This window comes from Clarias gariepinus, chromosome 5 (genome assembly GCF_024256425.1).
Source record: "Clarias gariepinus isolate MV-2021 ecotype Netherlands chromosome 5, CGAR_prim_01v2, whole genome shotgun sequence".
In the NCBI taxonomy this organism is placed as follows: domain Eukaryota; kingdom Metazoa; phylum Chordata; class Actinopteri; order Siluriformes; family Clariidae; genus Clarias; species Clarias gariepinus.
Genome location: NC_071104.1, coordinates 490330 through 561239, shown reverse-complemented (window position 1 = coordinate 561239; position 70910 = coordinate 490330). Strand labels below are relative to the sequence as shown.

Sequence of the window (70910 nt, the reverse complement as noted above, 5' to 3'; positions counted from 1 at the left end):
AGAGACAAAAGCCGTGGTCAAAGCAAGGAAGCGCGAGGTCAAAACCGGGAGATCAAAGAGCGAGGCAAACGGAAAGCAAAAACGAGAAACAAAGCAGACTTGGCAACGTGAAAGCAGGAACAAAAATAACGCGAGAGAATCGAGGCAAAATACACAAGATAATCCAGCGATTTAAGCAGCGCGCAGCGCGTGCTTAAATGCTGGAGTAATCAGACGGGGATTAGAGACAGGTGTGCAGACGGGGCGGAAATGGGGGCGTGGGAAAGGACACAGACAGACTAAGGTAAACATGAGCACATGGACAAAGTGACAGCGTGGGAAAAAGGGAGCACAAGGCAGACCGGGCATAAATCATGACAGATATACCATTACTTATAAGGTCGCTGTCATATAAATAATCATTTTAGTGTTTTCTCTTAGCCTGGTGCTTCTTAGGAACCTCTTCATCGCTATTCTCAACAGCTGTGGTTAGATTATACTCCCTACACTCTTCCATATTGACTAAAAAGTAAGAAGGAAACAATTTCAAGGTCTTCTTCATTGCTTTTACCTAAATTAATGTACATATAATTCACTTACCAGATGTTTTATCTTCATAAGCTTAAATTTTCTCCATTTTTCTACATCGGGCTTGGCGCACTTCTTGTGTAAAACACTAGCATTGGTGACTGCTGGCCAAAACACATTTTTGTCTTTGATCCAGTTTAGTGGAACAACACCCTGTTCTTCATGGGAATTCTCCATCCAGACAGCCCGTGCCAATTTCATTCTCTCCATGCTATAGACAGTAAATAAATTTACAGTTAAATTTTAATAACAGTTTCCTACCCAGCGGGCACAACACATGTAATCCACTTGGATTGCTGGTGGATATTTGGTCAAGTGGTGGATCCACCAATTTTTACCTGATATCCACGTAGATTCCACGTGATTTTAGGCACGTGGAAAACCTGTTCTAAATGAATGTGGAATCCACATAGAGTTTTAGATCTTCGCCCATTTCCAGGTGGATATCACGTGGAAAATAAGTTAATACCACCTATTGATGGTTGCTTGATCTACTTTGTGGTATAATCTCAGTTCAAACATGAATGCATATTTTGTATGCTTTTACATAAATGTGACAATCATTAATTAACATTAAACATCTCACTACCAATATTGCCCAAAGCCCTGGTGCACACTGATGGAATAAAGCAAACTTAGTGTTTATAAGTATTGACTCAGAATTGCATATACTGTACATCTATTCCTTTCTTGTTTTTTTTTTGGGTATAACTATAGAATATTTTCCATTGCAGCTGCACATACAGTCCTAATTATAAATCTGTGATAAGAAAATCAGAGAACAGAAAATAAGAGAATTCATAAATAATTAATCATTTTGTGTTGATACTATCAAATCATGAGTTCCTTGCCAATACATGGTGTCTCTTTTCATTGTTATGCAGATGATACTCAAATCTACCTGCACCTGGAATTGAATAGCAAAGGTTTGGATACTCTGCTGGCATGCATAGCTGATGTTAAGGCCTGGATGTCCCTAAACTTTCCTCACTTGAATGAAGGCAAAACTAAGATTATAGTCTTTGAATCCCCATATGCTGCTAGTCCCTCAAGCTTAAATCTTGGATAGCTGTCTTCCTGTGTGAAACCAGTAGTGAAGAATCTGGGGGTCTATTTCAATAGTGATCTTAAATTTGACAAACAGATCAGTTCAGTAGTCAAAACCAGTTTTGTCCATCTTATGGTCTTAGCTAAAGTGAAACAATTTCTGTCTTGTAAGGACTTTGAAAGGGTCATTCATGCTTTTATATCAACAAGGCTTGACTACTGCAACTCCCTTTATATGGGTATAAATCAAGCGGCTCTTAACCGACTGCAAATGGTACAAGATGCTGCGGCTAGGCTCCTTACTGGCGTGCGTAAACGAGAGCACATTACCCCAGTTTTAATGTCTTTACATTGGATACCAATTTGATGTAGAATTGATTTTAAAGTTCTGTTGCTGGTTTTTAAAACACTGAATGAGTTAGCACCTTTGTATTTATCAGAATTAATATCTGTTCATAACTCCGGACGGTCTCTTAGGTCTTTCAATCAGATACTATTAAATGTTCCCCGATCGAAATTGAAATCAAGAGGTGGCCGAGCTTTTACAGTTGCTGCCCCAAAACTCTGGAACAGTTTTCCGATATCTATTAGATCTGTTTCCACACTGCATGAGTTTACAGCAAAACTCAAGACCCATCTCATTTCACTTGCCTACAACTGTAGCTAACTGGAATTTGACAGTACTGATCTGTGCTGTATTTTAGGATGTTTTAATATTTATATGTGGTTGATATTTGATTGCCTGTACAGCACCTTGGTCAATTCCATTCAATTCAATTCAATTTTATTTGTATAGCGCTTTTAGCAATTTTCATTGCCGCAAAGCAGCTTTACACAGTCAAAAGAATTATTTAAGTTTGTATGAAATGTGAATTTGTATGAATCAAGATGGTCAGTTTGTCCCTGGTGAGCAAGCCGAGGGCGACAGTGGCAAGGAAAAACTCCCTGAGATGGTAATAGGAAGAAACCTTGAGAGGAACCAGACTCAACAGGGAACCCATCCTCATCTGGGTGAAACAGAAAGCAGTAAATGATCTGCATTTATACAGTGTGTAGGGTGGCAGGCAGTTCAGCTATAATAGCTGATGTTAATTGATGTTAATATGGAGTCCAGGTAGTTATTGAAGACCCAGGTAGACTTGTAAGAAGTTCCAGTCCTGAACTATCGAACTGTCAAGTCCCCAGAGAAACAGTTGCCAACACCAGTCAAGGCCAGAACCATTTTCTAGGTAGAGAGAATCATCCCCAGACACCAGACGCATCCCAGAGAGACACACGGGGCATCCATGTGACGAGATCTTCAGCCAGAAGCGGGGCACCAGGATGGGTCAGACAGGTCCGGAGGGCAGAGGGAGTCTGGATCACTGGCAGCTCAGGAACGACATGTGTAGCTCGACAGAGAGAGAGAAAGAGTGAACAACAATTGTCAACAATTGTTGTTTTTAATGGTGCTATATAAATAAAGTTGAGTTGAGTTGAATACCTACCCCTGCTATAAAATGCCAATTTTACTTCATTCATTTCATTAAGTTACTCTTAGGATGTCAAAATATGAGCAAATTGTTAGAAGTGATATGGGAAGAGTTGTGTCAACCTTCACTGAAAAAAGACAGAATACTAGCGAGGAAGTGACTTATGATGTTGGCTGGCGCTTTAAAGGACCAGTTATGCTATCATGAGAGGGTGTACAGTGATGTTAGGTACACTATTAAATGTTAATATATTTTTGAAGGTATTTATGAAAATGACCAATTTTATTAAACAGCTTTTTAGGAACCATACATTGACAAATAGGCTAGTTTTAATTTTGTGTTATTTAATAAATTATTGCACTTATAGACATTCACAGAGCTGTGCGAGGGGCATGCCAAAATCACATTTTTATACCAGAAAATTGTATGGAATTAAGAAAATCCATTTCAAGATGCTAATCGGTGTACAAATATGTGTCAAAAAATGTGAAAAAAAAAAAGAATTGTTTATCAAATTTTTATTATTTTGCAGTATATTCACGATGAGTGTGTGATTCTGATGGGGACCTTCAAAACCTATAGAGATACTGACCTACACTTTTCTGCCTTTTCTGTTGTCATCTAAACACATTGCCCACTCCTTCTTGAATGAATTAATATTTAAAGTAATACCTTATTTTATTATTGTATATTTTTTTGATTGTACCAATACATGTCTAAAATTTTCTTAGTTCTTTTTATGTTAGTAATACATATAAACAATATCATACATACAGATTTTGGTCAATTTTAAGACTGTTTTGGTAGAATTTTCTCATTTTAAATTTCAGCTAAAAATTTTACTTATTCTACATTAGGTAAGTGACTGGTAGCAATTATTTTAGGGAAATTAAAACAGAAATGGTTTAGGTGATTTCCTCAATGATTTTGTAGGAGAATACTCCAGATAAAGTGTCAGGAATGAGGGTGAAGGACAAAGTGTTGACTGTGTCAGTCAAATGCTTTATTTATGATACACCCGCAAGGTCATTTTTGAAGTGCATCAAAGGACAGACAGGTTATCATTCATGTGAAAGATGTGTAGTGAAAGGCTCTTGGAACAAAAGAATCATTTTGTACACCCCACAACCATTGCCAAAAAGAACAGACGAAGCTTTTAGCCAGGTGGCATATGGAGAAACACATCAGATTGCAAAATCACCACTGATTAATGCTGATATACTTTGCATAAAATGATTTTCTTTGGACTACATGCACTTGGTCTTCCTTGGAGTGGTGAGAAGAATTCTGTTGTTTTGGGAAAATGGGCCTAGATCTTGTAAGTTGTCCAAACGGCAACTTGACATTATATCTAAGAATTTGAAGGATTTATCACGAAAGCTGCCTTTTGAGTTTGCCAGGCAGCCACGATCATTGGATGACCTGGACAGATGGAAGGCAACTGAATTTCGTCAATTTCTCTTGTATACCGTCCTGTTGTTCTGAGAAATGTACTTCTAAAAAACACCTACAAGCACTTCCTAACACTAACTGTGGCTATGTCAATCCTTTTGGACGAAGACAGTACAAAGCGTAATCTTTCTTGAAGTATGCAGATGAACTTTTAAATTACTTTGTAAAGAGTAGCAGAGAATTTTATGGAAAAAGCTTCATTGTCTACAATATACATTTATTAATCTATTTAACTGATGATGTAAAAAATCACTCTGCTCATTGAATGATATATGTGGGTTTCCATTTGAAAACCATTTGCAGAGTATTAAGAAATTGGTTAAGAATTCCCAAAACCCAAGGCTGAAGAAGTAGGTGCCTCGTGTCATCAGCAAAATACACACTCACAGGTTCATCTCAACAAGGAAAAGAGACAGCTGTTTCTTAACTGAGAGTGGTGACCTTGCTTTCTTTCAAGAAAAAAAGAGATGATGGATGCTATGTTTGTGACATAGTAAGACAAGAAGATACTGATGATTTTTTCAGCCATCCTTGCAAATCGAGTATGTTCAACATTGTTTACCTTCATGAAAACACAAGAAGAAAAAGAAAATATTTTTGCATAGCGCAGTTGACGTGAAAGGTGGTCTGTATTCCGTATGGGAATGGACATGTGTTGCTGCCGCTGTTACATATGGTGATGAACACTACTGAAACGGTAACTTCCTTTTTGTCCAAATTTTTACTAGGCAAGAATTTAGAAGTAGAAAATGTCTTAATGTTTTCTAACCAATTTATGTCAGCAAGGGAGCTTTATGTCTGTTTAAACCATCACCACATTAGCATGGTCAGGTCATTTCTGAAATTAAACAATTATGAATCTCTCACTTTAAGCATTTATTTGTAATTTTAATCAAAATGATCTTCAAAAAAAAAGCTTGAAATGAGATTAAATTAATTACATTTGTTTTACTGTAATCTTTTACAAGGGATGTTCGAGTCAAACTAGGACTTTTGATTGTACAGAACACAATAACAGAAATAAACTCCCTCTATTTCTCTACGTACTGTATATAATCCCCTGATACACTAATGCACTTATCCCAGTGTCTCACTGTCACGAAATACCACCAGAGGGCGCCACTCCATTTTGTTTTCATTTGTAGTTTTTGAGTTTTCGGTTATAGACTTCATTTCCCAGAGTGCACCTCGGTCAGGTGAGCGCATCTGAACCGAGGGTAGCTAATTAAGTTCTTTTTAAATAGTCTTGTGTTTGGTTTCCCCCTGGCTGTGCATTTGTTGAAGTTACCTTTGAATAATCTCTGTGAATACCTTATCTCTGTGTCATGCAATTCTCCTTGTTTACTTAACTCCAAGACAGGTTTAGCTCTGTATGTGTAGCTCTCTGCTTGGTTTAACTCCTTGTTTAGTTTAGCTTATGTTCTGTTTAGTTATTTATAGTTACCTCCTAGACATGTTAGCTTTTGTCTTTAGCACTCTGTTAAGTTTAATCTCCTAGCCCTGTTTAATCTCCCAGTTCTATTTAGCACCTCGCCTTGTTCAGATCTAGGTCTTGCTTAGGTTTAGGTCTAGTTCAGCGTCCTGTTTAGTTTCACCATTGTTAGCTTAGCTCCTGTTTACTTTATCCCTTGGTTATGTTTAGCTCATGTTATGTTTTGCTTATTGTAAAGCTCAAGTTATGTTTAGCCCATGGTTTAGTTTAGCTCTTGTTTGTCTGCTCCTGTCTGATGTGCTAATGTTTTCTTTTTGTGATTAAAGGAATCTTTCCAAGTTCTCACCCTTGCCACTATTCCTAATGTCAAGTCCACACCCCAGTTCCGTAACACTCACTAGAGCTTGGACACCATCAAGGTAGAAAGTTCTCTGTCTGTCTGATTCATTTAAGAACTTATTTTAATGAACCATAACTTTAACACTTTACATGTGGAAGGTTTGACTTGGTGTCGTGGCACCGGGTGTTAAACACCGCTCTAACCTCAGCTCAGCGGCGTTGGTGTGTTTTAAATGTTTGTGTTATCACTGCATCATTAACATCACTTCCCCAGGAGCCTTGACGTTGGGCCGCACTGTTGTTCCTAAAGAAATCATAATCAAAAGTTTTATTCAGTGAGTTTTATCATTCTAAGAGCAGTCGCATTTTTGTAGGACTGACATCATGCCAAACTGTTTCTGAAATTTGAACCTTTTACAATTAAAATTTACAGTTACATAATGAGCACATACGTGGGACAGACGGTTACACCACATGACATCTTTAGATCTTCTGGGGAAAAATAGCCTAAATATTTTTTATATTAAGGCCACAAACACAACACAAGGAGAGAATTTAACTCGGACATTAAAGTAAAGCGTAAGTGCTGCAGATATAACAGTTTTGAGCTCGAGCCTGATACACGCCGTCACACCGCTGTCCTGAAGAACACAAAGCCATGTGTGTACAAAAACTGAACTATAGTGAAAGTATAATTTAATGATTAAGGTAAATGGAAGATTTTAAACACTGTAAAAACATGAGTTACGAATTATTAGTTCTATAAAGTTATGTTCTTTACAAGGAACATAAATTAGAACGTCTCCTTCATCGGTACTAAATCACTCCAACTCACAAAGTCCTTATCCAGGGTTTAGGGCCGTTTCCCATCGCACGCGTGATGTCACATGATTTTCCATATGGTCCATCCAATCACAAACAAGCCCTATGGAATTTACACAATTTTTTTAAATCAAGTTCTGCATATTTTCCATCTGTACAAATAAAGTTTAAAATTCCCCCCATGTCCACATTTAGCTGGGAAATTTACCAAACTTTATTATTCGTGATGAAATGAGTTTTGTTTTCAGTAAGATGTAAGGAGTTCAGAAATAACCTGAGAAAGTGTTCAGTGTCAGTAAGATAACAGGAGAAACACACACCTCTCTCCACATGACACCTGAGAAGAACAGTGATGAAGTTCAGTCAGGTGTTGTTTCCCGCTCCACCGGGTCGATGCTTTTTGATCACGTCGCTCTAAGACACATGAAACAAAAAAACAAACTTTAAAATCTTTGTGCGACGCCCGCTCGGAAAATCTCAACTAATTCTAGTCATATGTGCCAGTGTTTCTGAGAGTGAAGCTGTGGGCGTGTGGGGTGAGTCTGATCATCATGTTACCGTGGTAACAGCAGGGGCTCGTCTATTTACATCACCAGGTCAGATCCTCATTCACAACAGCGTACAGTTTCCAGATACGAGCAGATACGAGCAGATACGAGCGGACGCTCTGATGTCCAAACGGAGAAACAACGACCGCAGAAATTAATTACTGTAATTATTTACAGTGTTATAATAATAATTCAATAATAATTTTTATAATAATAATTAGCATGAGATGATGTTTGTTAATTTTAACATTGGTTTAAATAATTAACTCTGGTATTACTGGTATATTTAAGTGAAATAAAATGGACAAAGCAGACAAACCAGTATTTAATGTCGGTGCAGTGTTTCTACACAGTGTTTCTCAGACGAGTGGTGTTTCACATAATCACTGAATTATACAGTGTGTCCACTAATAGAAATACAAACATTTTCACCAAAACAAAGAGATGTTTTTTCGATATTTTAGCTGCTTTCTAACGTTGCCCTGGTGTAAACTGCAGTTTTGTTATGTAAGTATTTTGTTTAATTTTTACAGCTAAGGGCCAAGGGCTGTCCTCAGGGGCCCAGTGGAGGCATTACACCAGGCTGCTCAGCCCTCAGGGGGGAAAAAAAAAGGTTGCGTAACAGGAACTCACATTTCTGCTAACTGAACGTCATCTCTCTCTCTCTCACACTCTTTCTCGCTTTCGTGTGTGCTGTTTAAAGAGAACAGGTTTGTTAAGTACATCACTCACTATATGTGTTTTACACTAGAAATATGCTGTGATTGACATTTTGGACCAGATGTGGACTTGAGTTCTATTAGAGAAATATATCACAATCACGTTCAGATTTAATTCTGTAATATTATATTGACTGGTTTTGCTCCCGAGAGGGAAAACGAGAAGAGAAGAGGAGCAACTCCATGTAGTGACATTCTCACGTGTAAATCTAAACTCTACCTCCAAACTGGGTCTAATAAATGGAGACGGTTCTGTCTGTCCAGGAGCTCAACATACTGTAAGAGGGCTGAAGAGCAGAAAATCACACAAACCCTGCTGCTCTGGGTAACAATAACCATCAACATAAAGAGTGAAGTAAGAGTTAATAAGTCACTTGGTGAGTGGAGAAGCTCCAAGAGGAAGAACTTTACTGTGATTAGTTTGTACACACCGTGTCAGAGACACGGCTCATATCAACATTTCTCATTTGTAAAAGTTTGTTTATATTTAAAAATTTGTAAATTCTCCTCTCTTCCTCAATTCCTTATGGATCTGATATACAGTATAGCTGAAGTGTTAAATCTTCCACAACTTACTGTCTCCTCTTTATATTAACATGTTATCTCTCTCTCTCTCTCTCTCTTTCTCTCGAGCTAACACTTCCTGGTTTGTCTCTGGACGTACAGTGGAACTTCGGATTACAAGCATAATTCATTCCGGAAGCGGCTCGTATTACAAAAAACTCGTAAATCAAAGCATGAGAAATAATGGAAACTCAAATTATTCGTTCCACAGCCCAAAAAATAAATACATAAAAATAATTAACACAAAATATAAAGTAAAAATAAAACAAATTAACCTGCACTTTACCTTTAAAATAAGTAAAATCCAGACATATAAGTTTTTCCGTTTGTGCCTGTAGGCGCTGTGTGTGTGTGTGTGTGTGTGTTTGTGTGTGTCTAGCTAAAGATGTTCATGGCTTTGGAAATCTTTTTGTAGCCTAAGCCTGCTTTAAATTTCTCAATAACTTTATCCCTGACCTGTCTGGTGTGTTCTTTGGACTTCATGGTGTTGTTGCTCCCAATATTCTCTTAGACAACCTCTGAGGCCGTCACAGAGCAGCTGTATTTGTACTGACATAAGATTACACACAGGTGCACTCTATTTAGTCATTACCACTTATCAGGCAATGTCTATGGGCAACTGACTGCACTCAGACCAAAGGGGGCTGAATAATTACGCACACCCCACTTTGCAGTTATTTATTTGTAAAACATTTTGGAATTATGTATGATTTTCCTTCCACTTCTCAAGTGTACACCACTTTGTATTGGTCTTTCACATGGAATTCCAATAAAATTGATGTTTGTGGCTGTAATGTGACAAAATGTGGAAAAGTTCAAGGGGGCCAAATACTTTTGCAAGCCACTGTATATGCAATAAACAACATCCTATTAAATGTTCATAGAAAAAACATTTATTTTTCAAAAGCACAAGAACAGATAATCAACAGTGACATCATTACTATACTATTACTCACAAGGGCAGAATGGAATGCAACCACGGGGGGGCGCAATCCAGTGTCTTCTTGTGCCAGTCCCAAGTCTGGATAAATGCAGAGGGTTGTGTCAGGAAGGGCATCCGACGTAAAACATTTGCCAAATCAATGATGCGAATCACGAATATAATTCCCATACCGGATCGGTCGTGGCCCGGGTTAACAACGACCGCCACTGGTGCTGTTGACCTACAGGGTGCTGGTGGAAATTGGGCTACTGTTGGTCGAAGAAGGAGAGGAGGAAGGCGTGTTCGTAAGCAGAGAGAGAAGAGGAAAGGCAAGAGTTTAGGAGTGATAGTAGGGACTTTGAATGTTGGGACCATGACAGGGAAGGGAAGAGAGTTAGTTGATATGATGCAGAGAAGGAAGGTGGATATACTGTGTGTCCAGGAGACCAGGTGGAAAGGTAGCAAGGCTAGAAGCTTAGGATCAGGGTTCAAATTGTTTTACCATGGTGTGGATAGGAAAAGAAATGGAGTAGGAGTTATTCTGAAAGAGGAGTTTGTAAGAAATGTTCTAGAGGTGAAGAGAGTATCAGATAGGGTGATGAGTCTGAAGCTGGAAATTGAGGGGATAATGTTCAATGTTGTTAGTGGTTATGCTCCAAAGGTAGGATGTGAGTTAAAAGAGAAGGAGAAATTCTGGAGTGAGTTAGATGAAGTGATGCAGAGCATCCCCAGAGGTGAAAGAGTGGTGATTGGTGCAGACTTCAATGGACATGTTGGGGAAGGGAACAGAGGTGATGAAAATGTGATGGGCAGGTTTGGTCTTCAGGACAGGAATGTAGAAGGACAGATGGTGGTGGACTTTGCAAAGAGGATGGAAATGGCAGTAGTAAATACTTTCTTCCAGAAGAGGCAGGAACATAGGGTGACATATAAGAGTGGAGGCAGAAGCACTCAGGTTGACTACATCTTGTGTCAACATTGTAACCTGAAAGAGATCAGTGACTGCAAAGTGTTGGTAGGGGAGAGTGTAGCCAGACAACACAGAATGGTGGTGTGTAAAATAACCCTGGTGGTGAGGAAGGCGAAGAGGACAAAGGCAGAGCAGAGGACAAAGTGGTGGAAGCTGAGAAAGGAAGAATGTTGTGAAGTCTTTAGGGAGGAGTTGAGACAGGCTATGGGTGGTCAGGAGGTGCTTTCAGTTGACTGGACAACTACAGCCAATGTGATCAGGGAGACAGGTAGGAGGGTACTTGGTGTATCATCAGGTAAGGGGAAAGTGGACAAGGAGACTTGGTGGTGGAATGAGGAAGTCCAGGAGTGTATACAGGGAAAGAGGCTAGCTAAGAAGAAGTGGGACACTGAGAGGACTGAAGAGAGTAGACAGGAGTACAGGGAGATGCAGAGTAAGGTGAAGGTAGAGGTGGCAAAGACCAAACAAAGAGCATATGAGGACTTGTATGCTAGGCTAGACAGTAAGGAGGGAGAGGTGGATCTGTACAGGTTGGCAAGGCAGAGAGATAGAGATGGGAAGGATGTGCAGCAGGTTAGAGTGATTAAAGATAGAGATGGAAATGTACTGACAGATGCCAGGAGGGTGATGGGAAGATGGAAGGAGTATTTTAAGGAGTTGATGAATGAGGAAAACGAAAGAGAACAAAGAGTAGAAGAGGTGACTGTTGTGGAACAGGAAGTAGCAAATATTGGTAGAAGTGAGGTGAGAAGGGCGTTGAAGAGGATGAAGAGTGGAAAGGCTGTTGGTCCTGATGACATACCTGTGGAGGTATGGAAGTGCTTAGGAGACGCAGTAGAGTTTCTAACTAGTTTGTTTAACAAGATCTTGGAGAGTGAGAGGATTCCAGAGGAATGGAGGAGAAGTGTATTGGTGCCAATTTTTAAGAACAAGGGAGATGTGCAAAGCTGTGGCAATTATAGAGGTATAAAGCTAATGAGCCAGACAATGAAGCTGTGGGAAAGAGTAGTGGAAGCTAGGTTAAGGGCAGAGGTGAGCATTTGTGAGCAGCAATATGGTTTTATGCCTAGAAAGAGTACATCAGATGCAGTATTTGCTTTGAGGATGCTGGCGGAGAAGTACAGAGAAGGTAACAGGGAGTTGCATTGTGTCTTTTTAGATTGTGTCTCTGCATCAAGGATCGGCTCTAAGCCCCTTTTTGTTTGCTCTGGTGATGGACAGGATGACAGATGAGGTAAGACAGGAGTCCCCATGGACTATGATGTTTGCAGATGACATTGTGCTCTGTAGCGAGAGCAGGGAACAGGTGGAGGAAAATTTGGAGAGGTGGAGGTATGCTCTGGAAAGCAGAGGAATGAAGGTTAGCCGCAGCAAGACGGAATACATGTGTGTAAATGAGAGGGACCCAGGAGGATCGGTGAGGCTACAGGGAGCAGAGGTAAAGAAGGTGCAGGATTTTAAGTACTTGGGGTCAACGGTCCAGAGCAACGGAGAGTGTGGAAAGGAGGTGAAGAGGCGGGTACAGGCAGGTTGGAATGGGTGGAGAAAAGTGTCAGGTGTGTTGTGCGATAAAAGAGTATCAGCGAGAATGAAAGGAAAGGTGTACAGGACAGTGGTGAGACCAGCGATGCTCTACGGCTTAGAGACAGTGGCGCTGAAGAAAAGACAGGAGGCAGAGTTGGAGGTAGCAGAGCTGAAGATGTTGAGGTTCTCTTTGGGAGTGACAAGGATGGATAGGATTAAGAATGAGTTTATCAGAGGGACAACCCACGTTAGATGTTTTGGAGATAAAGTCAGAGAGGCCAGATTGAGGTGGTTTGGACATGTTCAGAGGAGAGATTGTGAATATATCGGTAGAAGGATGCTGAGGTTGGAACTGCCAGGCAGGAGGTCTAGAGGAAGACCAAAGAGGAGATTTATGGATGCAGTGAGAGAGGACATGAAGTTAGTTGGTGTGAGAGAAGAGGATGCAGAGGATAGGGTAAGATGGAGGCAGATGATTCGCTGTGGCGACCCCTGAAAGGGAACAGCCGAAAGACAAAGAAGAAGAATTTATATATTTATTTATTTATTTTTTGAGAAAATGAAAGCACAACAGAAGTGGCACTGAACCTCTCACAGCTTTCTCACGTTGTTGATGCAGGAATCACATCTCCATCACCTTCGTCTTTATTATATATAAAAATATTTAGTTGCTAATATTTGTTACTTCCATCAGCCTTTTGTTTAAGAAGTAAAAATATTTAATCTTCAAGACTCTGTTTGCTGAAGAACGTTTCTCTAAAACAGCTGGTCTTCAGCCTCATGGCATCTCCCTGAGATCAGCAGCACGTTGTCCAGCCCGAGTTCTCCGCGTGCCAGTCTTCCCCGCGATCCCTCAAACACGATCTGGAAAAAAACATTTATAATAATTCACAAATCTCTAAAATAACTTCACCATCTGATGTTAGTTTTCTGATTGTATCTGATTGTTTCTGCGATGGCGTGAGAGAACCGAGCTGCTTTTCTCACCGCCTCAGGAGCTTTGTCGCTCCAGTCCACGTCTACGTTCTCCGTGTGCCAACCGTCGTCCAGGCCGTGTCTCTGCTCCCACAGGACGCTCTGGGCTTGTCCACCATCCGCTATCACGCGTAGCGCGCCCGACAGCGCCGCCCTGTGGCTGAACCTCAGACAGAAGGGGCCCTGACGAACGGCTTCGGCGAGGAGGAGCTTCAGCCTGGCCTGCGCCCTCCACTGACCCGCGCTCCCACTGAGCGCCATGTAGTACTGCAGCCCTGAAATACATCGGATACGAGCACGCGGTGCCGCCACGCGTTAGCGGGTTAGCCTCGCCATAGCAACAGGTTGATGAATTTACTAGACTCTTCTTCCACAAAACACAGAAATGCATAAAGTTTATGATCTACACACTAAAATGTGTTCCTATTATTATGGCTACTGTTAGTCGTTGAATCCATGGGCGGGGTCACGAGCTGCTCGACCCTGGGCCTCCTGAAACGCTCTCATCCTGTGGACATCATGATGCTTGTCCCCATTGGTCCCGCCCACTTCCACACAGCGAAAGAGACGTTACTTCTTACAAATACGTCCAGGACGTCCCAGAAATACCTCATGATGAGTCACACACTGCATCATGTGATGTAAAACTGGGTAACGGTACTAACACTGCCCTCCGTCGTGACTGACAGCATGGTAGTCACATGACTTAAAAAAATGTCTGCAAAACCAAACTTTAAAAAATTGTAAGTGTGGTGCCCCCGAGGGTGCGTTTACTTCCTGCATGTCTATAGATCACTGTATAAAAGCTCTAATAATAGAGTCTTACCGTCTTCGTGGTAGCGGACGCTCCAGTCCAGATCGTCGTCCTGATCTTGAACCCACTCACACTCCCCCGAGTCGAAGTTACAGTCTGTGAGGAATCCTGCTCCAAACACACACACACACACACACACACACACACACACTCAGAAATCTCTCAACGTTTTAAACACACACTTGTAAGGAGTTTACACGCCTAAGGCCACGCCCCCAACCTGACACTGTATGTTTTAGTTGCATGATGTGGTTTGTGTGTGTGTGTGTGTGTGTGTGTTATTTTAGACACAGTGCTAGAACTATGGTCTTACTTTATCTATTAGATACCTACATCAGACACCAAACATGTACTATACACTAAACACTGTGCATTTCAGCTACAAAGGGTGTTCGAGTGAAACAGGGACTGGTAATGACATTCCTTCTAAATGAAGACGTGAAAGTGATGGACATTTACAGAAGACTTCAGTCACGGTGCGGTGATGAGACTCTCAATCGCAGTGAAACATCTGAACGGTGTGAATGTGTTGTGTCTTGTGAACGTACAGAATGTTGCATGTAAGTTAAATTTAAATCAGGTTTAATAAGTTTCATGTAAGTCATTTGCTTCCGTCGATCCTCCTGAACCTTTAACCTTTAATAGAAATTAGATCTGGGCCTTTAAATATTAACTTCAAGAACCACCTCATCTGCACCAAAAGGACTTGAACGTCCCTTGCGTTAATTTATTTGGTTAATCCTGTAGTAACAGAGGAATGAAGGAGATCTCTTACGTTCCTGTAGAGGAGCTGCGTGGATCTCCTTAAACTCTGTTCCTCGGCTGTAGACCTCGTCAGGATCTGTGAGATTTCAGAACGATTTACATTGTCATCAACACACAACATACACTCACACACACACACACACACACAACATACACTCACACAACATAAACTCACAGAAAAAAAGAAAAACCGGCTATCCCATTAGCATCGCTAGGCCGGTGGATTTGGAGCTGGAGGCCGTAGAGAAGCAGATCAGAAAGATACGCTGGAATCATCACAGACCGACGCTCACCTCTCCCAGGTGAATTCTCAGCATGACACAAATTCCCCCGACTACCTCAACACCGCATGTTTCTCTGCCCAGGTCCAACACACCAAGGACGCGGCCCGTCGGGGTTTCCTTCACCCCAACGCTGGGATACCACAAAGCCTGGTTGCAACAGCAGCGGAAGACGCGCGCTAGGCCACGGGCGAGGACCTCTCCCCCTCCACCACCACCCATTTTTGAGATCTCAACTTGAATCCGTTTCACTCCTCTTCGCGAGATGGTACAAGACACGCTGCTCATGGTCTTGATGACGATGCCCAGATGCCTGCAGCTCTGAGGGAGAACATTGGAGCTGTGGTCCTTCATGCTGGGACAAACGACACCAGGCTGAGGCAGATGGAGATCCTAAAGAAGGACTTCAGGAGCCTGGTTGAGAAGGTCCGCAGCACATCAACCACAACAAGAATCATCGTCTCTGGACCGCTTCCCACATTTTGGTGAGGAATCAAGAGGTTCAGTAGATTATTTGCCTTTAATGAATAGTTACAATCTTGGTGTGAACAACAGAGATTACCCTTTGTTGATAAATGGAATGGTTTCTGGGAGCATCCGAGGCTCTACCACACTGATGGCCTGCACCCTAGCAGAGCTGGAGCAGCGGTCCTCTCAGACAACATCTCCAGGACACACGAACCATCTGACTGGCGGTAAGTCATACCGTAGATTCTTTAGATATCAGCCACATTACAACTCACCATACTGATAGACGCACACACATAGCTTGTCCTATAGAAACTGTGTCTGTTCCCCGAATAGTGAGAAAAAAGAATAAATTTGTTAAATCTGCCCAAAACAATCTGATAACCATAAAACCAGAAGGTCAAATAACGCCAAAATCTACCTCTAAAGTTTGGACTTCTCAACATTAGATCCCTTGCGCCTAAAGCACTTATTGTTAATGAAACAATCTCAGATTATTGTCTCAACGCACTCTGCCTTACAGAGACCTGGCTTAAACCAAATTAATACATTGGTCTGAATGAGTCGACTCCGTCAGGATATTAGTGATGGGAAGTTTGAATCATTTTAGTGACTTGGTTATTTGAATCTCATTCATCAAAATGAACAAATCTTTTTTGAGTCATTTAGTTCATTTTATTCTTTTAATAGGAAATAAAATAAAATGTTGAAATTTCAATAAAAAGACCCCCAATACGTCTACATACACAGATTTTGGCTATAGTTCCAGTAATGAAAATATTACAATGCAGCTAAGGACATATTATAATAAACAGAATGAGCAGCTCACCATCATATCTTCTAGTCTGAGTTGTTTGTTCTTTTGAATCTATTGCACTCTACTGTATAGTGTCTATGGGATTAACATGAAAAAAGAACGAACAACTTGGGACTTGAAGATTCACTGAGAACCGTTCAATTCTGTTTCCTATGTACTGCACTGCATAACGTCTATGGGAGTCACGTGACTACCTGTCTGATTGGTACCATTTTGTAGATCTAAATGAAAGAACTGTCTGGTGTAATGCCAGTGAAATATGGGGTCACACAAGGGTCAGTTTTAGGACCTCTGCTGTTCTCAATATACATGATTCCCTTGGGTGACATCATTAGAAGACATTAGATTAGTTTCCATTGTTATGCTGATGAATACCCAGTTATACATCTTAACTAAACCAGACAAAATACCTAAGTTGTATAGACTAACTGAGTTTGTCCAGGATATTGAGTCTGGTTCCTCTCAAGGTTTCTTCCTATTACCATCTCAGGGAGTTTTTCCTTGCCACTGTCGCCGTCACCCTTGGCTTGCTCATCAGAGACATTTCAATCATCATTCATTCATCTCATTATTATCTAGACACATTTTTCTCACACAAACACACTTCCATACATTTTCTTTTTAAATTTCCTTTTAATTTTTGTGAAGCTGCTTGATGTCCATTGTTAAAATTCAATTCAATTCAATTCAATTTTATTTGTATAGGGCTTTTAACGATTTACATCATCACAAAGCAGCTTTACACAATCAAAAGAACTAAGTTTGTATGAAATGTGAATGTGTATGAATCAAAATGATATGATTGTCCCTGATTGTCCCTGATGAGCAAGCCTAGAACGACGGCGACAGTGGCAAGGAAAAACTCCCTGAGATGGTAATAGGAAGAAACCTTGAGAGGAACCAGACTCAACAGGGAACCCATCCTCATCTGGGTGATAACAGATAGCAGGGATTGATGTGCATAATAATATGCGAGACTGGAAGTTCAATATAAGAGGAGAAAAGTGCTGTAAAATAGAATTAATTGAAAATAATTTTGTCTCAGTGAGGACCATGGGGACGTGTCAGAGGCTCCACAAACACCAGCTGTTCAGGAGCAGGATAATAAAAGGCTAGCGTTCACACTCCTCCTCCGCTCCTCCTTAAACACCCCCCTCTTTCCTCTCTGGGGTTCTTGTTCCATTAGGCAGTGGAATTTCCCCTCCTTAAGGGTGATGGACGGCTCGGGCTTGTCTCTTCTTGCTGTGACAAACTAATCTCACCTCACACTACACAAACTGGTGTGGGACTGTTACAATATGCCACAGGAGATATAATCAGTTCTGTGCTAGCATAAACATTGTGTCTCTGCTAACTTAGCCACTCGGACAGCATCGCTTTTGTCGCTTTTATTTAGTTTGATCATTTAAAATAAAACGATCCCTAAACTCTTACACCAACGTGGGTTTTATGAGGCTCTCAGATGTGTGTGTGTGTGTGTGTGTGTGTGTGTGAGGGCACATTTCCTTGTTCTATGTTAATATACTCACAGAACACATCTCCCCTGGTGTTCAGTCTCTCACTGTCCACTCCGTTACCTTCGTCCTCCTCCTCTTCCTCCTTTTCCTCTCTCGTCATTAGCGGCGTCACTTCCTGTCCTGTCCCGATGTAAACGTCTCCATCGTAATCGAATGGTTGTAGGTGCAGTCTGGAGGATTCGGTGGCTCCAGGCTCCGGGATAGCGTTATCAAATTTCCCGCCAAGGATGCGCGGCTTTGATGGGAATTCTGGGATCGCTGTGAAAACAAACCACGCGGTGGTGAGAGGTGAAGGGTTTGTGATGTCATCAATTGTGGTCGGTAGAAGTGCGCAAACCCAGAGTCCACACGCTACATACCACTAAACACACCATGCAAATGTGTATATCATCGGCACTTTTACAACATTTTTAATTATCAATACACTTTCACACAACGTTACACTTCATCAGTGCGCTGCAGCAGTCCCGCGCAGAAACACAACTGCTCTCCGCTTATAGCCATGCGTACGCTCCTCCGTCTGCTGCTCAGGGGGTCTGCGGTTAATATATGAAGATCCAGAGCTACAAATCTGTGAGTGAAGCACCTCGGCTCTGTACACTAACAAAAATACAGATGTCACCTAATAACACCTAACACCTGTCTCCGCCCACAATGTAGCGGGATGTGAAATGAGACACACACACGGTATCGTAGCAAGTCGAACGGACCTGACAGAGGAAACAATACACTGAGATGAAAGCTGAACTCCACACAGATTTGTTCTGAAGACCTACAGCTGCAGCGTTTTCATGCTAACACAGCACCACACAGGAAGTGACGCGCATGCTAAACAGCAAGCAGCTAATCTCGTAGCAGGCACAAGGCAGGCAGTGCTCGCATTTAAACATTTCATTTTTAAAACTCTCTCATCAGCTTCCCCTGGGTGTTAAATACACCATCACTTCCCAGGCCGGATTTGAAGTCGTATCAGCATGCTAACTCACTAGCAAGGAAAAGTCGAACCGCTCTATCAGCTAACGGAAATTTCAGGTTTTAAAATATGGAGTATTTTACACCTCCAGAGCATGCGTTTCAGTGAGTCTCAGTGCGTTGTTTTTGTTCTTATCTCTGATAACTCTATTACTTTACTTTTTCTAGGTAGCTAACATACTGTACTAGCATGCTTAGAAGGTGTTAAATTTGTATATAAACTGTAAAAGCAGCTAGTTTGTGAAGTAAAATACTTCATATTTCAAAACCTGAACTTTCCGTTAGCTGATAGAGCGGTGCTACTTTCCCTTGCTAGCAAGTTAGCATGCTGATACGACTATAAGTCTGGCCAGGGAAGTGATGAACGTGTAATTAAATTATCTGTAACCACAGCTCAGGATTAACGTGTTTATATGGTTACGTTTGAGTAAATTAACCGCGACCCAGGCGTCCTCAGACACAAACGTCTCACCGTTGAGAAACCGGTCTGCGCTGCCTCTCTCAGCGTCCCATGAGCTGCTGGAGTAAAAGGGCTTTGCTATGGGAAACATACAAACACGGCGTGTTTTACAGATCCTGCTGCTGTTCCTTAGTCGCTGTCTGTGTCTGACTTTTCTGATGTAACGCGTTTACATCAGAAAAGTAATCTGTATGTAGGGTCATATGATTAATTTGTGTTAAAAATAATAACACAATAAAATTCCTAGATTAATCATGTGTTAATATTGACGGCCCTAGGCTTGATCAGGATTATCCTGGAACAGCCAACCCAAAACCTGGTAGCTGTTCTGGTAGCTCCGCCCCTTTTGCTACCTAAATCGTCTCTAAATGCAATACAACCAGTAGGACATCCACACTACAGTCCCTAAAAGTACACTGACGTCAAACCCGGGACTTTTGATTGTACAGACAAACAGAACTCAGTCCTGAGAGTTAAAACTCCCTTTATGTCTCTATATAATCCCCTGATACACTAATGCACTTATCCCAGTGTCTCACTAGTGCTTGGACACCATCAAAATAGAATAGTGTTGGTGAGTCAGTGTGTGTACAGTTCACACAGACAGATGTGTCTCCTCCACAAGTCTTTGACAAATTATCTGTCTTTTTTCAGTGATCAGGTGTTCCACTTCCTGAATGTTCACTGGAACGGCTGCAGCAAGGCTCCGAGCCACCTCGGCCAGGATCGACATTCACAGACGTACGGCCTTCTTTAAAACAAGTCTTCTGTAAATGTCAATCAGTTTTACACCTTCAGTTTCAGTCCTGGTTTGACTTGAACACCCCACATTTTTGTCAGTTTTAAAATAAACAAAACTTGTTCATTTTTACTAAAAAGGTTTTTTCCCAGAAAATAATCCAGAAATAAAGTTGAAGATTCATAGAACTACATGCCAGTTGTGTAATGTTTTGGAAACTGTAATAAACCCAGAACACATCCTCTTGGACATCACGGTGTTGAAATAGAGGAAAGCTTTTAAGTAAGTTAAGCTATTTAACAGGAAGCTTCAAACAGAATGTAAGATCATCCTAATGCTCACCTGAACACTCGAACCCCGTGCCACGGAAGCCCTGCTTGCATTTGCACTTGTACGATCCCTCAGTGTTTATACACTCTGCATAACGGCTACATTTGTGAGTGTTGGCGAGGCACTCATTCATATCTGAAAGTTAAACATGATATATAAATTAATCTTATTTATATTTAAACACGGGGTAAAAATATTATGATAATATTTGGTTAAATAACAATAAGTAGCCCATCCTTAACCACGCCTGACAGGGTTGCTGGTTTTACCTATGCAGTCGTATTTTCCATTGATGTACTTTAGATCGTAACCCACTTGGCACTTGCAGTAGTAGCTCCCGAAGGTGTTGGCGCACTCGCGGTTGTAGGGACACTGGTGCTTTCCTGTTACACATTCATCAATATCTGGAAGAAAGAAACATTTCAGCAGTTGAGAACAATGCGTACTGACCTCGGAGACGAGAAAGAGTGAAACAAACCCATACACCCAGGGTACACATAGACCGGGTGGGTACACATAGACAGGGTGGGTACACATAGACCGGGTGGGTACACATAGACAGGGTGGGTACACATAGACGGGGTGGGTACACATAGACGGGGTGGGTACACATAGACAGGGTGGGTACACATAGACGGGGTGGGTACACATAGACATGGTGGGTACACATAGACGGGGTGGGTACACATAGCCGGGGTGGGTACACATAGACGGGGTGGGTACACATAGACGGGGTGGGTACACATAGACGGGGTGGGTACACATAGCCAGGGTGGGTACACATAGACAGGGTGGGTACACATAGACAGGGTGGGTACACATAGACGGGGTGGGTACACATAGCCGGGGTGGGTACACATAGACGGGGTGGGTACACATAGCCAGGGTGGGTACACATAGACGGGGTGGGTACACATAGACGGGGTGGGTACACATAGACGGGGTGGGTACACATAGACGGGGTGCCAACCTGTCACTCGCACTCACACACCACAGACAGTTTTGGAATGTGAGTCAGTCAACAGTGCGTGTTTCGGATGAAACCGGAGTACCTGGAGGAAATCCAAACTCCACAGACACACGGGAAACAAGGAGAGATTTGAACCCCAACCCTGGAGGTGTGAGGCGACAGTGCTAACTGCTAAGCCACCACTACCGTGTAGTCCTTTATTTTGTAGCTTAATGCTACACACGATATATGAGTCAGCGCAACAAGATTTGTTGACATTTTGATTATTAGTTTATTTATAAAATTCACACTCACCAACGCATGTCTTTCCATCTGAGCTGAGCTGTAAACCAGTTGAGGGACAGAGGCAGCGGATTTCCCCCTGGACCTCCTCACAGCCGTACTGACAGTGAGCCATGACGCACGTCCTCGAGTCTGTCCCACAACACAGCAAATCAAACGGTGCACTTTTAACATTTTATCTAAAAGAGTGATGAGTGAGTCGACTGGTGAGTCTGCACAGTGCTGGTGTCTTTTCTTTGATGTGAGAGTTAAGTACAGTATAGTAAATCTATAGTAAAGTAAGTGTGACATATACAGTTCTCTTTTGCGCACTTACTTGCACAGGACCCATCAGGCATTAGCATGTAGCCGTTGAGGCAGTAGCACATGTAGCTCCCGAAGGTGTTCATGCAGCGATGCTCGCAGGGCCGAGGCTTCAACCCACATTCGTTTAAATCTGAGGAGGGAAACAGCTAAAAGTCGCTTATTTACAAATTAAATTGATTTTACACTGACTAGCTACTTTACTAGGCATTTAGTTATAAACAACAGCTATGCTTTTTAAAAAGGCCACGCCCATCTGAGATAGCTAGCATGTAAAATAATCTAGCTAACTTTTCTTATTGGAAATTTTACAAATACAAATTTTTATGTTGCAAAACCAACTGATGTGTTGTAAAAATACTATTCAAATATGACTGATAATTAAGTTAACAGTTTGTTGACGCTGTAAATGTTTTAGGTTTATCTTTGCTAAAATGACTGCAAATTAAACATTTCATCTAGCTAAATCATTACTGGATATAGCAATTAAAGCAAAAGAGGTCAAAATAAGGTGAAAACCTTTCGATCCAATACACGAGACAAACAAGGGCAATAATTGTTAGCGTAGCTAAATAATGAATCCCTCACTATTTTCAGCCTCAGTACAGAAAAAAATCTTTCTTGCTTTCAAAATAATTACCATAGTTAAAAGCAGTGTTGGGTGGTAGAGTACTAGAATACTTTTTTTGATGTATCGTTAGGTCCGCAAAATGAAATACCAAAAGCAATACGTAAACCAAAGCAATTTTTCCCATAGGAAATAATAGAAATTTAAATAATTAATTCCACAGCAAAATATAAAGTAAATATAAAACAAATTAACCTGCACTTTACCTTTAAAAAAAAGTAAAAATAAATCCAGACAGATAAGTGTTTCCGTTTATGCGTGGAGGCCCTGTGTGTGTGTGTGTTTCTCTCTCTTGCGCTGCAGTGTGTGTGTTATGTGTGCGCGCATGCGTAATTTTACACCGTGCCGGTTCACACTCTCTCTCTCTCTTTAGTGTCTTTGTGTGTGTGTGTGTGTGTGTGTATGAAGCAGAGAGGGGGTGCTTTACACACACACAAACACACACACAGTAAAGGCGAGAGAGAGAGAGAGCGAAAGAAAGCGTTTGTGTCAACCGGCACGGGGTGTCAAATTATGCGCGTGCACACACATAAGCTGACACAGGCTGAAACAGGCTGAGAAAATGTATTTTTAACCACTAATGAGATTTATTTTTTTGCTTTACCCACGCGCACACACGTGTAATAAGAAACTGTACACGCACGCTGTACACACGCGCTTTCAAACACAAAATAAAATATATGTTTTAGACACACACACGTGGTCACAGTGTTATAGCAAACAGTACACGTGTGCATGAATGTTGATTTCACCGGTGAGAGACGAGCACTAAGACCCAGCAGGGGGGGCGATTACCCAGAATTCCGCAGCACAAGAGGGAGAAAAACTGTTGGCTCAGTTGTGATCACGTGACGCTCAGCATCAAAACAAGAAGCGCATGCGTCATAAATGATACTTGGTGCTCATAAACCAAGACTTGCTCGTTTTTCAAGTCAAAATTGATTAAAAATCCTTGCTTGTCTTGCGGAACACTCGCAAACTGCGTTACTTGCAATCCGAGGTTTCATTGTAGTTATATTTTTAAAAATGTAATCCGCTATTCAGACAATTTATGTAATCTGTTAGCCAGACAGCAGTCATTCCCAATCCGTTAGTGTGTGTGTGTGTGTGTGTGTGTGTGTGTGTGTGTGTGTGTGTGTGTGTGTGTGTGAAACTGGTCCTACAAGCCCCGCCCCCGATAACCTGCTCCCCTTTGTTATTCTTGCTGTTATACACCTATCTCACCTATGCGGTGAGGAGCATTATGAGGCACTGTGAGCCACCGCGAGTGACCGCCCAACCTTCCGTGAAGTTCTGCAAGTTCAAGGAGCTTCGCGAGGACGGACGTACGGAAAGATGGAAACCTAATCACAGGCCAAAACTTGCGGTGAATCATTATGAACCATACTTATGGCCACCGCGCGAAACTGCATAGGTGAGATGGGGGTATTAGTAGGTGAGATGGGGGTATTAGTAGGTGGGATAGGGGTATTAGTAGGTGAGATAGGGGTATTAGTAGGTGAGATGGGGGTATTAGTAGGTGGGATAGGGGTATTAGTAGGTGAGATAGGGGTATTAGTAGGTAAGATGGGGGTATTAGTAGGTGAGATGGGGGTATTAGTAGGTGAGATAGGGGTATTAGTAGGTGAGATAGGGGTACTAGTAGGTGAGATAGGGGTATTAGTAGGTGAGATGGGGGTATTAGTAGGTGAGATGGGGGTATTAGTAGGTGAGATGGGGTATTAGTAGGTGAGATAGGGGTATCAGTAGGTGAGATGGGGGTATCAGTAGGTGAGAGAGGGGTATCAGTAGGTGAGATGGGGGTATCAGTAGGTGAGATGGGGGTATCAGTAGGTGAGATAGGGGTATCAGTAGGTGAGATGGGGGTATTAGTAGGTGAGATGGGGGTATTAGTAGGTGAGATATGGTATTAGTAGGTGAGATGGGGGTATTAGTAGGTGAGATGGGGTATTAGTAGGTGAGATAGGGGTATTAGTAGGTGAGATGGGGGTATTAGTAGGTGAGATTGGGGTATCAGTAGGTGAGATGAGGGTATTAGTAGGTGAGATGGGGGTATTAGTAGGTGAGATAGGGGTATTAGTAGGTGAGATGGGGGTATTAGTAGGTGAGATGGGGGTATTAGTAGGTGAGATGGGGGTATTAGTAGGTGAGATGGGGGTATTAGTAGGTGAGATGGGGGTATTAGTAGGTGAGATAGGGGTATCAGTAGGTGAGATGGGGGTATCAGTAGGTGAGATGGGGGTATCAGTAGGTGAGATGGGGGTATCAGTAGGTGAGATAGGGGTATCAGTAGGTGAGATAGGGGTATCAGTAGGTGAGATGGGGGTATTAGTAGGTGAGATGGGGGTATTAGTAGGTGAGATGGGGTATTAGTAGGTGAGAGAGGGGTATCAGTGGGTGAGATAGGGGTATCAGTAGGTGAGAGAGAGGTATCAGTAGGTGAGATGGGGGTATCAGTAGGTGAGATAGGGGTATCAGTAGGTGAGAGGGGTATCAGTAGGTGAGATGGGGGTATCAGTAGGTGAGATAGGGGTATCAGTACGTGAGATAGGGGTACTAGTAGGTGAGATGGGGTATTAGTGGGTGAGATGGGGGTATTAGTGGGTGAGATGGGGGTATTAGTGGGTGAAATAGGGGTATTAGTGGGTGAGATGGGGGTATTAGTGGGTGAGATGGGGGTATTAGTGGGTGAGATGGGGGTATTAGTAGGTGAGATGGGGGTATTAGTATGTGAGATGGGGTATTAGTGGGTGAGATAGGGGTATTAGTGGGTGAGATGGGGTATTAGTAGGTGAGATAGGGGTATTAGTAGGTGAGATAGGGGTATTAGTAGGTGAGATGGGTTATTAGTAGGTGAGATAGGGGTATTAGTAGGTGAGATGGGGGTTTTAGTAGGTGAGATGGGGGTATCAGTAGGTGAGGTGGGGGTTTTAGTAGGTGAGATGGGGGTTTTAGTAGGTGAGATGGGGGTATCAGTGCGTGAGATGGGGGTATCAGTGCGTGAGATGGGGGTATTAGTGGGTGAGATGGGGGTATTAGTAGGTGAGATGGGGTATTAGTAGGTGAGATAGGGGTATTAGTGGGTGAGATGGGGTATTAGTAGGTGAGATGGGGTATTAGTAGGTGAGATGGGGTATTAGTAGGTGAGATAGGGGTATTAGTAGGTGAGATGGGTTATTAGTAGGTGAGATGGGGTATCAGTGGGTGAGATAGGGGTATCAGTAGGTGAGATAGGGGTATCAGTAGGTGAGATGGGGGTATCAGTAGGTGAGATGGGGGTATCAGTAGGTGAGATGGGGGTATCAGTAGGTGAGATAGGGGTATCAGTAGGTGAGATAGGGGTATCAGTAGGTGAGATAGGGTATTAGTAGGTGAGATGGGGGTATTAGTAGGTGAGATGGGGGTTTTAGTAGGTGAGATGGGGGTTTTAGTAGGTAAGATAGGGGTATTAGTAGGTGAGATGGGAGTTTTAGTAGGTGAGATGGGGGTATCAGTAGGTGAGATGGTGGTATCAGTAGGTGAGATAGGGGTACTAGTAGGTGAGATGGGGTATTAGTGGGTGAGATGGGGGTATTAGTGGGTGAGATGGGGGTATTAGTGGGTGAGATGGGGGTATTAGTGAGTGAGATGGGGGTATTAGTAGGTGAGATGGGGGTATTAGTAGGTGAGATGGGGGTATTAGTAGGTGAGATAGGGGTATTAGTGGGTGAGATGGGGGTATTAGTGGGTGAGATGGGGGTATTAGTAGGTGAGATGGGGGTATTAGTGGGTGAGATGGGGGTATTAGTGGGTGAGATAGGGGTATTAGTGGGTGAGATTGGGGTATTAGTAGGTGAGATAGGGGTATTAGTAGGTGAGATGGGGTATTAGTAGGTGAGATAGGGGTATTAGTAGGTGAGATGGGGTATTAGTGGGTGAGATAGGGGTATTAGTAGGTGAGAGAGGGGTATTAGTAGGTGAGATGGGGGTATTAGTAGGTGAGATGGGGTATCAGTAGGTGAGATAGGGGTATCAGTAGGTGAGATGGGGGTATCAGTAGGTGAGATGGGGGTATTAGTAGGTGATATGGGGGTATTAGTAGGTGAGATGGGGGTATTAGTAGGTGAGATAGGGGTATTAGTAGTTACCAGATTATGGGCCAAACTTTACTGAGTGATGATGGTAGAATAATAATAAAGGTCTCAACTAAAACAACATGCATGAGGAATCACAAAGCAGTTTTCATTTTCTGAATAGAAAAGTACTCGAACTAGTTACTTTCCCCAGAAAGTAACACTGTAATGTAACTGATTACTGTTTAAAGACAGTAATTATGTAATGTAATTAGTTACTTTAAAAAGTAACGTCCACCAACACTGATTAAAAGCGCTATAGCAGCTAACACTAGCACTAGCGATTCATTCAGAAACAGCTCACTATCCAAAGCTAAAACTTGTAAAAAGAGTAATCAGTAATAATCTGTTTTACAGTCAGATCACTAAAACAATAACAACAAAAACTTTTCCTACAAACCTTGACTACATGTCTTGCCCGTGTATCCCGGAAAACACTTGCACTTGTTCGGGCCGACACACTCTCCGTGCCTACACCCGAACTCACACTGGGCTGAAAAAGAGGTTTGAGTATTAGCCAAGTTAATGTTCTGAATGATTCAGAAAATGTTAAATGAAACACTAACTGTGTAGCTTTATTAGTTATTTGTAGTTAGTGGTAACATTAAACTCTGGTAACATAACGTTAGCTAAAGAGAGATTTAGCTACAATGCTGCTACCTGTAACTGTGTAAATATGCTAATTTCTTTTGAAACGTAACTCATATGCTAACAGCTAATAAAACCCTGGGGCTTAAGTTCTTGTATTTAGTGCCTTTTCTAAACTGAAAGCAAAACAACATTAAAATGTAAAGTACATCCTGCATGTGTACATCCTACACATTTAAACATGGTGACAGTTTGACTTGTGTGTGTGTGTGTGACACAGCATTTGCTATTTTTTTGTTGAAAATTATAATAAATATTTAAATATTCTATTATTGGGGCCCAAGCACTACCCAGGACAATGTCATATACTTTTAAAAATCTATCATTTAGATATATTATAGTTTATATGTTACAAACTACATCATAATTTATGTATTATATATTAAATTATAAATAGTTCATAGTTTATGTATTAAACTGTAAGTGATATAGGTTTATACAGTATGTTGTACCTTCACACTGGCCTTTTGTATTTTTCTTCCACCCGTAGCAGCACTCCAGCCGGTTACCATAGCGACACACTCCTTGTAGATTTCCGACAGTTACTTGTCTGCTTTGCCTTTATTATGAACACACACACACATGCGTTACACACTTTGACAAGCACACAGAGTATAAGCTCTTCACTCCCGCTGGGTCTGTGATGATATTTAACATAAACTCCTCCTCTGTGTACGTACACTGTAAAAACATCATGTTGGGTTGGACGGTGATCATATTTACAATGTACTGCATTTAAAAATAAATACAAACATTTTATCAATTAAATATTATATACATTCATTTGTTAATCTATTATTAATTATTAAATGCTAATTTATATTTTTAAGTAGCAAACTCCTCCAGTTTTTGTATAATATGAATTATAAACTAAGCTTGTCTTGGCCTAATTGAGTTTAAACAAAGTGTGAAACAAAGAGAGTGAAACACACACACACACACACACACACACACACACACACACATTAGAATAACTACTGACCTCCAGCAAACTCTAACCATATACCCACTGTGTATTATGAATGGATTATAATTACAAGTTTCCAAGTCGTAATAACGTGAGCTCTAACACGTGATTAAAGTATTGATTGGTTAGGGTCGGGGTGGAGGGGGAAGTATTCATCATTAAGGCCCCCTTTCCCAGCCAGGATCTCTGCTGACGTTACTGGAGAGGGGACAGCCCACACCAGCTGCAATCTCCTTAGTGTCCCGTCTGCGAGAGCTGCGCTGAGAAGAACGCAGGAGCTGCTGCCCATGCAGGTCCACGCTGCCACTCTACCCACCGCCAGCACTTGCCAGCCGAGTGCCCACATGCCAGCTGGGCACTGTCTCTGGACCAGTATTATCCTTTCCTTTCCATATTTATTTTATAAAACTACCCTTTTCCCTCACCTCATGGCTGTGTGTGTGTGATGCGCCCAGAGTCAAAGATCTTACACAGCAATAAATCATAGAAATCAGCTGATGATTACGGTATGTGTCAGCTTACAGTTTAGCTGGTTTACATTTAGCCACACCCTGAAAAGTCCTAAACAGGCAAGGAGACCTGAAAGTGACAAAATAATGGCTGAACGGTAAAAGAGCACTTCCTTCTACCACAAACACATCAGCTAACTTAGACACATGTTAACTTAGACAGATGTTACTTTTCCACCTTTCATAGGGTTACTGTTACTGTTACTTTTGTCCTAAAGCGGGATCTTATTTTCCTCCATTTATGGATAAAATTTGTATCCCTTTGTGTTTTTTTATTATTTAGTCATCAACATGACACAATTTAGTTAAACAAAATCAGTCTTTGATTAAAATGATTCAAATTTGAAGTGTTTTGTGGAAAGTTTACGCAAGCTCAGGATTGAACATAAAATACAGATGTTTTATTCAAGCTAGCTAGATTTGCAAAAATACTATGTGTCGTGCAAGTTCTATTTATTCCTATTGTAATAATCTCGCTGTGTAAACACAAAGGTATAGAAAGCCTATAATTTTATTTATAGATATCCCAGATAGCACAGGTACGTCGCGGAGACGTCTGCTGAAAAGCGTAACATCTGGTAAACATTGCGTTTGGTTTTTATAGTCGTATTTTGATCGTCTGTAGATCTCCTGTTTGAGCTGTTAAATAATACATCGTCTTTACATCTATACGACGTCTATATGACGTATCTTCATCATCCGAAATTTGCTGGTATGTGGACACCAAAGGAAAATCAACCAGAAGGTGGCGGTAGTGCAACACTTACGGATGCAAGCCGGCGTTAAACTCCAAAGAAGAAGAAGATGAACAGCGTGTTGAGAAGACAAACGTTTGGCGGGCGTGTGGAAAAGATAAGCAGAAATTAACTCCCGTCTTTCTAAATAGAAACGAAATACTGAACATAAATGTCACCTGCTGTTTAGCGATGTTTAGCCACGTTATTTTGGTTTAAGATATTTCTTGTATTTTTAATCACACTTAAAATACCGAGGGTTATATGCGCGTGCTTAATCTGCGGTTCTGGTTTCGGTCTGTTCTCATGAGTTGTGAAGCGAGAGGAACAAAGTATAAATATTGTTCATTTGCTAAATTAAGTATCATGAATTTTAATTGAATCTATCTCTGTATTTTTTCACAGGAGTTTGTGAGTGAAAGTGTCCTGTCTGCATCTGACTTCAGGAGTTTCCTGACCAACCGTCTCTAACCGTCATATTTAAGTCATAACGTACAGTTATAAAGTACAAAACGCTTCTGTTAGTGTTTAATTGTTTTTCTATCATTAATACTTATTTGTGGTGTTTTATGATTTTTACATCTTTTCAAATTGAGACCTCATTTGTAAGTTGCTGTTGGTGTAAAATAAAAATCTCCATTTTATCCCGTTTGTCTTCTGCTTCCTTCCTTCACAGAATTCTGTTGATCATGGTTAATTATAATTAACCCAGGGTATTTATTTAAAATAATGGAAGGGGGTGTTTTAATAAAACAACGTCTATCCGACATGAATCAGACATTTGGGCAGATGTACATCTGATTAATAACGTCTAAAGAGCGGATCAGGGTCGATTTAATTAATTTACGTCTTAAATACGTAGGCTAAGCGTCGTTCTAACATCGGCACGGACGTCTCGGCGACATCTGCAAGATGAGCAAACGCCCTCTGCCAGATGAAAAAGATGACGTCGCATAGACGTCTCACGACGTGTGTGTGCTATCTGGGGTATCTTATTTGCCATAATTATGTTTATTAATATCTTCTTGGGATTTTGAAAATTGAACAATTCAATCCGATTCCTCTGGTAACATAAAAAAAAAAAGTCGGTAAGACGGTGACAGGAGTTAACACGGGGACGCCGGTGTGTTATAAACAGACCTGGTATGCAACCTTGATTTTGGCTGTGACAGACCGCAAGGAATCTCAGGGCAAAAATAGCGTAAAGAGGAGAATGTGAGACACTAACAGGTGGCTACGCTACATTTAGGTATTCCCAGAATAACGTGAAGCTCAGAGTTAATATACAAGCTAAGTGTGTCAACAAAGCAACATTAGCATCTCAAGAGAAAATACTATTCATTACTTCAGTAGGATTATTTAACATCTCATCACAGATTAGCTCTTAGCATTATCATTAGCATCATCTGTTTCTCCTGAGGTAAACAAAAGACTTAAACTTAGCGGCAGTAAGTGTAATGTAATTTTAAAGGTGCTATATATATATATTGCTTCTTTGCTAATATGATGTGTTGTTAGCGATTAGCTATTGATCGGTGTTTCTTCTTGCTAAATTCAAAGCAAAAGTAGCGCTAATAAGTTAGGATAAATAAAAGTAAACTTTTATTTGTTTTGTTTTGCCTTATTGTTAATTATTCTTGCTTTCTAACAGAAAACTTAAGGCCATAAAATGGAATAAATGAAAACAGAGTGTCTTAAAAATGTGTTCAGGAGTTTAAATTTAATGTATAAATCTATAACAGATATTTTATGATATTTATCACCAAAGGCTGGTTTGTTCAAGAGGAAAAAAGCAGTGTTTAATTTATAGAGTGATAGAAATATTACTGTGTAAGTTTAACAATAAAGTAATCGTTAGAAGTTAGCATTTAAGCAGAAAATCATTTTGAGGATAAATAAATCTCTAAGTAAAAAAGTGTGTATGTTCTATTGTTTATATGTTTCTACATTATATTTGTATGTTAACTTTAGTATTAATCATACTTACTGAGGTCGTCTAAGATATAAAACATGGAGAATAAGGTCAAACAAGTTCAATAAATACCTTTTATAGTGGATTTCATCTTATTATTATTTTTGTAGCTGTTAGATTTAATGCTTCCTGAGGATAAATAAATGTTAAAACCACAACATTACAGAAATGGAAGCTTTGTGTGGCTTTATTATTGATTACTTTCTATACGAGAGCTTATAAAACCTTTAATTATTTCAACTAAGAAATAAAATAGAGAGAGAGAGAGAGAGAGAGAGAGAGAGACAACTAAAGTCACTAAATACATTTTATAGTGGAACGTGTGATTAAACGGAAAAAAAACTGTATTTGGTGTTAGCATAAGCAGCAGCTTTTTGCCCTGAGGTAAACCTAAGACATGTTTAAAAACGTTTTTACTAAAAGTTCACCTTATAAAATACATGATTAAACACCTGTACATATTATGGGACTGTAAATGATTAAATCGCAGATCATAATCAGATGGAATGATATTTAAATGATAAAATTCCTAAAATGATTTTATTGACAGTAATAGATCAGACATTAAGGTTAATCAGTGTGTTAAGTTAAATGACTCGTGTCCTGTCACTACAATAAGAATTAAAGCCAAATTGTAAGAAGAGATTCTGGTAGATTTGTGTTCACACACAGACCCGTGAGAGCCGGTCTGCCCGGTGCGTCTGGGTCGGGTTTAAACCCTGAACCTCTATAGAGGAAGATTCTCCTGTTAGATTCTGATGAAGACTCACCTGTGTGACGCGTATGAAGGACAAACGTACAGCAGGAACGTCAGAGAGCCGATCCACGTGCAGGACTTCATGACTGAGATACAGAATCTCTCCCTCTCCCTCTCCGTCTCCGTCTCTGTCTCTTTCTGTTCTTTGTGGAATACAGAGTCTTAGACAAACGTCTCCAGACTTGTACTGGGACTCTCTCTCTCTCTCTCTCTCTCTCTCTCTGAGAACAGATCCCTAGACTCAAATTCCAGAGTGCATCTGTTTTTAGGAAGTGGGAGGAGGTTTTAAATAAGTGTTAATGTCTCTCTCTCTCTCTCTCTCTCTTTACCTTAAATTCCATCTAGGAAGTGGTGATAGATGGAAGTCCTTCCAGCCTGAGGGGTTTTCCTTTCGTTCCCAAACAAAAATATAGACACCAGAACTCTGAGATGTTACTGTAAATTTTATGGGGTTTCATTTGGAAAACAGCACTTTGTCTTAATTACTAACATAAAACACTGATGGTGAAAAGTTGGAGGTTTGTCAGTAACATGCTGTGTATTTCTGACTGTTTCTATCTACTATAGTGTAGATCATGATGAGCTAACCTGCTTCCCAAACTTTAAAACGTAACATTAAAGTTTATAGAACGTATAATTGTAGTAAAATAAGTATAGAATGTGCTGATAAAATAATTAACATTCAATCATCGTTCACAGCTAACTGCTCCAGTAGTTTATGCTAAATCCCTCAGGAGATCTACAGTAAAGTAAATTACAGTAAAGAAAAATATTAATATCATGACGATGTGTTTCTGATCGAGACTCCAAAGCTCTTCTAGAAATCTCTTTGTATAAGGAGGCGTCTGCTAAACCTTCTGAAGCTCATCAACATCAACAGGTTAAGCTCTACAGAATATTCCAGACAGAACAGAGTATAAATCCTGCAGATTATATAATCAGATCGAGGTTTAATTAGTCATCAGGAGTAAAATATGAAAGATTTCCATAATTTACAGGACTTTGTTGTATTTCTTATCTGAACTATTTATGAATAAATCAATTTGTATATTATATCAGTGATAAACAGACATACCGTAACCAGTCTGTCTAATTTTCTCTTTTATTTTCCTTATTTCCTGCATTAACTTTCAATTTTTTTACCTTTATTTTCCTGATTTCGTACTGGAGACTCCTTCCATCAATATGGAATAAACATTTACTATTTCACTTTGTTCATCGCCTCACAAATTTAACCTGTTTATTATTAGCTTTAGACTAAGTGGAGCGTCTGAGATACGATTCCCTGTAGATGAGATGTTACTGTAGAAACCATAAGGTGTTAGAATGAGTGCATTAATATAAACCTGCACTGTTGTCTGAGCTGCTGTTATAGAGAACTAATCAATGATCAGATTCAAAAATGTAGCTGTGCTGTAGATTTAAACTTCACACCAGTCAGTGCATTATTGCGCTCTTTAATACAAGCCCTAATCCTAATACAGTAAGGTGTAGATCCACAGGCTCAGGGGTGATTATTGTGTTTTCCTGAGGAGGGTTCGAGCAGCAGACTCACCACAGGGTCAAACAGTGTCATTATACTCACTGTGTCTCATCAGAATCCGGATGAACAACTGCAGAGCCTTTTCATCCTCCCCTCGTTACTCCTCGAGGTTAACGGCATGTCTCAGCATGAAGAGCAGAGGATTGACCTTTGACCCTGATAGTCTCCCTATTGTACCGTAACTCTTCTGATCTTTTGTGGGTTTGGGAAACGCCTTGCCAGTGTCTAGTCTAATGAAGTAATCCAATTATTAGATTTAATATAACATCAGTCCAGAAGCTGAGTTTCAGGTTGAATGTTTTAGATTTGATGCAGATTTTTATGTGAAAACTTAAAAAAAAAAATGTTAAAATCCTGTTTTTATTGGAGTTGTTTTATTTTTGCCGTCTCATTTAAATAATTTATGAAGTGAAGAACTCATGATCATCTAAAGAACCTTTATCGCTGTACTGAAAGGCCACATAGAAGAAATATCAACCTTTTTAGAAAGCCAAGGATTCAGGAGTGATCACATTATATATCAGGAACATCTGGATTTCCTGGGTGTTTTCTAAAGTTCTGCTATTATTGTTATTATTGTAACAGACTTTTTGAGAAATGTTTACATGCACAATGCACACTGAGTTGTGTAAGAACATTTCTGAGGGTCCAGGTGTAAGATCTAACTCAGTGCATGGGCAGTTCCTTCTCCTTAAGGTGCTGACACGTCCTTTCATTCTGTTTCAGCATCACACACAAGGAGTCTTTGGTGTGTGTGTGTGTGTGTGTGTGTGTGTGTGTGAGTGTGTTCCACCTACAGCAGAGCTGTTTTAACCACAGCAGTATTTCCTGAGACTCTGTGTACAGATACACTGACATCTGAATGCTAGGTCTGTACACACTCTTACTCACACAAACGTCACGTTTTTGTTTAGTTCGGTGCTGAACCTCTGTATGAGTGATGTACAGACTTCATCTAGTATTTACATTTTACATGTGATTAAACCTGGAGCACAAATGAACCTAGTGGGTTGGTTTATAATACAAACCTACTCACACTAACCCCTACTGTTAGATCTGTTACATCTAAAGCACCTAATGTAAATATAATAATTAGCAATTAGCGCTTATTGTATTTAACATAACATTGGACTGTAGCACACGACATGTAGGATTAAATAAAGCTAGCACTTCTGTATATACTACATCTGTACACACTGCAGTCTTCTACCTGGCGGAGGAGGAGAAGGAGACTGTGTGGTTATTTATAACATTATCACTCAAAAACATTGACATTAATTCACACACACACTCTCTCACTCTCTCACTCATGCTCTATCGCGTTTATCCTGTACAGGGTCATGGGAGGCCTAATTAATATCTCACCCTTAAATGTTGATGTTTTACACTAAATAAGATTCTGTGAATATTTTTCTCTGTAATGTATAATAAACGAGCGTCCTTGTGTTCAGGACTCTTTCATGGACAGTGCACACTGCTGACATCTAGTGGTGAAGTGGTTGGTGTACAGTTAAATACACTACTTCAACGCTACTTGTTCTGGGCTCTTTTTTATTGCCACAGGTTACATAAAAATATAAGCGACAGTTTGGTGATTTCATTTATATAATTGTCTATTATCCCATGCTACTGATAAGTTAACCCATGTCGAAATAAACACTATTGGAAGAATTTAGTGTCAGTTTAATTTGCATAGAAAGTGCCGTCTTTTTTAACGCTGTCATGCAAAAGGAGTGAAAAATCGATTCCTGAGCCACTGATGTCAGCTAATCCAGGACCTTCACTGTAGACAGCACCTTGTAACATCGGACGTAAGAGGCAGCGACTTCTAAGAGACTCCTAAGAGACAGTTCGAGAAATACAGAAAAGTTATCACTTTACGTAAGATATATCTTAAGAGTCTTCTTAGCGTGCGAGTGTGCATTATCGAGAAACCGGGCCCTGGTCTTTGCAAAGTCACAAAATGCTGGTGGAGAGAAACTTAGAGCTTGAAATCTCCTCCAGTACAGAGTTTCACACACGACACACACAGCCAGCTGAACATCTCACCCAAGATTAACAGCACAGCGCTAACAAGTACAAATACAGTAAAGACATGAACTTTACAGTCTCACTTTATTTAAAATAATTACATTAGAAAATTAAATCATCTATTTCAGATCTAAACTTGTACATCAAAGCAGACTTGTGATTTTAATTTCATCCTGTGGTTTATTGGGATTTAAAGCCCTGAACTGAACATTGAGAGGAAAAGAGTTCTGTAGTTATTAAAACGTAATATCACTTATATTTAATATCTCTTTATTTCTACAGAGTGGGTCATTATTTTACATCAAAATACATTTAATTTAATTTAATAACCTGAAACTCTTTTCATAATGAACTATTCAGTGTTTTAAATAAACTTTTATAAAGAATATGAATCTTTAATGTGCAGTATTTCATTAATGAACTCTAACTGATCTGATTGACACTTACAGAGCACTGAAGTGGGAGGAGCTTCAAATGAGATTCTTTACCACCAACACCGAGGAATGGCAGTAATGTGTCAGTAAATGTGTGTGTGAAAGTGTGTATGTGTGTGTTAGTGAGAGGGTCGGAGAATGACAGTTTTCCTCCGTCCCAGTCCAGCTTCACTCTGATCCTCTGGAGTTTCTGTGACACTGAGAGGAGAGTGTGTGTGTCTGGTGAAGACCATGTGTAATATTCACCATCATAATACACCACACACCGGATTCCACTTCTGGAGAATACACCTCCCTTCCTCTGAGCAGATTCTGTCATCACACCCACAAACCAACATGTACAGTCTCCAACTTCAACATCCCAGCAGTGAGTCCCTGAGTTAAAGCCCTCAGAGCCCAGGATACATGGATATTTATCAAATCTCTCTGGATTATCAGGAAGTTTCTGTCTCTCATCACTGAGTCTCACACTGGTCAGATCATCAGATACAATGAGATAAGGAGAAGCAGTGTTGGGGTCCAGAGTTACAGGGGCTGAAAACACACACACACAGTTCGATTCAACAGGGCTAGGCTAATTTAAACATTACGTTAGCATGACACTAGCTTCAGGAATTAAAGCCTTTCATAATAAAAGTCCCCTTTACATGAGTTCAAAATGTGAACACATCTGTACATAATAATAATAATAATAATAATAATAATAACAACAACAACAACATGTGGACGTATTTAGCACATTACACACATGCAGTGTTTATAAACACCACATTAGTGTCATCAACAAAGGCAGAAAAAATAGGAAAACATAATTCATGATTAGTACACACACACACACACACACGACTAGCTAATCTAACGTTAACATTACGTTATAATAACACTAACTAATATTTGCCAAAACAAAAGAAATAAACTTAATAACATGTATAAAATAAAAACACACCGCACATCCTTTTGATGTTTTAGTTACAAATTTAAACAATATTTTTTAAATAATTATTTATATAAATGTAGCTCAAATATTTAACACTCTGTCAGCAATCAAAGATTTTCAAAGTTAAACTTTCCTTATATTACATTCAAAATGAAAACTTAACAGATCATCATCATCATCATCATAAACACCACACACACACACACACACACACACACACACACAGAATGAGAAGTCTTACAGTATTGGACAGTGTGCTGCATCTTCTCCCAGACTCTGAACTTCAGGTTGTCCAGATGTTTGGCCACATGGATCAGTGCTCCTGAAAGCTCCTCTGGATGCTGCAGTGTGCTCTGGGCTCTGCAAAAACATTCAGGAGTCAGTGTTGCTGTGGGTTTGGATTCAGAAACACAGAGAACGAGAGAGACAGGAAGCACATCACTCACCTTTTCACTGTGGCCTTGTAGTTCTGTAACACAACAAAGCAAACATCAGTGGATATGATTTACATTTTTACACTGAAATGTGACGTTTCTGATGATGGAAAGAAGTTTGACTTTCTCACAGTATAAATACTGACTAAATGATCCTCACTTGTAAGAACGAGACGTCTTCAGTTCTCATCTCCTCTTCTGTGGCTCTGATTGTGTCTGAAAGAGATGATATGTCTCTGCTCAGCTTCTCAATCTTCTCCTTCATCATCTGACTCTTCTGCTCCTCTTCCTCTCTCAGTGCAGTGATCCTGGCTGCCTCTTCATCACGTAGGAACTGGTGAAGCTTCTCAAACTCCTCCTTAATCTGACGCTCTGTGTGTTGGGCCTGAATCTATAGTGAAGAGGAAATTAAATGAAATATAACTGATTATACAATGATGGAAAATATAATTCTAATATTAAAACCATGTTATTGATTCTAACCTTTATATGTTCTGCAGTCTGACTCCAGTTCAGTTTACAGTCGTTAAAGATCTTCAGTTTCTCCTGTAGGGGCTTCAGTGCAGTTTTCAGCTCCTCCTGAAACAAATCAACACACTGCATGGAGACTCTGTGTTCAGTAATAACTGTATTCTCTCTCACAAGCACTTATTAGAGCTTTTAAAATGCACCTGTACAGAAGAAAATGATGTCAAGTGCAGACTTATAGGATGTGGGTTTATTGGTCTACACTGATTTAGTCTAACAGGAAGATCTGCTCATGTTTATACAGGTGACACTTCAGATGGTGATGATCTGAATATGATGGAATAGCTAATGGATTATTACATCATGTATTTCATTGAATCTTATAAAATTATTATGTAGAATAAACTTTGTTACGTGACCTCACAGGAACATTTTATTTACCTTACAGTCTGTTATTGCCTCGTCAATGGGACAGAATTTGTGGTTGGTGTGTTTTCTTGAAGTCTGACACACCACACACACCGGCTGTTGATCGTCCAGACAGAAGAGTTTGAGTTTCTCACTGTGCAGACTGCAGAATGTTTCAGACGCTGATGAAGATCTCTGACTTCTCTCCTGTAAGAAAGTCTCACACAGGTTCTTTAACACCAGGTTTAGGGGAGGTTCAGTCATAGACGACTTCGTCCTACAAACAGGACATTCTCTTAATCGTTTGGTCTCCCAGAACGTCTGCAAACACACTTTACACACACTGTGACTGCAGTGTAGAACAACAGGATCCTTGAAGATCTCACAGCACACAGGACAGGAGAAATCCTCCTCTGAAAACTTAGAAGCCATTTTATTTAGCTGCTGTTGTTCTCTCCAGTCCGAATGCTCAGAGTTTCACTTTCACTTTGGTAAAAAGGAATCTCTCTTTGACTTCAGGTGTGTTTCAGGATAAAAACATGACTTTCCTTTCACAGAGCAGTCGTCTCGGACTCGACACGTCCTCAATAGGAGGAGTTTTAGAGACACGTTTATCCTGTTACACAAACAGCACACAGCTCTTACTTACAGTAAAGGTGCAATAGTCAATTCTTTTTTTCCTGACTTTTACAAAAACCCTGGAAGATGATCATCAGAACATGATTAAACATCATTAGATTAATCTTTGGTTTAATTAGATTAAGTTTATTGGGTCAGTGAGAATACCTTTTGGAAAACTGACTCCCTGTTGTGGTTCTTTGTGATCATGTGCACGAGTCCTTTAAATCCAGTTGTCCTCCATCCAGTTGTTACAGACCTAATCTTACTGAATGCACATCTGATCACTGACTACCGGTGAATTCCCAGAAATATTGGTACACTCTCAAAAATGCTGTTGTTTCTGTAAACACATTGTTGGGTTGTTTATTCTGGGTCACAATCCGGGGTTATTTTGGTTTTTTTAAACACATTTGTGGGTTACTTTACATTGAGGACCAGGAGGCACTGTCTCTCTCTCTCTCTCTCTCTCTCTCTCACACACACACACACACACACACACACACACACACACACACACACAGTGATTTGTTTGTTAAATAAAAATGGCTGTAGTGTAGAAAGTGTTTATACTCCAGTGGGTCTCTGATCTCCAGTGAGAAGCTCATCAGAGTGATAAACCCTCACCTCCTGACTGTACATACAGAACTTTACATCTACGTTTACCAAAACAACATCAGCACAATAAAAAAACCAGTATGTTTATAATCATGATGTTTCTTTTCTAAGCTCCAGTATGTGCTGTACACCGTAAACACCTCACACAAAACCTGACTTTATTGTAACTGATCAATTGATTTCAGACGATAAATGTCTTTTATTTCTTGTGTACAATATTTTACTTTCTTTGGGTAAAGTTATCTCACATGGTTAAAGATGATAACTTCCTCCTTACATTCACCAACACTGTATATAAACACTGTGATTGTGTTTGTACGGCTACAGTATGACATCACAGACGCGTCCTGCACTGATGTGCCTGAACTGGTTTGTCCGAGTCCTGCTGGTTTTTCTCGCTGCTCTCTGGCGCGTCCACTAATCACTCGAGACATCATCAACTCATTCTTCTTCTCACAGTGTTAGTATGTGAATAAATAAATCATTTATATAAAAAATTAGAATCTATTTAAATACTGGGGATTTAAAAGTTTACACACCCCTGTTAAAACTGAATGTTTTTGTTACATAAAAAACTGAAACCCAAACAAGTTGGATTTTTTTCATTTTCTTTTTAACTGAAAAACAAACAGAAAGGTTTAAGGCGGGAAAAAATAAAAACAAACCCATGAATATGAATTACCTTGTGGCATAAGTATGTACACCCCAACACTGTACAAATGTTATTTGTCATAAAGACTTAGATTGATCTCTAAACATTGATCTCCTCCTGAACCTGATGCTTTGGTGATTTGTTGTCGTTGTGCTTTGGGTCGTTATCGTGCTGGAAGGTGGAATGTTTCTTAATGGGGTCAGAGTTCACAAGGTAAAAAGCTGTGTTTTGTTTTTGTACCAAACATGTCTTTTATTGTAACGTCCTAAACATTTTACCCTGATTTCATCAGACCATAACACACTTGGCCTCATGGTTAGGGCTCTGTTCACTTTCATTAGAAGATTCAATCTACTGTAGGTTCCTTCTCATCCCTTGGTCAGGTTCAGAGGGACGTCCTGCTCTTGGTGATGTCACTGCGCCGCTCGTTAATGACGGAGACTTCACAGTCTGATGTTTCAGAAGATCTTCTGTCCCTCTCTCCTGAGCGATGCGTCTCCACAGTGAGATCTTGTACATGCTCTGTAGGATCTGTAAAATCCAGGAAGACGTGAAGAGACTCAGAGAGAAACAGATGATCTTTAGTGTTAATCAGAGTCACGTCACTGCTGACAGGAGCACGAGTGTCTGTTAAACACCAGCTTCAGTCTGATTGGTTCATTCTGACACAGTCATATGACCCAATATTAACTAAACATTTGTTTGTTCCAGATGTTCTGTTACCTCCAGCGTTTCTAGAACATAGACATCTGGTACCGCGTTCCTGGTGATAGCAGCGTCCTGAACATCTTCAGCAGGAACCGTTACACTAAGGAACAAGAAACACAAAACATGGGGTTTAACACAGACTTGTGGACTTTTTATATCCGCTGTAAATTAGTAGTAAAATATGGAAAATGTGTGAAATGTAATGTTCATGTTTATTTTTTTAATTATTTTAGTTATTAATTATGAGGGGTGTAGAGTCCAGAGTCAGGGGAACTCCAGATCCAAAGCTGTTCTGAACGTTGCTCTATTTATGATCTAATCTCTTTATCACGGTGTCTGTTCCTCAAACAGGTTCCTCTGAAGATCTGAGGGGTGGGGCAGGGAGGGCGGAGTCACCATGACCTGACATATACATGCACACATCACCTTACAGAGCCAGGAAACCTTCTCTTCTGAGTCTCTCTCTCACACACACACACACACACACACACACACTCCTCAGTCATGAAGCTGCTTCTCCTGATTGGTGTTTCTGTTCTCATCTGCCTGGATGGTGAGTACGACTCTGACTCTACAGTGAGGATAAACATCAGAGCGGTAACGTTTAAAGCGTCAGTTTCGTCTCCAGACTTATTAAAGTAACACAGTGTTTGAGGTTCTGGGTTTAGTTCTCTTCCCTCTCGACAGCACTTGTCATGCATACCTGTGTGTGTATGTGTGTGTGTGTGTGTGTGTGTGTGTGTGTGTGTGATGTACTGAGACACAAACAGGTAGAACAGGAAGTTGATTGTAGTAGCTCACACATCTGAGTGGTCAGAATGTTCCCTTACAGCAGCAGGTTTCCCCCAGACGTGTGTGTGTGTGTGTGTGTGTGTGTGTGTGTGTATGTGTATACTCGTGTCTGGTTCAGATTCCGTCCCATCTGCTGTGTTTGAGTTTGTCCTGTGATCTGATCCAGTCGTGTGTTTCTCTGTACTCAGCTCTGACGGCTCTGGACGACGCCACACCCAGACAGGTAACATGTAAATGCTGGACTGCGTCATGACTCCATGGAAATAAACACAATCACAGGTTTCACTTAAACACCAGAGCTAAAGTGTGTTTGTGTTTCTTCTTTAGGCCAATTGTGAGAACTACAAAACTGACGCGTGTCCGCGCAATCTAATGCCAGTGTGTGGTGACAATGGGAAGACCTACGCAAACGAGTGTCTGCTGTGTGTGGAGAGCAGGTGAGCTGATGAGTTACGAGTGATGAAGTGATACACAGACGAACAGACACGGCCCAGACGTGCTGTGTGTGTGTGTGTGTGTGTGCTGTCTCATGACCTTCAGTGAAACTAAAAGAGATAACAGCACAGTTCTCCGTGTGTTCCTCGTTAGATTATTATTCTTTACCTCTGAACCTGTACATCAGCAGGTCACTAGACATTTCTCCATAAAGATTAAAATGTGTGATTTGTTTGTTTGTTTTTTTGTCTCTACAGGAATCAAACCCAGACCATCCTGGTGGTGAAGGATGGAGACTGCAGCGCTGACAAGCCGTAACTGCTGAATAAATGATAGTGTAACAAACGCTGACTTTAGCAGGAGTTTATGACTTGTTTATGAGTTTTTTCCCGCTTTCTTTAGACATTAGAATGATTTAAAGCAGGATTGTTTATCTTTATTTATTTATTTTTTTGCACAGCATCTATGTGCTCATGTACACACTTTCACAGCTACGGTATTAAATATTACATTTAATGTAGAAATAATTGTCTCTTTCTGATGTGTATTATTGTTAATAAAGCAAAACTCTAGAATTATAAATAAACAAATAAACAAGCAAACAAACAGATTTCTTTGTTCATTCCAGCATCTCTCGTGTCCTCCAGGTGTAAATTCAATACAATTAAATTCAAATTCAAATTCAAATTCAAATTTTATTTGTCACATACACAATCATACAGAGTACAATATGCAGTGAAATGATTTTGTGCGACCACAGAGTCGCGACGGCAGCCACCTAACCGGCGCCATCATAGAAGATAAGGAATAGATACATTAGGATAACGAGGGTAAAAAATCCCCTCCCAGACTGTCCTTCGAAAAGGGCAGTGTGCGATCAGGGGTACAAAAAATACCTCAGCAACGAGCACATAAAAACATGTAAACACAAGACATAAACATTGCAACGATTAGGGTACAGGGGATAGGAAATGTCTAATGTAGGCAAACAGCTCCAGTCCCTGCAGCTAGAGAGCGCTGGTCCCGATTCCGCCTGCCCACACTGAAGGGAATAAGCACACGAAGGCGTTGGATATGGGGAAGGTAGAGTGTCTATCTGTAGCTGTTCTGTGAGTGCGTGAGTGCGTGCGTGTCAGTTTGTAAGCCTGTAACATCCCGTAATAGTCTGCGCCAGGTGTCCTTGAAGGGGGGAAGGGAAGTAGGATTCCAGAGTGTCTCGTTATCTTGGTCTTCGGAGAGTTAGTTATGACTCCAGCCACGGCCTTGAAATGCAGTAGCTGGAAAGAAAAGGGGCAGCCGAAAAAGAAAAACATATTTTCCAGGTTTCGGTCAATATCTGCCAATTTCACAGATATTTAATGTCCATCACTGGTCTCCAGGTCTATCCAAATCACGTTGCATAGCTGCTAGTCTCTCCAAGATGTTATCCAATTTGCGGTCCAGAACCACAGTCTGATCAGCTGACAGCTCTCGTCACCACTATTTCCCAGCCGGCCAGTCTCTTGGGGTTGAGACTGGCTGCTTTTAAGATTTTTCGATATCCAAGTATCCCACCTAATCCAATCAGCAGAATCCCAGTTATCAGAGTTCCGAATAGGTAGATATCTTCAACATCCTCCAGAGACAGTGCGGCCAGGCACACAATGCGCCACTTCTCCCAACTGTCCATCGTGTATCCAGCAGCAAACGTCCCAGCAGGACAAGTAGGTTCCCCAGAACCCACACTTCTCGTCAAGAAGATCGTGTCAATTTCATTCAGAGACCACTTGATCAAATCCATATTCCTTTTTATTTTTAAGAGCAAGGCGAGGAGAGTCTCTGAATAGTATCACAAGACAGACAAGAGAAGCAAGCGGTGAGAGATAAGGAAGGGAGAGCAGATGCGACCGCCTTCGTCAAGAGCCAAGAGGGAAACAATTTTTTAATTTTATTTGTATAGCGCTATCACCATTGTTAAAAGCACTATATAAATAAAATTGAATTAAATAAAATTGAATTGGTTGCCAGGCAACGCTGCCGTCAGTCAATCAGCCTGAACGAGCCACAACTGTGATTATATAAAGGGTCCTGATACCTCGGCCACTTTGTGTGATCATTAGGCAGCACTGGTAACGGTATCAGGGCCAGAGACAAGACAGACAAAGAAAGAAAGAAAGAAAGAAAAGCACGCAGAAAGTTGAGGGATGGAGAAGCCCCAGAGAGAGAGAGAGAGAGGGGTGGGGGGGGGGTGGGGGGGTCGCCTCAGTCTAGCGTCGCTCTGTGTTTAGGTTTATACTGTAAAGCAGATAATCTCTCTCTCTATACATCCTCTGTAAGCTTGAGGCCCCGAGAGGATCTTTAGTTTTTGGTTTAGTTTCCAGAGTCCAGTCTGGTCTCACGTAGATGGTGCAGCTCTGTTTATTTTGTGTTTTTAGTTTCCTTTTGTTTCCTTTTGTGTTTCTTTATTAATAATCCCACCCCATCTCCAAACGGGACGGTCTCCCCACGCGTATTATTTTAATGATGGAGTTAAATGGAAGATTTTAAACACTGTAAAAACATGAGTTACGAATTAAGTGGGATAAAATTTAAACCCTTACACAGAACATAACTTTATAGAACGTCTCCTTCATCAGTACTAAATCACTCCAACTTACAAAGTCTTTATTCTGGGTTTAGGGCGTTTCCCATCACACCGCGTGATGTCACATGATTTCCAGGCGGTTTATCCAATCACAAACAAGCGCCATGGACTTTACATAATTTTTTAAAATCAAGTTCTGCATATTTTTCATCTGTACAAATTAAAAAGTTTAAAATTCCCCCCATGTCCACATTTAGCTTGGAAATTTACCAACCTTTATTATTCGTGATGAAATGAGTTTTGTTTTCAGTAAGATGTAAGGAGTTCAGAGAGAACCTGAGAAAGTGTTCCGTGTCAGTAAGATAACAGGAGAAACACACACCTCTCTCCACATGACACCTGAGAAGAACAGTGATGAAGTTCAGTCAGGTGTTGTTTCCCGCTCCACCGGGTCGATGCTCTTTGATCACGTCGCTCTTCGTGCCACGCCCGCTCGGACAGTCTCACCTAATTCTAGTCATATGTGCCAGTGTTTCTGAGAGTGAAGCAGGTCAGATCCTCATTCACAACAGCGTACAGTTTAAAGATACGAGCAGATACGAGCGGACGCTCTGATGTCCAAACGGAGAAACAACGACAGCAAAAATTAATTACTGTAATTATTTACAGTGTTATAATAATAATAATTCAATAATAATTTTTACTAGCGTGAGATGATGTTTGTTAATTTTAACATTGGTTTAAATAATTAACTCTGGTATTACTGGTATCTTTAAGTGAAATATAATGGACAAAGCAGACAAACCAGTATTTAATGTCGGTGCAGTGTTTCTACACAGTGTTTCTCAGACGAGGGTGTTTCACATAATCACTGGGAGGAAAAAATCAGAAGATTACGTAACAGGAAAGTCTAACTGAACGTCATCTCTCTCTCTCTCTCTCTCTCTCTCTCATGTGTGCTGTTTTAAGAGAACAGGTTTGTTAAGTACATCACTCACTGTATGTGTTTCACACTAGAAATATGCTGTGATTGACATTTTGGACCAGATGTGGACTTGAGTTCTATTAGAGGAATATATCACAATCACGTTCTGATTTAATTCTCTAATATTATATTAACTGATTTTATTCCCGAGAGGGAAAACGAGAAGAGAAGAGGAGCAATCGAGACTCCATGTAGTGACATTCTCACACGTAAATCTAAACTCTACCTCCAAACTGGGTCTAATAAACGGAGACGGTTCTGTTTGTCCAGGAGCTCGACATACTGTAAGAGGGCTGAAGAGCAGAAATCACACAAACCCTGCTGCTCTGGGTAACAATAATCATCAACAAGAAGAGTGAAGTAAGAGTTAATAAGTCACTTTGTGAGTGAAGAAGCTCCAAGAGGAAGAACTTTACTGTGATTAGTTTGTACACATCGGGTCAGAGACACGGTCCATGTCAACATTTCTCATTTGTAAAAGTTTGTTTATTTATAAAACTATGTAAATTCTCCTCTCTTCCTCAATTCCTCGTGGATCTGATATACAGTATAGCTGAAGTGTTAAATCTTCCACAACTTACTGTCTCCTCTTTATATTCACATGTTATCTCTCTCTCTCTCTCTCTCTCTCTCTCGACCCATGGTGACGCGCACGGACCCAGATACAAAGAGCAGGCAGAGGGAGAAAAATGGATTTTTAACCTCTAATGAGACTTTCTTTTGCTTTTTTGCACGTGTTATAAGAAACAATACACACGCTCTGTACACACACGCTTACAAACACAAAATAAAATATGTTTCAGACACACACACACGTGGTCACAGTGTTACAGTAAACAGTACACGCATGCACGGATGTTGATTATACCAGTAAGAGACTCGCACTAAGACCCAGCAGGGGAGACGATTACCCACAATTCCACAGCGCAAGAGAGAGAAAAACTGTTGTGATCACGTGACGCTCGGCGTCAAAACAAGAAGCGCATGCGTGATGCATGATACTTAGTGCTTGTAAGTTAAAATTTATAAAAAATCTTTGCTTGTCTTGCAAGACAAAACCACGTTACTCCCAATCCAAGGTTTCACTGTATATCTGTGCAGCTTTCACTTACTCTTGTCCTTCATTATTTCACCAGAATGTGTTAAAACGGTTTATGTGGTTTGTAGTAACAGATGTGGACGACACCAGGGGTTGGGTTTAGCATCTACATCCTCTGTCTTTTCCTGTGAATAAATGGAGCTCTTCCTGACCGACAGTGTGTGTGTGTGTGTGCGTGTGTGTGTGACTGAGTCGCTCCTGGAGTCAGTAAGTTTATTGAAGCTTATTGATGTAAGTTTATTAAAGTAGTTTTAATGTTCTTTATAGAAACACAGATGTTTTTGCATGGTGGGAAACACACGCCCCGTCTCTTTGTCGGTGTTTGTACTCGCTGCTCTCTATTTGCGTGCGAGGATGCTGTGGTATATTTTCCCCGTGGTGAGGACGCGTGTGTCTCTGAATCCGGCGGTGACCAGCAGGTGTGTGTACTCGGACACTTTCCGCTCTCGACCCTCCGTCTGAACCAGCATGTTGAGTGTGTACAGCTGAGTGGAGAGAGGGCCGCTGTTATCTTCATAAAGGAGAGACTCGATCACTAACACACCACCTCCTGTACACACACACACACACACACACACACACACACACATCATCATCATCATCATCATCATCATCACCACCACCATATAATCATCATATCATCGGAGACTGGATAACTCCCATTGGCCGTACATGTGTGTGTGTGTGTGTGTGTGTGTGTGTGTACCTGGCCTGCAAGCTTGGTGAACTTTGTTTAGCAGCTCTACACACCGCTCATCTGTCCAGTCATGCAGAATCCTCGCCAGGATGTAAAGATCTGCCTCAGGAAGATCATCCTGAAAAAAGTCTCCTTTACACACACACACACACACACACACACACACACACACACTTATATTAAGTAAACTGTGATTAGGAACTGTCCAATAATTTTCTGTCTCCTAATTGGTTAGAGGGTGTTGATTGATTAATAACAGCACAACATGGCAACCATATTATCATTAATAGCGCTTTATGACATCATGCTCCGTGTGTCCTTCACCTTCATGGAATGATATTCTCTCGTCCTCCTCAGACAGGAAGTGATCGCGACACACCCTCACGACTTCCGGCAAATCAAAGATGGTGACTTTACACGTGGAGTAAATCGTGACACACTGCTTGGCCAGAGCTCCACTGCAGCCTGAGGACCAGAGATTTACTGGAATTATTCATAATTTTATTTTTTATAAGTTTATTTTATACAAAATCAAAAGGAGATACACAATATGACTGATGAATATCACACACACTGTAGCACCACCTAGTGGCTAATTATCTTATTTTTGCACAATAAAACCCAACTAAATAAATGTTCAGTTCCCATCTGAGTCCCATCCAGACGTCCACTTTCAGCATCCATACTCTCATCTGTGAACACACTGCGTCTGGACAGAGGAGTCTCGCTATGGGGCGATCACATGAGGAATGTTGGACAGACATGCTAGGGACACATGTCTGAGTAGGACTGTGTTAAAATCTTAGGAAGTGAGTGTCCCCAGTCCTGCTAGTTACACTGAAGGCTCAGTGAGAGTGTGAGCTGGTACCTCCGAGATCGCAGACGCTCCTGAACTGGGAAAGGTCGAAGGCCGTGAGCACGTCTCGGCCGCAGACGTTCCAGATGGAGTTCATCAGCCGCATGAACTTCACCATTTCCTCCTCAGACCTTAAACACAAACACGCTGCTTGTTTAGCTACACTGTCAGAAAGAGTAACCCCAACCCTACCACAACAGTCAGCAAAAACATTTCCACAGTGACCTCCAGAGCATCACAGCCTGCTCATGTGTGACTGAACTGTGGAGCTTCATGCTTGGGGGCAGATTTCTGAGCTCTTTAAAGTCCTCCTTGTAAATGAATGAGCTGTAAAACGTTTCAGTATCCACACATCAGTAATACGTCTCCATTGACCTACAGTATTAAACCCTGTGTGGGAGGAGCTTCATACTCTTCATAGTCTTCATACTCAGCGGGTTAGACACTCACCTGTACAGCGCTTTAAACAGATCCTTGGAGCTAACGCCGAACGCTTTCTCATACTGATTCCTTCCTTCTCTACAAAGTGAGAAAACAAACAGCATTACTGATGAAGTATTTTTCATGCTTTTTGAAGTGCATCTCCTAAAGAGCACAACACACACGCCCCGTCTCACACACACATACAGAAGATTCAGTTCCCCACCTGATGGCGTCGCTCAGGTAGCACCAGCACAAGTATATGGTGTTGGAGCTGTACTCGATCGACTGATGGAGAGATCGCGGACTCGACTTCGTCAGGAACATGCTGGACATTTCAGTGTTACTGTAAACAACTTAAACACAAAAAATATTTTTCGACAGTCACAGGTGCAATCAGGTGAAGACTTAGAGGTAAGGTGTGGGATGAAAAGTTACGCAAGCTCATGTGTAGGTCAGAAACTCAGCAAAAAGTATGAAACCCAGTCACACTGTAAACGCACCTTCTCCACAAGATCTGACATGAAGTGAACTTCAACATTCTTGGACAAAACCCTTCAAAATGCTTTTTTTCCCCCAATTGTGAGTACTGATGAGATTACAGCATACTAGCTTAAGTTTATAGGAACATCAGCCAAGTAAGGACTTAAGGTTCCTGTTGGGTCTGGTTCCTCTCAAGGTTTCTTCAAGGTCATCTCAGGGAGTTTTTTTTGTTTTTGCCCTTGGTGTATAACTTTGATATATATTTCTCACACAATTTGTACTCATTTTCTTTTTTGTACCTTTAATGTTCCGTAAAGGTGCGTTGCAACAATGACCACTGTTATAAATAAATAAATAAATAAATAAAATTTCAATTAGGTTCTGTGTGAAGGTGTGAAGGTGTTCTGCATCACACCAAACCCCTGTTACTGTGAGTACTGTGAGAGTGTTGGAGAATACACAAAACCCAGAGCCCCACAGGAGCTTTAATGGCTTCTCCAGCTACTGTTGAAATATCTGGAACTTCAGCACCACCGTCACACTATTAAGAGTGTAGGATCTTCTGGCTTCCAGCTGCCAATCAGGTGTTCACCTCAATAAAGAAAACGTTTAACAGTGGCACCCACCCTGATCCTGGACTGGCATTCCTACCTGAGGTGGGAGTCAGGGCCAACAGTAGTACAGGTGAGCTGCGGAAATCTGGTGGTCTCGTTCTCCAGGAAACTCACAGAATGAATCAAAATGTAGGAAACTGAGAACTCTTTGTAATTAAGTTGACCCTGAAGGACCTGGCTGGAGAGGAGACTCCATCCTTTTATCATGCTTACAGAGAAATGGAACTAGGAGATCCTCCAGAGGATGGACTGTCTCACGCCTCTCCAAGCCAGATGGGCTATGATGTGTCTCACTACATCAAAGAGCCCTGGTCAAACCTGTGCAGCCCTGAGCCTGAAGACTCTCTGATCCTCCCCCAACCTGCTCGATCTCACAAAGGGGTAAAGATCTCCACCCACAGCGGCTGGTGTACTCCTGTCTTTTAAAATGTGTGAATATGTCTGAAATTATACACAGGATTTTATACTAAAGTTAAACTTTATTCTTACAGCACGTAGGAACGAAACAAAACAGCTTCTCCATGAGGGCGAGTGAACGTACCTTGTCCTTTAGCATCAGCCTGTGTGATCAGGAGCTCAAGTCCAACACAAGCTGAAAGAAGGCGCTCTGTTCCATCTCTATTTGTTCCCAACTCTTGTGCTAATTCCTCTGCAGTTAGGGGGCGCTCTGAGGCGTGCAGGTGATCAAATACCCCCAACTCACACGCCACGAATAGAGTCTATGTAAGAGTAAGCAGAAATGTCTATGGTGAAGGAGACTGCAGGATAAACACGTCTGTATAAGTCTATTAAATAAGCACAAACACCTGAATTGTTTAAATAAATCTACGTTTTTGATTTGTTGTCTAAACTTAATCTAATAACACGTCTTACCTTCGACACCATGAAGCCCTCCATGTACTCCAGGATCTTTTTAGGGTAAAGGTCTTCTTTAGTAACGGCCATCATGTGTGTGTGCACCGCTCCACTCTGACTCGTGTGTGTGTGTGTGTTTAAGAGACAGACACACAGTAGGAATAATCGGATTACTGCAGCTTACTGGACGTTCGCATTGGCTGAACAAGCCGAGCGGCTTCACATTAAACTCATGCTGAGGGTCAAACGTGTGTGTGTGAAGTGTGTCACGGATCTGGACAGGACTGTAACTGGTTGTCGCACTTGGATTCGGTCAACCAGCACTTTTCCAAGCCTGAATTAACATGAGAAGGAAAACTAAACCCAGAACATGAACTCTATCGTTTGTTTGTTTTCCTGAATGCTTTTAAAATGTAACATTCTGCTTTTATTCTGTACAGGGTCACAGGACGCCTGGGGTGTATCCCAAAGGAATCGGGCATGAGACAGGGTTCACCCTGAACGGGGTGTCAGCACAACGTAGGGCAGAAGGACACACACACACACGTATATAAAACCTTTGCTCTTTTTCCTCCTAAACTGAATTCCCTACACCAGTGGATTTCTGTTGTAAAGGATCTGGTTATTATAATGAGTTGGTGTGTGTGTGTGTGTGTGGGGTCGAGTGCAGGATTATCCCTCTGCTGATTACATGAAGGGTTTCTGTGGTTCAGAACAAGGAACTGAAGGTGAAGCGTGACTCGAGTTCACGTGTCCTCGAAGTAAGAAAATCTTAAAGGAACCGAGTGATGAATTTACACCTTACAATTCAGGTGTGTGTGTGTGTGTGTGTTTGGTTGCATGTATAACGGTGCATCATGGTGGGCCGAGACGTCGAGACAAGACTAAACACTTTTTGCAATCTGATCTTGCAGGGCCTCATGTCTCCACATCATCTTATTAACTTTATCTTCACTTGAGATTAATTTAACATTGTATCTGGAGATAAAGAGTGAAATCACAACAAACCACCGAACACAGGCTGAGTCTGAGATAACCACAATGAATTTATTAACTCCAAAAAAACTCTTTTAAAACATACATCTAACCTAAAAAAAAAAAAAACAACAACAACGGTGTAAAACAAAAGAAAAGAAAAATAAAACAGCATGAGGACCTCAGAAAGCTTCAAACACTCAAGTCATAAAAATACTCACAGGAAAGTAAAGTCTTTGTGTTTGTGGGTGTTTTTAACTCTTTAAACACTTCAGGTCGGTGAGATGTGAGGTGTCTTACATTCAAGCAGCACAACCTTTCCTCACTTTCTCAGAATATCTGTGATTCATCTACAGGAAATCACAATAACACAAAAATACACAAAACCCAACAAATATCTTTGGCTTTGGCGTGTGTGAGCGCAGACATCCTCGGGTCGACGGAGGAGGAGGAGAAGAAGGAGCGTGATGAGGCCATGGTGGGAGTGTTGGGGGGGGGGGTCACTCTAACCACAGTTTACAAAACATGCACACACACACACAGTCTGTAACAGCGGCGACGTCGCTGAGCTGCAGCATGATGTCACTAAACCCAAACCTTCATTTCTAAATATTTTACTAAAGTTGAAGAAATACTGATTGTTTCGTCTGATAATGACGTTCTTAACTTAATTACTGCTTTCATTTGTTTTAAAGTCTGCATTGTTAATATAATTATTCCTGTAATGTTCCACAGAACCAGTTCAACTTTCTCTCTCACACACACACACTCCTGCTGCTGTGTGTAGCGTAAACTCAGCAACTTAGCCTGATTATACGACCTGAAGCTGATCGGTCCAGTGCTACATTAGTTATTTATCTCTTATCACACACACACACACACACACACACACACACACTTCAGGAACAATCAGGATATAAACACTTTGTTCTGAAATGATCAGGTTTTCATCAACATCTAGTGCTAGCACACTGCTGTGTTAGTTAGGCCGTATGCTAGCCTTCAGCTATTATACTGTGTAACTAAAATCTTTGGAGTCGTATGGAACCCTTAAAACTAAGGCGAGGTCATGTGACTGAGCTCCGCCTCCACCATAACTAAAGTGGACTTTTATTATACACTTCTATTATAAGAGCAGGAACGTCTCGAGTGTAAAACACCGTACCGTGTCCTCATACCGTTCCCTGTAAGTCGGAAAAAATCTACTCAGTGACGCATCACGATTCTCCTGTGTGTGGTGAGTTGCGTCTCCAAAATCACTCAAGTCTATTCTTTTTCTTGTTTTATTCATTTATACATGTTTGCATTTGAGGCGGTAAAAATGCTGCAGTTCTTCTATAATCCTACAGGTGGAGCTCTAAATGATTCCCTTATCGTCAGGCAGCACAGCGTCCTGTGTCGTAGAAACTAATTATTTGCTAAGCTTGTTCAAAGTTGTATGAAATAATAATAATAATAATTATAATATTGAATATTGAAACACAGATCCAATCGAGACCGAGGTATTGTGATGATATGGTATCGGTTCTCGTCCCTATTTCCATCAGTGCTGGAGATGTTTAATAAAGTAGCTAAACTTAATCTGGTGATGTGGGTGTGGTTTATAACGGGGTTTATAACGGTGTTGTAATCAGTCAGGGGAAACGCGCTGTAGCCAAAGCCCTGAACATGTTTCGGTTGTGAAAAACGCTAGTCGCGTAACCCTACAGTGTAACAATGCTAACTCAAACAAAATAACGTGTAATAACTCTGGTGTAACCTTCAGGTGACCCCTGGTCTCCTCTCAGAGCTTTAAACAGCACCATGTGCAGATCATCATCTCTCCTGAACACATCCTAAAGTCATTAACACACTTTATTTTAATTTATTTTGTGAAATTGTTACAGTAATGTGTGTATTCAGTGGCGCCTGGATCGGCGACTCCGCTCTCGACTGGAAGACCGACTCGTGCTTCTTCCGCTGCTGCTGCTGCCACTCTCTCCATGGCTGTACCTATGGCTCCGCCCTCCACCCTTTCTATCCCTCCGTCTTTCCCGCCTTTGACTACTACTCATGCTTAAGCTCCGCCCACGACTGGGCCTCCTGTTTCGACTCTGTCTCTGACCGCTGCTATTTCTACTGTGCCCGTTTCGGTACCGCCGGTTCCTGCTCCTCCTCTGATCACTCCTACTCCGACTCCGGCTCCTCCCACAACTGTGATTCCATTCTCTGGAGGATCGCTGCTCCTCCTCTTTCCGTGGTTTGCTCTCTTGGTGCCCCCTGGTGACAGGGGTGGAGATTCTGTTCGCCCCCTCCGCCGTGGGAGCTTCAGGACTGGGCCCCTCCCCCTCCTCAACCTCACCATTAGACTCCGCCCCCCGGTTTGTGGTTTTCTTTAGAAGGTTCCCCAACAATCGGTCCCTCAGCTCTCGTTCTTTCCTCTGAAGCTCTAGAGCTCGAGCCTTTTCGGTCTCCACCCGCCGCAGCTCCGCCTCCTGTTTACGGCGAAGCTCCGCCTCCTGCTGACGCTGAAGCTCTGCCTCTTTCTGCAGACGGACGAGTTCTGCCTTCTCTCGCTCCAGCTGCTGCTGCCTCATGGCCTGAGAGCAACAAAGAATCAGCACGTTATCACATGTTAAAAGCTAATGCTAACACTAGCTCGCTGGTCAGGTCAAAGGTTCTCCAAAGGCGCATGACCTTATTCTTATACGGAATTGTTTCTATAGTAACAGTTAATTTTTCAGTTGTATAAAAGGATACTTCTGTTTGCTCGAAACACACTTCCTGTCTCTGTACCTTCTAGAAGTTGAATAAACCAAACTGAGGAAGCTAAATATGACTATAGATGTATAAAGAGTCTGGACTGTAACCTTAGCTCTGCTCAGCAGCTCAGCAATGAGCCGGATGGTCTCCAGGTTCCTCTGTACCAGCAGCAGCTTCCTCTCCTCCAGAGCGATCTTCTGGTGGAGTTTCTTTTGCTCCTCCTCCTGCTGCTTCTTCACTTTCTTTTGGTTCTTCTTCTCCTCACGCTCCTTCAGTTTCTGCTCTCGCTTCCGTAGCTTCTCCTCTCTCCTCTTTTCCTTCTCGGCCTCCTCCAGCTCACGCTGCTTCCTGCAAGCACAAAGTGGACAAAGACACACGGCCACATGGGGGACTGTCAACACCTGGACTGTCAGGTAAACCCACAGCGTGCGTACATGACAAAGCTGCACACCTGGTGCTAGTGAACATGAAGCAGAATTACAGGGGCGTTTTTAAACATTCACTTCAATGTGTGTTAAATAACATGTGTGTCAGCTTTACTGCCCCTCACGTATGTTCAGACTTTATATGATGTTATAAATCATAACCTTTGACTCGATTGATATCAGTGTACGTTTTGAGCGTTACTGACACACTGTTATAGGAGGGAGATGGATTTTATTGTCCCTTATTAAGGTGTGTGTTGGCACATTATGGTTTTAATCCTGAAGAGTCATGTTCCTTTAACTCAGTGACTCCTGGCAGAGAAATAATCCATAGGTCTACCTGTGGGGTGTTCATGTTACGGTCATTGTTGAATGGTTTCCCCAGAATATCGAACAGAATTTCAGCTTGAGATGCCGGTCCACAGAACACACATCAGTAGACTTTATTTCACACTAATGAATTATGTATTCAGGTTGCCACATCAGCGTGAGGAATATTGAGACAAGACTAAACACCACAAGTAATCTCCGACTTACAAACGAGTTTTGTTCCAGGAGCACGTTTGAAAGTCAGATTTGTTCTGAAATCTGACTAAATAAGTCTTGTACGCCTCTGACATGAATATACAATGTAAATCATACCAGTCCACTTGACTAAATCTCTGTCCCCTTTCACCACACTGCCAGCATGTCGCCAAAAACTGTAACTGCGTCTAATGAATATGTCACATGTCACTCATCAATATTTTTATTGATTTTAAACAGGGATATAACAGGGTAAACATGTAATGTTTCAATATACTGTAGATTCTATGACCCCCTTATAAACCCTATAGCACCCACCCCACCCCTCCCTGACTCCAAGCCAGCTTTACATGTATAAGAAAGGCTAGACGCCAGGCATCTAAAAGACAGGAGAAAAAAGAAAAAAAAAAACTATATATATATATATATATATATATATATATATATACACATACACATATGGAGCTGGAAGTTTTTTAGTTCTGCATGCAAAAAAAAAGGAAAAGAAAAACAAACAGACAAACAATTAAATAAGAATGGAATCAAACTATAAATGTATATGAAAAAAGCGAAGGAAAGGCCCCCACACCTGCTGAAATTTCAAGTCTGAATAACGGATTGAGTAGTGGATCTTCTCCAGGGACAAACAGGACATAATATCTCTGAGCCACTGGGCGTGAGTGGGTGAAGTGGCATCCTTCCATTTGAATAAAAGAGAACGCCTGGCCAGAAGTGTCGCAAAAGATAACAAACGCTGTTTAGCTGGAGTTAGACGCTTGTCTTCCTCTCCAGTGACACCAAAGAGAGCGATCAGAGGGTCTGGTTCAAGGTTGCATTTCAATATATACGACAAGGTTTTAAAAACATCCCTCAAGAATTTTTCCAAATTCGGGCATGTCCAGTACATATGAATAAGAGACGCCTCTCCACTTTTACATTTTTCACAACAAGGATCAATGCCTGGGTAAAAACGGGAAAGTTTAAGTTTAGAGAAATGAGCCCTGTGTACAACCTTAAACTGTAATAAAGAGTGGCGAGCACATAAGGAAGTTGAGTTGACCAGTTTAAGAATTGAATTCCAAGTATCATCTGATAGTGACACAAAGGCGTACTCAAACCCATCAATCCACCATAAATAGTGGATATTAGGCCTTTACGCAGCGGGGACAAACATAGGAGATTATCTATAATATTTACATCAGGAGCTTCAGGGAAATTTGGTATTGAAGAGCTAATGAAGTGTCTTACTTGCAGGTATCTGAAAAAATAAAAATTGGGTAGGTTAAACCTTTCAGAAAGCTGTTCAAATGATGCAAACCTATGGTCAACAAACAGATCTTTGCAAAGCTTGATACCCTTATTGTACCATTCCTGAAACACTGAATCATGTAAAGAAGGTTGGAAGAGATGGTTAGAGACGATAGGACTGGACAGAGAGAAGCCCAGAAGACCGCTGTGCTGTCTGAACTGAGCCCACACTCTCAGGGTATGACTAACAACTGAGTTATTGATAGATTTTATTGAGGGGATGGGGAGTGCAGATCCAAGGAGTGCAGAGACAGAGAGATTCTTTACAGACTTTATCTCCATTTCCACCCAGGCAGGCCGATTAGGTTGGTTATAAAAATATGCCCAAAAGATGACAGATCGAATGTTTGCTGCCCAGTAGTAAAAGCGAAAATTAGGCAGAGCCATGCCACCGTCTCTTTTAGATCTTTGAAGTAGGGACTTATTCAGTCGTGGATGTTTACCTTTCCAAAGGTAAGAGGATATAATTGAGCCTAAAGCACCAAAGTAAGATTTGGGAATAAAAACAGGTACAGACTGGAAAAGATATAAAAATTTAGGAAGAACACTCATTTTAATGGCATTAATGCGTCCCACCAGGGACATGGACAGTGGTGACCATTTTTCCAAGTCCTTTTTAGTTTGGCTCAACAACCTAATGAAATTTTCTTTAAAAAGGTTTTTATGTTTCCTTGTGATTATAATACCGAGGTAGGTAAACTGATTTTTCACTATGTTGAATGGAAAATTGTGGATACCAGTTGTTAGTGCTGTATTATTTAGCAGAAAAAGTTCACTTTTGTGCAAATTCAGCCTATATCCTGAAAAATAGCTAAATTCACTGAGCAATGACAGCACAGGTGGAAGGGAGGAGATTGGATTTGATATAAAAAGTAGAAGGTCATCTGCATAAAGGGAAACTTTATGTTCTTCTCCCTGCCTCCAAATCCCAGATATATCCCTACAACTGCGGAATGCAATTGCTAGTGGCTCAATGGCAAGGTTAAAGAGCAATGGGCTAAGAGGACACCCCTGACGAGTTCCCCGCTGAAGGCCGAATGGTTGGGACTGCTGAGCATTTGTCAGAACTGAGGCAGTAGGGCTTGAATATAATCATTTAACCCAATTGATAAAACTTGGACCAAAATTGAATTTTTTTAAAGCCCTAAATAAATACTCCCATTCCACACGATCAAAAGCCTTTTCAGCATCCAAAGAAAGGACACACTCAGGGATCCCCTCTGATGGTGTGTACAGGACATCCATAAGGCATCTAATGTTAAAGTAAGAAAAGCGATTTTTGACAAAACCGGTCTGGTCCTCAGATATAATTGAGGGTAGAACATTCTCTAATCTACGAGCCAAGACTTTAGCAAGGATTTTAACATCCACAATGAGAAAAGAGATTGGTCTATATGAAGAGCACTCTGTTGGGTCTTTATCTCTCTTTGCTATAAGGGTGATGCGAGCTTCATTAAATGACGCAGGCATCTTACCTTGCTGAAAAGATTCAGAAAGAACCAAAGCTAGTTGTGGTACAAGGTATGAGGAGAATGATTTAAAAAACTCTGCAGGGAACCCGTCAGGACCCGGGGACTTGCCAGATTGCAATGATGAGATAGCGGAACTGATCTCCTCTTGTGATATGGGCTCCTCTAATCTTAATCTAGAATCAGGGGACAGTGTTGGGATATCTAATTGAGTCAGGAAATTCTCAACTAAACTATGGTCCTTTGGGAACTCAGAAGTATATAATCGAGAATACAAATTCCTGAATGCATCATTAATTTTAGAATGATCGGTAGTAATGGTACCATCCTCCATCCGAATTCTTGTAATGTGTTGTTGTGCTCTAAATCCTCTTAACTGACTAGCTAAAAGTTTCCCAGATTTGTCACCATGAATGTAAAATTGGCTCCTACTCTTTAATAATTGACGTTCGTTAACGTGTTGAGATGAGTTCAAACTTACTTTGTAATTCTACGCGTTTTTTATACAGATCAGGGTTTTTAAATAGAGCATACTGCTGATCAATTTCTTTAATTTGGTTGGTCAAATCTTTTCGCTCTTTATATGCCTTCCTTTTCATATTTGCAGTGTATGAAATTATCTGTCCCCTGAGGTAGGCTTTCAGAGCATCCCAAACAGTTAAACATGACACTTCAGGTGTTTCATTTGTGTCTAAGAAAAAAACTATATGGTCTTCCTTAAATTTAACAAAATCATCCTCTATCAGTAACGATGAATTAAAACGCCAATGTTTATTAATCTGAGGGAGATCAGGGATCTTTATAGACATAACAACTGGAGCATGATCCGATATCACAATGCTCTGATAAGCGCAGGTGTTAACCATTAAGATCAGTTGATTATCTATGAAGAAATAATCAATTCTGGAGAAAGTATGATGAACATGTGAGAAAAATGAGTATTCTCTCTTTTTTGGATTAAGAAAGCGCCATATGTCAAAAATACCAAAACTGCAAAGATAGGACTGAAGTAGCGTGGCGGATTTACTCAGACGTATAGGATTGGAAGATGACCTGTCAAGTGATGGATCTAAAGGAAATGTGATGGATCTTGAAGGAAAATTGTTTAAAGAAGGAACCATCATCATAATTAGGGGCATATAAATTAGCCAACACTACATTAGTATTAAATAACTTCCCTGAAACAATGATATAACGACCATGTATATCCGCAATAACATTATGATGCTCAAAAGAGATGTTTGGACTAATGAGAATTGAGACGCCCCTAGCTTTGGCCTGAAAGGTCGAGTGGTAGTGCTGCCCTCCCCAACGCGACATAAGACGAGAATTATCAGAACTGCGAATGTGAGTTTCTTGTAAAAATGCGATTGCAGTGTTAAGTTGTTTAAGGTGTGAGAGCACCTTCCTTCTCTTGACCGGATGGTTTAAACCCTTAACATTCCAGCTCACAAAGTTTAAAGAACTATTCATCCTCCCTAAGAGGAGATGCAGATAGATAAACATAAATAATAATGAAATGCCTAGCGTCAGCCTTAAAACAGAAGTGTAAAACACAGAGCAACCTATCAAAGATACACCGTGTGTACTGAACTAACACAATTCTGGCTTTGGAGAACCCCCACCCCTGCCCCCCACACCCCTCCCCCACACACCCCACTGCCCCCAAACAAACAAAGATACCTGCTAAGAAACAAAGCAGCAAGCTCTTCCATCCTTCCATTCTCCACCTAACCAATCTTCCTGCCGCTAACCACACCATCTTCTGCTCCGACACAGTTTACAAAAACTAAGAATTAAATATATAAATAAAACATTTCCCCACTCCAATACTGAAATCTCTAAATAAGAGAAAAACACAAAACAACCCCCCTCCCCCCACGTCACATTGTAACTCTAAAAAATAAACAAACATGTAAATTACACGTGACTAGAAATAGAGAAAATAATAATAGAAAAATACCAGGAAAATTCCTCATACCAGGAAAAAACGTAAACATGGCTAGATTTAAAATTTAAAAGGTACTTTCCTGAGAATTGTAGTATTAAAAAATAAAACTATAGTGCACTACGTAGTTTTCGGCAGACTGTCTATGTGTTTCTGCGCCTCTTCCACCGAGCGAAGCCACTTCTTCTGTCCGGTAGAGAGAGTTATCCGGAGCCGTGCTGGATACAGGAGAGAAGGCCGGAGTCCACGGTTGTATAACTCAGTCATAACGTCTCTATACTCGGCTCGCTGGCTTAAAACTTCGGGAGCGTAGTCTTCCACGATACGAACCTGCTGACCGCGGTATTCCACCTTCCCTCTCCGCCGAGCCTCCCGAACCAGAAGGTCTTTAACCTGGTACCGGTGCACACGGAGAATGACGGGCCGAGGTCTCTGACCTGAAGCGGGTTTGGATGTAGGTATGCGGTGGGCTCTGTCAATCTCAGGCGGGGATGAAAGCGTTTCACTCCCAAACACCTCGCACAGAAATTTCGAGAAGAACTCGGTAGGGAGTCCACTCTCAGTACCCTCCGGAAGACCCAGGACACGCAGGTTTTGTCTCCTGCTCCGGCCTTCTAGGTCTACGACTTTGGCCGTTAACTTAGTGTTACTTTCCCGAAGTACGGAGTAGATGTTTTCCAACTCACTCACCCGCTGGCTCAGGTCATCTGTAGCGAGTTCTAGTGAAGGTAAGCGCTGTCCATGGTCCTCTACTTGGGCTTGGATTTGGTCCAGTTTACTTTCTAGTAAACTAAACGCTGATTTAAATTTAGCCGCTAACGCTTCACGGTGTTTATCTAACAGCGCTGAGATAGTCTCGACTGTTAGAGCGGTCACAGTGTCGTCTTTTTTCCCGCTTTTAACACTCCTGGTAGCCATTATCGATGAAAAGTAAATAACCGTGGGGTAGAGTATAAAGTTATTGTAAACTAAAGATTTAATTCAACATTTAAAGACGAGTAAGGGAATAAAGAAATTAAAAATTGTCGGAGCACCTAACTTACACGTCTAGTCCATGTGGCTGCTAACCGGAAGTCTGTATATGTCACATGTCAAACGGAAGTGTTGTCTCTGTGCCTTTAAATGGCGAAGGAAATCCTGGACACAATTTTTCTCAGAGCTGTTTTCTGCTGTATTGGACTGTGAACTCTGTCTCATTGAGAATTTTCCTAATTATTATAATTCACCATTAGGACAGGTTTACAGGACAGACACTGTCTATCATTGTGTCTCCGGACTGAATTATTGAAACCGATGGAGCAGACTCATTTCTTTCTCTCTCTCTCTCTCTCTCTCTCTCTTTCTCTCTCTCTCACTCACTCACACACACACATACACACACACACACACACACACACACACACACACACACACAATATACCGGACTTTAGACATTTTATACATTCACTTATCCACTGATAAAATTGTATATAATTGCTAATATTGTACCTGTTGCACTGCAGTATCTATTTTTTGCACACTACATGTGAGATACTTCTGAGATTTATTCACATCTACGAATGTTTGTAGAACCGCGGTCCGTTCGTATCTGCGGAAATTCATAACTTCAATGTTTGTAAATCGGGGACGACCTGTAATGTGAAATGGGGGGGAGGGGCGTGGTTTCCTGAGAGTCTCACTGTTGATATCAGAGAATTTTAAAGCACATGAATCATTACAGACTGACACAGTAATCAGCTCGAGCTTCTCCTTTGGTGTGTATGTTGCTCAGCCTCTGGGCTTCAGGGGACACAGAGACAGAGTAAGAGCAGGAGACACGCGGATGGACTTGGGGAAGGGTCTGAAGATCACAGGCGCTCCAGTCGCTCGTGGTGGAGGGATTTCTCTCACCTCATACAGGAGTTACAGCGTTACACGTCTGTCTATAGTAACGCAGTGTCTGATTATGCTAAGACTTACCGTTCTTCTTCCTTGCGTCTCTCCTCCTCCTCCTTCTCTCTTTTTTTCTGCTCCTCTCTCTGCCTCTCCAGCTCCTGAAGCTTCATGCGCTCCTGGTGTCTCTTTTTCAGCGAGCAGTCGCTCAGGTGTTTGGTTGTGTCGAAGGACACCTGGGAGGATTTCGCTGGGTGTTACTCAAGAGTTGTAATAACAACAATAATAACAATAAAAGTACAACGCGTGGAGCAGGACGTACCTTAACCCCACAGGCCATGGCTTTCCCGTCCTCGCCCCGGTACAGCAGCTTCATTCCCCTCAGCGAGCTCATGGCCTTCACGAACCCTGTGTGATCCTCATACTGGATGAAGCCCTCGAAGTTCAAGTGTCCGCCGAAGGAGAAGGTGTTGAAGCTCTTCCCCGTCATCTCCTCCCTGTACGGATCCAACATGGGAATGTCGACGTTACGGATCTTCCCGAACTTTTCAAACACCACCTTCAAGACGTCTTCTGAGGGTTTGTCTGATAAGGAGTCTCTCTGGGCGAACCATTTGCAGGGAAGTCCCTCGAGGTGGATGGTGTCTGGTCTCTCTCCGGGGACGGTCTCGTTCATGTCCTGAGCGTCACGGAAGAACGAGTCCCAGTCGTGACGTGTGGGGAAGTCGGTCTTCGTTTCAGCAGCGCGTACCTTCAGGACATCGGTGAAGCCGCTAAGTTTGATACTCTTCCCTTCCAGGTTGGTCAGAAAGCGTTTGACGGCGCTCTTGTTCTCCGCCTCGCCCTCGAAGCGGATGTAATCCATGGTGCTCTTGGAGATCCGGAGTGAGGAAAACTGCTCCGGGTGAACCATGCTCTTCAGGCGCTCCATCACCTCCCAGTTGGAGATGGACTTCCCGGGCATCTTGAGCTGAGGGAGCGACACACTGATGGTCATCTTGGCGATGGGTTTCAGGTAGAGGTTGTACTCCCGGCACAGGGGGACGGACTCTGAGGCGTCGTGGACAATCGTCGTCATCTTGTACACTGTGGGGAACAAAAGTGAACAAATTACCAGCGTGTTCTCTAACCATTCAGTCATGTGACTTGTGGGCATGGCCTGGAAGTTCTGCTTTCTTCTACAGTTTATTCGTTAACATCAGAGAGAGATGAAACCAGAGCTGTGTGTTTTTTTTTACATTGTCTCTATTTAACTGGACATGCAGGTAGGAACTAAAGTCCTGACTCGGACTGGATGTGACACAGAACCGGTCTAAGGATAAACATCATTTAGTTCTGCATCACAATTCTCTTGTGTGCTGATTCACGTATTGCTGAGCTGACTCCAAAAATGATTTAAAAAAACAACTATTTATTACATTTATAACAGAGATTAAACATCTCTTGTATTTTAAGTTAGTTTGTAGTGTTTAAATGCTGTGCTTGGGTTTTAACAGAAAAAGCTAATGTTCTACGGAACAAGCTACATTTATTTATTCATTAAACTTTTTTAAAAGATTTAAAATTGTAACAAAATTGGGGAAAATGTAATATAGAATCTAAATAATTATAAAATCATGATACTTATAGAATCACAATATTAACTGAACAGACACAAAGGTATTGTGATGATGATATGGTATCGCGAGGTGAGTGGTGGTTCCAGTCCCTCCACAGCTCTGAATAAATAATAAGAGAACAGAGCAGTTTAGTCCAGGAAACTTCTGGAATGTCATAAAGAAGAAGATGGAGGGTCAGAAACCATCACGTAAAGCTGAACTGTTTGCTTTTTATTATAAAGACTTATATAAAGTTCCACAACAGTGAAGTGAAAAACTGCTGGAGAGACAAAACACATGAAAGCTGTAACTGTAGATCAGGTTATTATTCCACCAAATACTGATTTATTAATGTTATTGAGCCGAAGCATTAACACAATGTGTTTACTAATTATTCACATTTTGGTTTATTTGAGTTATTAACTCCGTAAATACTGTATGATTGTGGGGTATTTTATATGTTCTGATGTCATTTCCTTTAAATATACTGTACACTCTAAATAACAATAATTATATTTAGAATTTAGGAGAAATATTGTCAGCAGTTACACACACACACACATGCAGCTGGAAGGAAATAAACATCATAAACTCATTATATTACAGAGCTCTCTTATTATATTATATTATATTATATATATATGAGTAATTCCATCTCAAATCAACCAATGAAAGAGAAAATTTCCACCATCACTTCTCAGATTTTGCTGATTTTTTCACCAATTGTTGATCTTGCCATGAAAATAAAAACCCCCAATTTTTTTGTCCCAACTCCCACTCGTTAAAAAATGGCAGCCATCTTGATTTTTGGCCTTGACGCGCTTCGAGACGTGCCACGCCCCTTTTTGAAATCCTCTTTTCCTTGATAACTCACTTGCTATATGTCATATGGAGATGAAACTGGGTATATTTTTGTAATTTTTTATGTAGATTCAGATTCTGCAATCAGAATTCGGCTATCTGCTGTGGTTATGGAGATATTTCTGAAAAAAAATTGGGGGGGGGTACCCCTTTTCAACCCCCCAGAACCCAAGGTCTACATGTATATATGTTACTCAAAAAAATAGGGGTCACATCACCTTATCTTGAAAATAAATAAAAACCAGGGGTGTGTTATGCCCTGTTTTATAGAAATCATCAAAAATTAATTGTCCAGGTTTTGCAACATTTTATGATTTGACACACAGAAATGTACTGCAATATCTGTAGAATACTTAATGCATACTCATAAAATGTGGTCCTTTCAAAGTAAAAGTTACCTCAAATTCTTCTGTAATGCATGTCTAGTCAAAGACACTGAAAGGACTAATCACAGTTTTTTTTCCATCACCCTGGGTATCTGATTCTGAAAGAACAAAGCCCACAAAAATGAGTTCATGGAATAAGACCAAAAGGGTACATGTACGAGACCTTTTAAGTTGCAGTGACACAAATAATATCAACTAGGAAAGGCATGCACTTTGTAGCTACCAAAGTCATTTTGATAGGAAATGCCTCCACAAATTTGTAAAATTCTTGTACTGGCTGGCTGCACCATCTGAGAAGTAATGCACATGATTTAAATTTGGTAGAAGAACTTTCAGTGGATTGAGAACCTTGTTCAACAACAATAGCATTGTGTTCTCACACAAAAACACAAAAACTTTTGCAACTTAGTGAACCATTGTTTTCACTACCACCCCTATAGTAAACCACGAAGGGATGCAGAATCACCTGGGATGTATCCCAATGAAAACCTTGAACAGCATCCTGACAAATGAAAGAATAGCATTCGGCAAAATCCATGAGGATAACAGCCTCCTTTCCAATGGGAAGTTTCTCTTTCAGTTCTTTCAAATAAGCAGCTTGGGCCTTGGCTGTGTAGTGATGAGCTGTGCAGGAGTCACATTTTTCACAAAGTCTCATAATGAAATCCACTGCTTGAACTGAACAATGTCATCTGGGTCCAAATCAGCATTTTCAAATATACCATCAAGATTAGGGCTGGGCCATATCATACCTTCCACGGTAATACCTGTACAGTGTTGGGCAATGATAAGAAAATGAAATATCGCGATAGAATATGGGTAAAACACGCATGTGCAGTGCCTTTGTTTCCAAACGCTTATGGCGGAAAAAGCTTGGCGGCGGCGGAGAATAAGAAAGGCGAAAGCAGATCGCTGAATGAAACAGATGAACCAGAATTGGTTTGTAAAAATGGTGCAACTTCAGTGGTGTGGAATTTGCATTTGCACTGTTAAAATTTTATATAGCTTTAATGCACATACAAACAGCTGCTTTGTCTCGTGTCAATCATATCGTCAGTTATATCATTATCGCAAATATTTAAATATATATCGTGATAAATATTTTTGCCCATATTGCCCTGCCCTAATCAAGATAATCAGATAGTTTTGATTTAGGGGGGCACTGCTCACACCTGTGCAACATATAGTCACGAGAATCCAAAGAACAGACGAGCTTTGCCATCAAGTCTTTGTAATCAGATTGTGATTAAGATAACAAACTACATTGGAAAGCTTCAGTTAATAAATTAACATAAATGAAACACACTCACCTGCTTTTGTTTTTCTGCACTTAATTAGTACCAAGAAAAAGATGATGCAATCACCAAGTTCCTTGAGTGCGAGGTCACTCATGGAGTTGGTTGGAGATAATTCAACTTTCTGATCAGTATGAACCTGAATGGTTCAGTTAGGATACTGTTTGACAGTGATACATGTATCTTACATGTACCACCATAAAATGACACATTTACTGGTAGATAAGGCCTATTGTGTACATCCATGTACATTCTCTGTATATAAAATGTGTATCAAATCGTAAAACATTTGCAAAACCTGGACAATTAATTTTTGATGATTTCTATAAAACAGGGCATAACACACCCCTGGTTTTTATTTATTTTCAAGATAAGGTGATGTGAAGTAACCCCTATTTTTTTGAGTAACATATATACATGTAGACCTTGGGTTCTGGGGGGTTGAAAAGGGGTACCCCCCCCCCAATTTTTTTTCAGAAATATCTCCATAACCACAGCAGATAGCCGAATTCTGATTGCAGAATCTGAATCTACATAACAAATTACAAAAATATACCCAGTTTCATCTCCATATGACATATAGCAAGTGAGTTATCAAGGAAAAGAGGATTTTAAAAAGGGGCGTGGCACGTCTCGAAGCGCGTCAAGGCCAAAAATCAAGATGGCTGCCATTTTTTAACGAGTGGGAGTTGGGACAAAAAAATTGGGGGTTTTTATTTTCATGGCAATACCAACAATTGGTGAAAAAATCTGCAAAATCTGTGATCATGTGGTGGAACCCACTGGTTGATTTGAGATGGAATCACCCATATATATATATATATCCACAGCTGTATATAATGTGTATAATATACTGTGTATAATATAACGTATATAATATAATGTATATAATATACTGTGTATAATATAATGTGTATAATATAATGTGTATAATATAATGTGTATAATGCAATGTGTATAATATAATGTGTATCACCTAAAGGATTATTAGGAACACCTGTTCAATTTCTCATTAATGCAATTATCTAATCAATCAATCACATGGCAGTTGCTTCAATGCATTTAGGGGTGTGGTCCTGGTCAAGACAATCTCCTGAATGTCAGAATGGGAAAGAAAGGTGATTTAAGCAATTTTGTGCATTCACAATCTGCTCAGTTACTGGGATTTTCACACACAACCATTTCTAGGGTTTACAAAGAATGGTGTAAAAAGGGAAAAACATCTAGTATGCGGCAGTCCTGTGGGCGAAAATGCCTTGTTGATGCTAGAGGTCAGAGGAGAATGGGCCGACTGATTCAAGCTGATAGAAGAGCAACTTTGACTGAAATAATCACTCGTTACAACCGAGGTATGCAGCAAAGCATTTGTGAAGCCACAACACGCACAACCTTGAGGCGGATGGGCTACAACAGCAGAAGACCCCACCGGGTACCACTCATCTCCACTACAAATAGGAAAAGGAGGCTACAATTTGCACGAGCTCACCAAAATTGGACAGTTAAGGACTGGAAAAATGTTGACTGAGATGTTAAAAGGAGGGTGATGCTTGAAGTCATTTTTCTTTCATTGTTAACCATGGAAAGAAACTCGTGCAGCCATCATTGTGTTGCATAAAAATGGCTTTACAGGCAAGGATATTGTGGCTACTTAGATCGCAAATAAAATCAAAAATTTATAGGATCATCAAAAACTTCAAGGAAAGAGGTTAAATTCTTGTTAAGAAGGCTTCAGGGCATCCAAGAAAGTCCAGCAAGCACCAGAATCGTCTCCTAAAGAGGATTCAGCTGCGGGATCGGATTGCCACCAGTGCAGAGCTTGCTCAGGAATGGCAGCAGGCAGGTGTGAGCGCGTCTGCACGCACAGTGAGGCGAAGACTTTTGGAAGATGGCCTGGTGTAAAAACACAGCCATGAATAAAGAACGGTACCAAAACACCCTCCAACAGCAACTTCTTCCAACAATCCAACAACAGTTTGGTGAAGAACAATGTATTTTCCAGCACGATGGAGCACCGCGCCATAAGCAAAAGTGATTAAGTGGCTCGGGGACCAAAACGTTGAAATTCTGTGTATAATATAATGTATATATAATAATGTATATAATATAATGTATATAATATAATGTATATAATATACTGTGTATAATATAATGTATATATAATACTGTGTATAATATAATGTGTATAATATACTGTGTATAATATAATGTATATAATATAATGTATATAATATAATGTATATAATATACTGTGTATAATATAATGTATATATAATACTGTGTATAATATAATGTGTATAATATACTGTGTATAATATAATGTATATAATATACTGTGTATAATATAATGTGTATAATATAATGTGTATAATATACTGTGTATAATATACTGTGTATAATATAATGTGTATAATATACTGTATATAATATACTGTGTATAATATAACGTGTATAATATAACGTGTATAATATAATGTATATAATATAATGTATATAATATAATGTGTATATTATAATGTATATAATATAATGTGTATAAGTGTATATTATAATGTGTATAATATAATGTGTATAATATAATGTGTATAATATACTGTGTATAATATAATGTGTATAATATAATGTGTATAATATAATGTGTATAATATACTGTGTATAATATAATGTGTATAATATAATGTGTATAATATAATGTATATAATATACTGTGTATAATATACTGTGTATAATATAATGTGTATAATATAATGTATATAATATACTGTGTATAATATAATGTGTATAATATAATGTGTATAATATAATGTATATATAATAATGTGTATAATATAATGTATATAATATAATGTATATATAATAATGTGTATAATATAATGTATATAATATAATGTATATATAATAATGTGTATAATATAATGTATATAATATAATGTGTATAATATAATGTATATAATATAATGTGTATATTATAATGTATATAATATAATGTATATAATATAATGTATATAATATACTGTGTATAATATACTGTGTATAATATAATGTCTATAATATAATGTCTATAATATAATGTATATAATATAATGTGTATATTATAATGTATATAATATAATGTATATAATATAATGTATATAATATACTGTGTATAATATACTGTGTATAATATAATGTCTATAATATAATGTCTATAATATAATGTCTATAATATAATGTGTATAATATAATGTCTATAATATAATGTCTATAATATAATGTCTATAATATAATGTATATAATATAATGTGTATATTATAATGTTAATATACTGTGTGTGTAATTAATATTTGACAGTGTTTGATTAACCCACAGCTCCAGTTAGACTGACAGAACAATGTTCATATTTAAACACAATATTTATTTATAACTGACTGAGCTTTATAGAACGGACACACACACACACACAGACACACACACACACAGACAGACAGACAGACAGACAGACACACACACACACACACACACACACACACACACACACACACACCCCGCTAGGTTAGTTAGCATTTAGCCCCGTTAGCCGGCAGCGCTAGTTCCTCCGTCCCTATATATATATATAACTAAGTAAGTAAGTAAGTAACCTAATACGAGTCCCTACCGCCTGAGGCTGGTCTTGTTCCCTTCACACCGACCTGAGGACCTGCAGGAGAACCTCCCGGATGATCTCCTCCTCACTTCATCAATTCTCTCTCCAACTCCACACAGAAACACCGAGCGGACACTGTACACACAACCTGCCTGTAGCAGGTCACTTCCGGGTACCTCACATAAACCGGAAGTAATAATACACCGGAAAGAGCGACTTGAAATCTAGTTTGGATTTAGCTGTTGTTCTGTTTGTTTATTTACTGTTTCCCCCCTTTTCTCTTTTCTCCTGTCCTATAATCCATACATTGTGTAAAAAATGTGAACTCTTTAAATGAAACGATGGAATAAACCTAAAACTCACCCTGAGCGTGGTCTTACATCTAAAAAGTCCAAAAATCAACCCAACGATATTATTTAAAACATGTATTTATGCAATTAGCAGCATTAATATAAATTATAGTATATAACAATACAATAACAGTATAAACGTTTTAGAATGTATTTTTTTAAATCAAAGTTATATTCTTACATTTCTATGTGCAAATTTCAAACTAATACCTTGTGCAATGCCTATAATGTCCACTAGATGGCACACTGGCTGAGATCTATTTACCAATAAAGGAGTGTGTGTGTGTGTGGGTGTGGGTGTGGGTGTGTGTGTGTGTGTGTGTGTGTGTGTGTGTTTGGGGGGGGGGGGTGTTCTGAGTTGCAATAACTTGCAGTATTCATGAAGATGCTTTTAATTTCATATAAAAAATGAACAAAGCAAGATTAAAAGAAATGTTTCTAAGCCCACAAAAAGATGATTAAGACCAAATATCTATTTAATGCATGTAT

At 40.5% G+C, this 70910-nt stretch overlaps 5 protein-coding genes across 8 annotated transcripts; 1 reads left to right on the top strand and 4 right to left on the bottom strand.

Annotated features, from left to right (window-relative positions):
- Positions 1-12949: 12949 nt before the first annotated feature.
- Positions 12950-32617, bottom strand: egfl6 (EGF-like-domain, multiple 6). 2 transcript variants are annotated; one of them, XM_053496216.1, is made up of 13 exons: positions 32412-32617; positions 27912-28018; positions 27212-27304; positions 22085-22204; positions 21781-21900; positions 20786-20920; positions 20529-20651; positions 19460-19525; positions 18028-18273; positions 14943-15008; positions 14180-14275; positions 13366-13628; positions 12950-13242 (listed from the first exon to the last, which is right to left on the bottom strand). In XM_053496216.1, exons 1-13 carry the CDS (start codon positions 32480-32482, stop codon positions 13135-13137), a joined length of 1614 nt encoding a protein of 537 aa, XP_053352191.1. In that variant the 5' UTR covers positions 32483-32617; the 3' UTR covers positions 12950-13134. The 2 variants fall into 2 exon arrangements, with proteins under 2 accessions (XP_053352191.1, XP_053352192.1); XM_053496217.1 differs by lacking the exon at positions 19460-19525.
- A 2976-nt stretch (positions 32618-35593) lies between these two features.
- Positions 35594-39128, bottom strand: LOC128523975 (E3 ubiquitin-protein ligase TRIM35-like). Its single transcript, XM_053496227.1, has 6 exons — positions 38687-39128; positions 38261-38356; positions 37938-38168; positions 37790-37812; positions 37585-37703; positions 35594-36940 (listed from the first exon to the last, which is right to left on the bottom strand). Exons 1-6 carry the CDS (start codon positions 39083-39085, stop codon positions 36396-36398), a joined length of 1413 nt encoding a protein of 470 aa, XP_053352202.1. The 5' UTR covers positions 39086-39128; the 3' UTR covers positions 35594-36395.
- A 621-nt stretch (positions 39129-39749) lies between these two features.
- LOC128523976 (serine protease inhibitor Kazal-type 1-like) lies at positions 39750-43064 on the top strand. 2 transcript variants are annotated; one of them, XM_053496229.1, is made up of 5 exons: positions 39750-39793; positions 41745-41802; positions 42230-42264; positions 42369-42478; positions 42734-43064. In XM_053496229.1, the coding sequence occupies exons 2-5, from the start codon at positions 41754-41756 to the stop codon at positions 42792-42794; spliced, it is 255 nt and encodes an 84-aa protein (XP_053352204.1). In that variant the 5' UTR covers positions 39750-39793; positions 41745-41753; the 3' UTR covers positions 42795-43064. The 2 variants fall into 2 exon arrangements, with proteins under 2 accessions (XP_053352204.1, XP_053352203.1); XM_053496228.1 differs by lacking the exon at positions 39750-39793 and having other exon boundaries at positions 41671-41802; positions 42734-43060.
- Positions 43065-47355: 4291 nt separating this feature from the next.
- On the bottom strand, positions 47356-51138 carry asmt (acetylserotonin O-methyltransferase). The gene is made up of 8 exons (XM_053496225.1): positions 51067-51138; positions 50735-50912; positions 49323-49452; positions 49127-49195; positions 48689-48807; positions 48145-48285; positions 47830-47952; positions 47356-47673 (listed from the first exon to the last, which is right to left on the bottom strand). The coding sequence occupies exons 1-8, from the start codon at positions 51136-51138 to the stop codon at positions 47462-47464; spliced, it is 1044 nt and encodes a 347-aa protein (XP_053352200.1). The 3' UTR covers positions 47356-47461.
- A 1389-nt stretch (positions 51139-52527) lies between these two features.
- On the bottom strand, positions 52528-70222 carry akap17a (A kinase (PRKA) anchor protein 17A). 2 transcript variants are annotated; one of them, XM_053496214.1, is made up of 5 exons: positions 70084-70222; positions 62635-63398; positions 62400-62548; positions 54873-55113; positions 52528-54602 (listed from the first exon to the last, which is right to left on the bottom strand). In XM_053496214.1, the coding sequence occupies exons 2-5, from the start codon at positions 63388-63390 to the stop codon at positions 53922-53924; spliced, it is 1827 nt and encodes a 608-aa protein (XP_053352189.1). In that variant the 5' UTR covers positions 63391-63398; positions 70084-70222; the 3' UTR covers positions 52528-53921. The 2 variants fall into 2 exon arrangements, with proteins under 2 accessions (XP_053352189.1, XP_053352190.1); XM_053496215.1 differs by having other exon boundaries at positions 70118-70218.
- Between the last annotated feature and the right edge of the window lie 688 nt (positions 70223-70910).

Coding starts and splice junctions, on each gene's coding strand:
- egfl6 (XM_053496216.1), bottom strand. CDS start 32,482: ATGAAGTCCTGCACGTGGATCGGCTCTCTGACGTTCCTGCTGTACGTT. Junction 28,019..32,411: donor CCTTCATACGCGTCACACAG/GTGAGTCTTCAT, acceptor TTCATAATAAAG/GCAAAGCAGACAAGTAACTG. Junction 22,205..27,211: donor GGGCAAGACATGTAGTCAAG/GTTTGTAGGAAA, acceptor TTCCCTCCTCAG/ATTTAAACGAATGTGGGTTG.
- LOC128523976 (XM_053496229.1), top strand. CDS start 41,754: ATGAAGCTGCTTCTCCTGATTGGTGTTTCTGTTCTCATCTGCCTGGAT. Junction 42,265..42,368: donor ACGACGCCACACCCAGACAG/GTAACATGTAAA, acceptor TTTCTTCTTTAG/GCCAATTGTGAGAACTACAA. Junction 42,479..42,733: donor CTGCTGTGTGTGGAGAGCAG/GTGAGCTGATGA, acceptor TTGTCTCTACAG/GAATCAAACCCAGACCATCC.
- asmt (XM_053496225.1), bottom strand. CDS start 51,138: ATGGCCGTTACTAAAGAAGACCTTTACCCTAAAAAGATCCTGGAGTAC. Junction 49,453..50,734: donor GGCTGATGCTAAAGGACAAG/GTACGTTCACTC, acceptor TTTGTGTTTAAG/TTGTTTACAGTAACACTGAA. Junction 48,286..48,688: donor GAGCGTCTGCGATCTCGGAG/GTACCAGCTCAC, acceptor TCTGGTCCTCAG/GCTGCAGTGGAGCTCTGGCC.
- LOC128523975 (XM_053496227.1), bottom strand. CDS start 39,085: ATGGCTTCTAAGTTTTCAGAGGAGGATTTCTCCTGTCCTGTGTGCTGT. Junction 38,169..38,260: donor AGACTGCAGAACATATAAAG/GTTAGAATCAAT, acceptor TCTTCACTATAG/ATTCAGGCCCAACACACAGA. Junction 37,704..37,789: donor TACAAGGCCACAGTGAAAAG/GTGAGTGATGTG, acceptor ATGTTTTTGCAG/AGCCCAGAGCACACTGCAGC.
- akap17a (XM_053496214.1), bottom strand. CDS start 63,390: ATGACGACGATTGTCCACGACGCCTCAGAGTCCGTCCCCCTGTGCCGG. Junction 62,549..62,634: donor CCATGGCCTGTGGGGTTAAG/GTACGTCCTGCT, acceptor AAATCCTCCCAG/GTGTCCTTCGACACAACCAA. Junction 54,603..54,872: donor AGCTGCTGAGCAGAGCTAAG/GTTACAGTCCAG, acceptor TGTTGCTCTCAG/GCCATGAGGCAGCAGCAGCT.